The 72,089-nt window shown below is 36.7% G+C and overlaps 2 protein-coding genes across 2 annotated transcripts; one reads left to right on the top strand and one right to left on the bottom strand.

The window, feature by feature from the left end:
• Nucleotides 1-1,140: 1,140 nt before the first annotated feature.
• LOC139115752 (sorting nexin-17-like) lies at nt 1,141-32,671 on the bottom strand. The gene is given in 14 exon segments (XM_070678079.1): nt 1,141-2,285; nt 2,735-2,811; nt 4,022-4,085; nt 4,557-4,649; nt 5,403-5,597; nt 7,007-7,210; nt 8,002-8,094; nt 8,461-8,530; nt 8,964-8,994; nt 8,997-9,047; nt 9,948-10,038; nt 10,897-11,072; nt 11,849-12,041; nt 32,522-32,671. Coding segments are annotated over 14 exon segments (1,500 nt in total). The 5' UTR covers nt 32,582-32,671; the 3' UTR covers nt 1,141-2,183.
• A 23,443-nt stretch (nt 32,672-56,114) lies between these two features.
• LOC139116335 (baculoviral IAP repeat-containing protein 3-like) lies at nt 56,115-56,882 on the top strand. Its single transcript, XM_070678968.1, has one exon. It carries the CDS (start codon nt 56,115-56,117, stop codon nt 56,880-56,882), a length of 768 nt encoding a protein of 255 aa, XP_070535069.1.
• The last annotated feature ends 15,207 nt before the right edge of the window (nt 56,883-72,089 follow it).

A 72,089-nucleotide genomic window follows, 5' to 3' on the forward strand; every position in this document is an offset into this window, starting at 1 on the left:
GAGGCCGTACTGAAACTGTGACCGCTGCCAAAGCAGCTTCATATAAGTGAAGGGGATGCAACCAAAGTTTATTCGGCAAAGTTTCGCAGTGATTGAAAAGTTTCCAAACTAGTGAACCATGAACACGCATCAAATGCTGAATTAAGTTCACATTAGCTTCACATTCATCATCGCCACTTTCTGGAAAGAGGAAATGTCTATCGAGAGGAAAGTAGTGCAGCTAAAGACGGGATGACCTCCTCCCCTTTAAGCCATCTCACAGGGAGTACTGATGACAAAACATCATTTACATAGGATGAAGGCAGATGAAGTACAAATTGTTTTCTATGACATGATACTGCTCCGATTATAAGTATTTTCTAAAATGCTGTATATATTGGAGGTATCAGGTTTCATTGTGACTTTACAAAGGAACATCAAAATCCAAGCATTCAGCATGCCAATGAACTTGAGCTGTCCCTCATTTTCAAAAAATCAAATGAAGTCATTTTAGTTTGGACTACTGGATCTTGAAATATCAGGAACTCATAACCGATAGTAACATGTAAGAACTGTACCCTCTAGTAACTTCCATCTTTATTAAAAAAGGTATATACTTTCAAAATTTTCTGAAGCATCCATTGGTAGTGCAATTCAAAAATATTCACAGCATAAAATGATGCTCGCTTTTTTCCACTCTAGAAAACTGGAGAAAAACATCGCCCTGAAGAACTTGCTCGTTGAAGCTCCAGCTAGTGGGATGAGATGAGATTTAGAGTGCCCTCTAGCAGCAACAACTGGGATTTCTTTTGTTTAATCTCAAAACGCATGGGAGCATTTCGGTACAACTCTGAAAGAATTTAAGTGCAGCTGCTCTAGTGTGAATATCTGCTGAGTAAAAACATCCTAACATCTGAAAGCATGCAAAAAATTATATCACAATTTTAAAACATGGGAAAAAATAGGGTCTTTTAAGGCACAATTATTGCTTTAAATAGAGGGATATGAATTTGATATATGATACTTTGCATTGAAGTTCAATCATCTACTACGTTTTTTAAATACTTTTGAAAACGATATATTCACATTTATCCCATACAAGTATCCACAATGGCACCTTTTTCAGTAAAAAGGGAAAAATACCACTAATGTTAGTCATGCAACTTTTCAACAAGTTTCATTGTTCCTGTTAGTGACCCTTGACCCCTACCTTTGACCTCTGACACTGGATCAGCTGATTTTTGACTTGCATTAGAATTATGCCTGTATTATAGCATTTGTTGAATCTTGGCTCTCTCCTTCATTGAAAACAACTTGACTGCCTTTTTTCACATTGAACAAGATCTTCCTGTGGCAAGTATCTGTTGTACCACTATAATACATTTTGATTTTCTAAACTGACTGATAAACAACTGTAATTATTTAAAAGGTAAAAAAATTTTTTTCACATTGAAAATCTCCGGTCTGTTTCTCAGCATGGCCTCTTTTTTTTTCTTGGATTGACTTTATATGCCCCAGTGTCCAGTCAAGTTCTTCAGATTTCACAGCCACACCAGCTCCTTTCAAAGGACCAGTGGTCAGGCACGATAAAGAAATTACAACGACCGGAGAAAAGGCTAGTCATTTTTCCTTTTAGGCTGACCAGGAAATATGCACACATCTTGTGTATATCATGTATGCAAAAGGTTTTTACGCACTTATCAGAAATTACACATGCCAATATCAAAATCTGCTGTTGTCTCTGGGTCAAAGGAAGCAAAATACGTTTGTTACCAATCTACACTTCTTGATTTTTGTTACAAGAACCTCACATATTCCTTTATTTCCACCTTACTAGCAATTTACGTATCCTTGTAACAAAGGTTATTATGTGAGAAGTTAATGATGACCTTTCCTGAAAAGTGTCAAGCTCTCTTAAAATGAACAAATTCTCTTCAAAAATCTGCAGGTTTAATTTCATCAAATATTTCATTTCTTTGTTTTAAAGGTTTCTTTTCTTCATAAAAAGCTGGAAAAATAGTGAATAAAATACTCCGCTCCTGTAAATTACAAAACCGTCCCTTCCGAGTCATTTCTGAGATCAGCTACAGCCGATTGGCTGTTATCAATCATGTGACTTTAGCTCGAGGAGCCAATCTCGATCCAAGCTCGTCACCTGACCTGAATCACCCAATCACACCTCACTGAGTGTGAAGATGCACGAATCACAGGTCATCGTCGCCGATATCTTCAAAGACGTCGTTTTCCACCACTGCTGAGGGAGTCTTCGAACGGACTGGTTTGAAACTGACAGACTGAAATTTATCCTGAAAAGCAAAGGAATTTATTTTGGAAAGTGGGTATTTGCGAATGTAAAAAAAAGACATGAGAAAACATGTTCTGATATTAGTTGGCATGCTTGGTCAATAGAACGCAGGCATGACATGCTGGCTTGTTAGCATGCAGTTAGAAGCGATAAGTTGTTACATGCATTGATCACTCAAAAAACAGGCACATTTAGAGATCTTTCCGTGATGTGCAATTTTCATCGGATGAATGAAGTGATGAAATGTGAAATACAGTGAAACACAGTACACCACAAAACTTCACAATACAAGGATGATTAAAAAATTTTATAAACACTTTACAATTTTAACGAAAAGAGACACTGAAACAGCTCTCAGGGTCTCAAATTAGCTTGAAAATATGTTCTATATTAGGAACGTATTTGAAGGGTTGAAAGAGTGATAATGAATTCTAAACATTGGATATTTACAGAATGGATATGCACTTGGTTGTGTGAGGATGTCTGATGGCCTGATGTTCCGAATGGCTTCACAGACTGAAGTTTGTCTGGAGAGGTGGGAGGAAAAAATCCACATGAAGTTCTGAACATCAATTACAGTTTGGGGGGAGAGGAGGGGTGGGGGAGAGGGGGAGGGGTTGATACAATGTTGTCATCATGGTCACAAGTGGAAGTCATACCGCAACTCTTCTCTTCAACATTTTTAACATTGAACTTGTGTCAGCTATTTGTACAGCTCAAATTTTATGACAGGTTCATATTGGTGATACATCTAACAATTTTGCCTGGCTTTCCATCGAACAACAACAAGAGTACATGACAAGAAAGTTGTATCATTGGGAGATGTCCAATGGAGGGATTATCCGGGGCATAGCATGCTGAATTGTGGGAATCCAAAGTTGAACACTGGGTAAACGGTCATGATTTTGGGAGAGGAACAAGCAACGTCATTTACAAACAGACAAAAATTGATAGAGAACACATGGAAAGTTACAGCTAAAGGACCTTTGATATAGAATGCTCCTTTGACATGTTGGGACATAGAGACAAGATAAAGTGAACAAGTTAGGATCTGGACTCTATTGTCGTGAAGGTAATAGTCACATGACAATGACAGTTAACATGATAGATCAATTAGTCACATGACATTAGAAAACCAATGGTCGTAAGAGGTGAGAGACATACATAATTAGTGAGTCACATGACATTAAGAACCAATAGCAACAATTCTTTAAGGTTTTATTCATAGCTTCTTGTTAAATTTTTTTGTGAATAAATTGTGCAGCGTTCGAGACAGCACATTCATTGCAGATATAATTAGTGAGGAAAGGGTACTAAAATTAAAATTATCATGAAAAAAGTTACGGGAAAAATTGGAAGAAAGTTCAAGTTCAAGCCTTAAACCCCCAGTTATAAAGTGTATGGACCTGCCTTAGTAAAGCAAAGAACAACGAGGATTTCTGACGATGCATTACAACTAAGCTAAATCTGAGTTACAGGACAAAACAATTATCTTGAAAAACAAATAAAAAATTTTTGACAATGCTAACAAACATTTCAGCTGCCAAGAGCCTTAGAGGGGGCCAATACAGAGTATAATATTTCTTTCAGTTTCAGTGAAATCAGAAAAAAATTTACGATCGAGGTAAATTGATTTTCTTGGGCAATCATCAACTTCTCTGATTTACACATTTTTACATTTCATGAGCTTGAAATTTACAATACTTTGATGAAAAATTAAAACGAGATTTTCACTTACTGATATCTTCTTCACAGATTCCTTGGCTTTCTGTGCAGCACTGGCACTCTCATCTGACGGTGACTACATCAGATTAAAAAAAACACAAACAAAAAACATGAAAATTAGACAAAATAACAGAAATTCAAGACACAAAAAGGCAAAGATATAAATGCTGAAAAAATTAACCAATTTTTCCTTGTGCTTGAAATTGTAAAAATAGCATATTACTATGATTTCAAAATTTCTCAGAACCCTACTCAAATTTTGTTGTTGTAATGAAAGACTGAAAATCTGCATACACTATAAAACATTTTGAATAAGCTGCATCATGCTATTTTAGAGTTTACAGATTTCCATCACAATCTGCAAGTTTTTTAATTTTGCAAAGTAATCTTAACCATATTAAATATAGGGAAGAGTTTAAATTAGTGGCATCTTAAATAAGAATTAACAAATTTGGCTTAAAATTAAAGGACGCTAGCTAAAGAGACATGTTTCCTTGATATTAATTCCCAGAAAATATGGAAACAATTAAAATATTTGTGTACAAACCTCTAGAGTTGAAATTGAGTTATTTGATGGTGATTTGACATGTCCATCTCGCCGCTTGAAATCCCGTCTCGTTGTGCGAATCCTGTCTTGTGGCTGTAAATTCAATCAAAAGGTTAATAAGTAAATAGATACATAAGTACATACAGTTTGACTTGCTCATTCATGAATTAAAGAGTTTAAAGAAGAAAGGTGTTTTTGTCAAGAATTTCAAGTAGAAAGCGCCATCTACAGGTCAAATGAAATAACTGTACACCATGTGTGATCAACAGTTAGACTTTGCACCATGGTTGGAAAAATCTGCCATTTTGAGAAAAATTCAAACACTAGTCTTCCAGAAAAGCTGATTTGATTAAAGTGTCAATAAAAATATACATTTGACTATTAGGGCTCTACTAGCTCAGCCAGAGAAATTTGCAAACTTTTTTACTCAACTAGCCAAAATTTTGGAACAGACAGCCATTTTACTCTAAAATTTACTGATACTTGAAATTCAACAAAGCCACTAAGTAATCCTGTATTAACTCTATGGAGAAAAATTCAATTTCCAATTTTCACAAAAACAGAGAAAACTTCATTTACTTCACAGACGTTAAAATGAATCCACACAAGCAGCTGACCTGATAAGTACTGGAAACATAATTACACACAAACCTGTCTCTGTTCCGCGTTTTACATCATTTCATTTTTAAAACCTAACATCCCCATAGAAAGTATACTGTTGGTAAAACCAAATCAAGCATACATGTACGTGATCAAATGATTTCAGGAAAATCCAAAAAGAAAATCTGGTTTGATGACTTGGTATCGCTGTTGAGTCAATGATGGAAGACTAAATAGCGCCCTCACCCTTTTCATTCTGCCTCCCTGTTTCTTCATGATGAGTTCATCAACCATTCCTTGAAGACAGATGCTGATCAAGATTGCTTGGTCACTCTGGATGGCAATCCATTGCAGTTTGTCCTTGGCTACCAGATATTCAAAGGAAAGTTCAAGTTCGGTGGTCCTGTCACCAGATCCGCCCTCTCCATTCTCTTCATTAATCTGAGGATTAAGATTGTTTCGAAAAAATTTGTAGATCAAACTTGCCAAATTTTTATTTTGAAACTTCGACAGCTTCAATTTTGACAATTTCAATGTGAACTAATTCTGATCAATTGATATTGCCACGTTGGTCAAAACTCTTTGGCATTTCAGAAATCATAGTAAACAGATTTCTTTACTGAAATTATAGACAGTGGTCTGCCTTTCTATTGTCCACGCTGAAATACAAGAGTTTTAATTGTAACCAGCAAAAATATCACAGTATGTGATGCACGCTGCTTTTTCTCTCATAGCATTTATTGTTTTAGTGAGGGAACAGTCGCCTTTAAGTGGAGGATGTCTTTCTGTGAATTAACACTCAGTACATTTAGTACATACAACATAAACTTTAACATTTACTATCAAACTTGGCAAGCTTTTATCCTACAAGGACCCAAATACCGCTAAAAGTAAACTGACCTTGTTTTGTTTACATTATGCAAGCTGCCCTAAAAACATACTAGGCAGTGACTGTATAAAATATGTCTATACTGACTTCAATGTGAAGTGAGGAAGATGATCTGGTCATATTGGGGTCTTTGATGACCTAAATAATATGTGAAGTGGCTTCATCTGGTCATACATAAGTATCCAATGACTAATTCTGGATGGAAAAGATTGCTTTGGTTATATGTAGGTTTACGACCACTTTAATGCTGTATGGAGGTTGACTTGGTCACATGTAGAAGATAAAATGAATCTTCAAAATAACAAACACCAAAACCAACTTACATTACTTCTGACAAAACAAGAGCTGTCTTATTTAAGAACAACTCCAAGATTATATTTTTACATCATATAAACTGAGATATATTTAGTTCTATTTATTATTTGTTATTTTGTATTGTTATATGAGAAAATCTAGCCTTGTTTATATTTGAAACTTTCATTGCTACTAATGTGATGTAAACCTTTATTTACAAGCAAGCAATTAAATACTATTATTATAGATATATAATGGCCTAAATTTGATATCAAGCATATTGACCAGATCAAATATAGATCTATGATAACTTCAACACTGGGTCACACATTGGTATATAATGACCTCAACATGTCAAGTATATTGACCAGGTCAACTATAGATCTACAATGAATTCAACACTAGGTCACATACAGGTATACAGTGACTTCAATAAGATATCAAGCAGATTGACCAGGTCAAATATAGATCCATAATGACTTCAACACTAGGTCACAGATAGGTATATAATGAGTTCAATATGATATCAAGCAGATTGACCAGGTCAAATATAGATCTACAATGACTTCAACACTGGGTCACATATAGGTACACAATTACTTCAATATGAAATCGAGCAGATTGAACAGGTCAAATATAGATCCATAATGACTTCAATACTACTTACGGAGGTTGTTATTCTCCAGCATCTCATTCTTGTAACTTTAAAGTTCCCTTCTTTGAGTTGGCCATCATCTCCACGCACCCTGAAGTTTAGCTCCCTGTTGCCAGCACCAACGATGACTTTGGTATTTTTGACAGGGTAGTCTGTGGCACATGGTTTAAACTGGATGAAGCCGTAATACTTGAGGGTCCTTGATAACCGTAAATACTGGAAAATATGGAATAAAAATTTAGGGATGATTAATTTCTATGTTTCCAAGTTTCCATCTCATTTCCTAATTAGAAGGTCTGGCCATTCACTGTGAATCAATAGAATTGTAACCCAATACTGGGGAGAGCATGGTGGACGTCAGCTTCTGTATCTCTACGTATTGATGTAAATCACCATGGTATATTGATTAACCCCAGCTGCAGTAATATATGCTTTGCTATCCCAGCAATACCTTGCCTTGTTGCAAATCTACGGTGTGAAATCAGAAGCAGACATGGAAAAGACTATGATCTGCGATACAGATTTATTGTGGCAACATCACTTCAAAGGCTAAGGTCTGGAGACCTTTTTTCCAATCACTAGTACCAGTCTTGACCTGATGCACTTTACACGGACTGTACAACTGGCACAGGAGAGGTCAGTGACATGGCAATGGGACTGAAAGAAAGAATCACGTTGACAGGCTGATGGTGCTATCCCTGATTCTTGAGTGATGTATAGCGCCACCATGAGTCGATTAAAATTGTCTGCTCTTGCCACACTGATAAGTTCCTGGATGACATCACAAATGATGAAATACAATGTCTTACAGCTAATGTGGCGTGTCTCGGGACCTTTTAGCGAATTGAAGTGCATTGCATACCAGATGTCAGTTTGGTTTAATATGTGTGACACATAAAGCTACATGTATTTCTTCTATTGTTAATGTTTTGTAAAGGTGTCACTCAAATATTTAGGGCTTGTTTAAAACAAACAAGATTCAATGATCAAATTATTCGGATGCTTACATCTTTCTTGGAGCCTTTGCCTTGCAGTGCTTCAAGTCTCTCTAACTGCTCTTTGGTTGCTAGGGTCCAGCCCCGTTCTATGTCACTGACCGCCTGAAATTGATAAAACAAAGTTATTCATCATATTAGAAAACTGACTGCGCTGTTATACTTGTGTCAATATGAATGAAGTGCAGACAGAGATACACAGGAATCGGTATACATTGTGTATTAGAAAACAAATAAGAACCGCACAGACTCTGTCACAGCCAAGTCACAGGTCAAAGGTCATCTCTATGATTATTCCATACAGTAGTATGTTTATTGACCTGCTGTTTCATACTGTGGCCATGACCTTATATACACCTTCAAAGATTTCATATTCCTATGGATATTATCACATTTTTGGATGTTTCCCTTGTCCAGTCAAATTGCTACGGTTAAAACTCGAACCAATAACACATTGTTTACTTCACTTACCTGGACATAAAGTAAATTCATCGCAACTCTGTCATCTAAAAGGTCATCGTCAAAGGATGGATCCCAAAAACTAACAAAGTGAATAAAATTTAATTTATTACAACACTGCTGAAAATATTACCATATGATATTCTCGTAGAAGATACAACTGTTTACTAATCTGAAGTCAAAAGCTTGTTTTGAATGAGAAATCTTAGCTTCTAGGAAAATTATTTTAGCATACTGGATCAAATTAAGTCACATGACCAAGATGGCCGCTTCAAATTAGCCAAGTTTGCATGTATGGTATATTATCTCAAGAATGGACAGAAATTTGTCAAAGAATGCGGGTTGCGAGGCTGACTGAATCAAATAAACAAATAGCTCAACATGATTTACTCAAAAACAGCCAAAATATTTTCACATGTATTGCTGATTTTGCATTATTATCATATGAAATTATTTTTTATAAAATTCCAGCTGTGAAATTGGTTTGACACGATTTGTTTTTTCACAAGACTTACCTTTTTCTTAGAACTATTTTATGCTTGCTCCTGCTGTTTTCAACGATATGTAAGGTGATTCAAAATCTTGCATTTTACGGACAACTGGCGGAGTGAAAAAAAACAGAATATTACGAAAACTGAAGTAAAGGTCAAAGGTCAGCTATAATCAGTATTGCAAGAAACACTCAATAGAACAGCCATTGTACAACAAGCATGAGATACATATCAGATTTTTTTGGGAGGGGGGCAATTTGAAAATATTTATGTCGAATTCTTTTCAAAACTGGCAAAAAAGTTTGTCGAATTTACTTCCTAGCTTTTTGGCACAATGCAACAGGGTTAATTATTTTATACAATGAGAGGAGTTCTCAAGACCATTTAAATATCGTCATCAATGGGAGTTCTTGTTGTACATTTACATTTAAGTAAACTATTTGAATTTTAATGTCGCAATTTATCTACATCTTCTTCAATTTACCATATGAGAATTGTAATATGCCTGTTTATTTTCAAATGAAACTGCATTTTTGTGTCACGGTGACAACAATGACAATAGACAGGCTGGACTCTGTTGAGATCACTACCGGTATAATTAAATGAGAAAACGATACAAAGTCATGAGTCCAGGTTCGTAGGCTAAAGATGCTAAAAACTTAAGTCTGTGAGTTTGAACAACACTTCAGCAAATTTTCAAAGGTACATGTACGGTCTTTGAGGTCTAACATTCCGTCTTTCAGGAGAACACACTCAACATGCTTCCAATGTCAAAAAATTTGTGAAAACAAATGATGTTTTACAATGGTATGTTAAGTGATCTTCATCAATCACTAGTAACCAATCTATTTTCTCCGGGAATTTCAAGGAGTCAATTTAATTTTCTCCAAGACATTCCCTGAATACTCCAATATTCAAGGACTCTGAAGAAATGTATACACCGAGCCTCTTTTCATACACAATGATGAAAATATTGTTGAAGGCCTCCCAGCCAGAGGGTTTACTTACTTGAAAAGGTGCCGTCTGGATCTTTTTTGATCAGAAATAAGGCAAAGTAGTAGACATAGTCATCGGCAAGATCAATATTGGATGCAACAGCCTGTAGACGGAATAGATAAATTTTAGACATACCGAACTTGATAACGAGATCTTGGCTGGAGTAGACATTATGTTGAACTTTTGCTAAAACTGCCTCAGGAAACTTTATACAATTCTCTTTCATACTCACGAATGGCTGCTATACCCTAAGAGTTCACATTATTGGGAAAAATTAATTTCCTTCGATTTTCACAATAACAGTTCAGTAAAACTTAATCTGCAGCCTTAACATGAGTCTACACAAATAAGCAGACGATACAAATATTGTGAAATGTTGAGTGTTCAGAAAAACTGTCCTTGGGGTAAATTGTACCTTAATGTATAGTTATGCACTATTTTAAACACTTCACTGGCCTTGTGGGTAAGTTTAGTCTGGAAAGAAAGTTGTGTAGAATCGATATATCAAGGTAGCAAAGCAACTTTGTTGAAAATTACACGACACATTTTTGAGCTTTAGTCTGGTAAGGTACCGGTATGATCTACAGATCAAAACACAAATATACCATTGTAGAAAAACCGTGGTAGATTTTTCATGGTAGATTTTTCATAAAACTTTCGGCATGAATTGTTGGTGTGAAGGCTACATACAGTTCACTCCACACTACTGTCGTAATGATTTTGTAAAATACTATAACAAAATTTCGACATGAAACACAAATGAGCAAAATGATTTTGAAAGATAATGATGATATCCCCCAACAATCTTACTGTGAAATTGCAGTGGTATTGGAAGTCGATTTGGAATGAGAAAATTCAGAAAAATTTTCTATGTACAGTCCTAAGAGTCACACAGAGGGAAGCAAAAATTTTCCAATTTTGGAAGGAAAGCTCTGATATGGTTTCAGGTGCCAGTACTCACTTCAAGGACATCATCCGTTTGATCCGTTGACATAATTTGCACCGTGATCTTGTGACCGTTTAAAAGATAAACGTCAAGTTCAACATCTTCTGCTTCTTGCTTCTGTGTCTCTTGTTGGGCGCTGAGAAAGAACCCGTTGAAAAGGGGACCACTAGCTATCGTGGCATCTTGACTTACTGAAATGGGAGATACAAAATTTGGTAAATTCTCGATCAGATTCAAACTCACAACATATTGCAGTCACCTGGCGAAGAAATCCCAGTCAAAAACTGCTCCGCTAAATCCCCACCCTTAAAAATAGTGGTTCAATAATGGAGCAAAGATGTCATAATTTTCTGACCGCGACCCCTAGCAAGGACAAATTTTCAAGGGAAACTACAAGTTGCATGAATGTTGTTATTTACAACAAGTAAAATTAGAGAAACAAAAAGACACTTGTCAGAGATCGTTGCAATACTGGTTGCTCTGAAGAAGTTTAACAGATCTTGATGACATATGTAATATTTCTCAAAGATACCTTGGCCACTGTGTTATATTTTTGAAAGGGTGAGAGGACAATATGACTCTCTCACTCACAACCCATAGCATATCCTGATTGTACATCCAATAAACACATCAAGGGATTGGGTCATCAGTTGATAATGTACAAGATGCAAGTCTTGCACTATCATTAGTTTACTGTGGTGTCGACAAAGACAAATTTTCATTTCATCAATTTGATATTGGGAGATATATCCAAGATAAGTGTTTAGATACAGTAGAAACAGAATATCGTGATACTGTCACACTGACTGTGAATACAAATTCAATGGCCTGTGGGTAAAAAATTGTTTGTAAACAGTAAAATTAGGGCACACACACACACAAACACATGACCTACACTGTTTATCTGGTGACCTACGCCCTTTGACTGTAAATGTGCTAGCTTTAAATGACACCTGACACCACTCACTTATTTGTATGAACTTTTCAAGCTTTTCCCGTCTCTCTTCCACTTGTACCGGCGTGAGGGACAGGATCTTTTTCGGAGGAAAGTTTGCCGTGACGGCGTTGCCGTATTCTTTCTTGAGTTTTTCGTAAAAATCATACAGCTGACTGTAGCGTACGGCACAGTGAAAGACTCCATTCACATGAATGTTGTATGCCTATCATAGAAAAAAATTTACACTGTAAGTGTGAGTGATTGTCATGAAAATGAAAAATAGGAAACCACCATTTGCTGAAAGTCAAACACAACTATGGCATAGAAATACAAAATTGCTATGGAGAAAGATAGAGACAAATTGTTGTAAATGTATTAACTAATTACTGATAATTGAGTACTGTACTGTACCAGTAACACCTTTATGATAAGCACTGTAACCTTTCACTACAGTTACCACTATAATATGAGTCCTACATTCCAAGAAAATTTGTCTGAATTTCCTCTCGTTTGAGGAAATGAGACGTATACGATATTCACATGTGAAAAAACATATACTTATATATGCAAATAGTGATGTTGAAATTCACGATATATAATATGATAACAATATCAAAAGTTGTTCTCTTGTCACTATGTCTTTGTACATGTTATAAGACACTGCAATTACCATGCATTTTACACTTTGTATCTACAAGAGAGCTGTCAGGTGTCAAATTCAGAATCAGATATCTTTCACTTTCAATTCTCATTCCGTGGCACAAAATACGCATAGCGTATAATGATATCCTAGTTTCGTAACCTTTTACGCATACCCCAAAATCTATCAGTTATAAAGGTTGATGTATTTCCCAGCGTTTGTGCTGTGTCTGTAAAATAAAGTTTCTTGTTGAAATGCCCGCTGTTAACAGGGGTTTCATTAAGAGCCGGCAGCCGGCGAAATTGACCGGTTACTCTCACGATTTCGCCGGCTACTTTTTCTGAATTTGAACTCTTTCATAGCTAAAATATTTTGTACCTTCTGAAATGATACGGACAAGTTTCACAGGCTGTGTAATCAAACTTTTAATGGCTTTTATGTGAAACAAAATTTAGAAGACGAGCGACTACTACGATCGCCTTGTACAAGATGCAGCACGGTCTTGCGTATACTGCCTCAATAAAAATCGGAATTGCAACGGACGATTCTATTGGCTACCTGAATTGCTGATTCCTATGTGGTGACCTTTACATACGCCAATGAAAACGGGTATACTACACCTGTCGGTTGTTTTTAGCTCAACTCAAAATGGTCGATGAACAAATGAAGACGGAAGCGATCGCAAGGTCAGGCTTCACAACGATCCTCGGTTTTGAAGGACCAAGAAACAAGAGAAGGATAATTACCTGGATTTAAACTGTTTTCGAAGGCAATGACCTGATTTTTTTCTCACGAAAAAAACTTCCCGATTACAGTTCGAATTTTAGTAAGCCGACGTGCGTTGCACTGCGGTAGGCTTAGATGTGAAGGTATATAACCAGCTGGACGTATGATATGTACTGCTTTTCGGTCTATCGATGCCAATAAGAATGTCGCCCAGATTGGTTACAATACGATCAAACCTCAAATTCACTTCAAAAACGGTCGTCAGGTTAAATCCATATATGAGCTTCTGAACGTACAAATTTTCACATCTTATATCAAGATTCTTACTTTGCATACCCATATAGTCAACTAACCTTGAGGGTCTTTGATTCTATTTGCGAAATATGGTAATGATTGTCCGTTTTTATCATTATTGTTACATAAATTATCCTGTTTACCTCCCCAGTGGTATAAAAAATTTTCATCTGCAGATTTCCATACCAAACATCAAGGTTAATTTTAAGCATAACATTATACATTAATGAAAAGTTTCTCATTTACTGTGCTTAAAATATGAGTTTTTCATCCAGGATGGCATCAACAAGGGGGATTTTCCCCCTTTACCAGAAAATTTCGAGGGGCATTTCACCAGTTCATGTGTTCTACGTTACCTCTATGGCGTGACTGGCACCATTTCATTGGGGGAGTGGTCCCCCTTGACAAATAAATTGGGGGTGCCAACATTTCAACAGAGGGGAATCCCCTATCCCCCTGTCTAGATGTAACACTGTATAATATCATCTACATATCAAATTTATATCATTAATAATTATGAATTATTATAGTTTACCTGCTAAAAGCATAGAGGCTCTAAAACGTCAGTTTTCTTTGTTCAAAATATCGTCAACATTACCACATTTTATCATTTTTAATTATGGATTACCATATTTAGGCCTAATCTCCAGGTAAAATGGCTTTTATGATATGAACACAAATTGCCCTGGAACACTGCTGATAATTCGCCTGAAAAAACTAGAAATTCAAGTGACTGTGAGCTGTAAAAAGTAAATTTTAGCTCATTTTTCAGGGTTTCCGGCCTTCGGCTGGGAGGGGGAACACCCCCTCCCGGACCCTCCTCCGACCCGACCGCTTTGTGGTCTTGCCGCTGCAAGCCGCCTACTTTCCATCATGGCCCCCTACTTCAAAACTTAATGAAACCCCTGCGTTAAATTTGTTGACACAGCCTGTATGTGAGTAAATGCCTAATGTTATTGTTGATATCTGAATTTTACTCCAAACTAGAATTCATTCATTCATCACCAATAACACTGCATATTGGACACAGTGCATGGTGTTTACAAGGCAAATACTTAGTACTTCATCATACTTTATTGAAATTGAAGAAAATGGTATTTTCTAGAAGAAAACTCGTGGGATTATTATCAAAACGTAAAGCTATCATTCCTGCATATATTTATCATTTGTGGCGCCATGACTTAAAAATACATTTCCTCAAGTTTTTCAATTTCCTGAATTACTGTGGTTGAAAGCTTCAACCACGATTGCGCATGGTAGATACAGTGTGCATGTAATTTCAACAGACAATTTTGGGGGTCAGACTTTATCAGTAATGCCTGCGTTCCGACACGTTTAGGTAAAGAATCAAACAAATCATTTTCTGATGCAGCATTATATAGTAAATATTCATAACTCAAAAATGTAATATTTCCATATGGTATTCTCAATGCCGATGACAAAATAAATTGTGACAGAAACGCTTCTCAGCATCACGAATTTAAAACAACAAACAGAGGGCACAAAAAAAAAATATGTACATGAAAATTGTTATGAAGGAACAGATATAAAAAAAAAAAAATTTTCATAAAAATCTTATCTTTATTGCATACACTGGCAGAGTCAAATTTCAATAAAAATATTCCTGCATAGAATCCATACACATAATGCACGCCATATTCTAAAAAATTCCATTTACTCAATTCTATGATTCATATTAACACAACACGCTGGTTGCAATTCACAATTGATTTTCTATCTGCCAAGGGCACCCAGTCTGTCTGTGGAATATGATACGCGTGTAAGCATTGAGATCTGATTTCGGATGCACAGTGCGACGTTTCAAGTCTCTTTCATCTCTGTTTTCCACAAGGGAGAGACCATACACACTTCCTGCCCCAGGAAATCTTTTCAAAATCCTGCGATAAATATTCTCGCGACTATCTCGTGTTCATGACGTGCTGCAATAAATAACTCAGGGGAGACAGGAAATATGATTTTAAAAATACTCTTTTTTTCTGTTTTTGACAAAAGACACATGGCTCATTCCTCGTCCAAATAATAGCCTCTCAAGGAATATATGACACATTGTAAAATTGTTGAGTATTTATAGTTTAGAGTACCCTGCCTAATAAAAGCTCCCCATAACTTTCGATGTATTTTCCATTCATATTTTGATATTCTTTGTGATACACAGTTACTAAATCTACTCTAAAATTCAAAACGTGCCATGTCCAATTTGTCAACACAGTCATGTGTTTATCATCCGATATAATTGTCAATGACTAAATGTCAGTCTGGGCTAGAATTCATTTGCAATTATTCATTCATAATATAGCGCATTGTACACAATCTTCAGTGCTGTAAAGAATATCATATCATACCAATATATTGATCGACCAAATTACTGCATTGCAGCAATCTGATTGGCCGAGACATGAAAATAACTGTGCTATATTCACAATATAGCACAGTCGGCACAGCCGGGAGCTATCAGCTCGGGAAAAATTCTCTTCTTATGTTTCACGTGAGAATTTCAATTTAATATTATTATATCATAGCATTCTCGCGAGCCAGAGCAATAATTTCCGCTCCGCTGACAGCTGTTGCTGTAAAGAGGCATGTGGTTTACGACGATGTATCATAGCACTAAACCATCTCGGTATTAAACAGGTAATCCACTCGATTTTGACCAGTTCACTCCATACATGCACTCACTATTGTTTCGCACATATGTCATGAATTGGTCAAAATTTCATGGTATGGCATACCGTCGCTTGGTGTGGTTTATTGCTGAAATATTTTGTTCATGTATTTTGACATACACATACACACAGGGAGGATATTTAAGAAGTACATTTGTTTTCCTGAATATAAATGATTAAAATATTATCAAAAGTTACAGCAACTGCCCTTTTTATCATTTTCATTCCTGTCAGCGGGCTAGAATTTGAAAACACCAGAGACTGAATTTTTGCTCAAAGTATTTTCAATTCACAATCAACTTGGAGATCAAACTATCACCTTCAAGTTCCTTTTGGTATCATGTCTCAACCTTTAACCCTTTCATCACAATGGTTTGGCCTAAACCCATTGTTATCTATGGTGAGTGTGGACCTGTTTACAGGCAAATAGGGGTGGACAGGTCTATGCCATTTAGGACATTGAATTATGACATTACTTTTCAAATACCCGACTTACACAGTGATAGTCCTTTTGAAGTGGAATTTGATATTGATCACCCGTGCGGTGTTTACATGTATGTGCAAAAGGCATGATAGCAGAGGAAAGCCTGTCAAAATCTATTTACATTACACAATGAGCATCTGTAACACATGGATAAGATGTGGCACACTGCCTACATATCATTTTAAAGTCAACAGCTGGATAAACAACAGGTATTTACCTTCTTCAATGAAAATGTTCACCATTCAAAAACATAACTTGTGATTGGTTGATAGTGTTGATCACTTTGTATTCTGCTTTCTGAATAATACGAGTATAGTTTGTAAAATATTGATGACTCCTTCTATCTATCGAAGTTCAAGGATTTAAACCTTTTATTTGGAGGAAACATGTATACAGATTTCACTAGATCTGGTTTATGAACGTTTCACCACTTAATTTTTTGCAAATGTCTCTGTTTCTTAGAAAAGTTTGACTTCAAGTTAGAGATACTGTGAAACTTTACAGTAGGACAACTTTCACTTTCAGTTTTACTGTGGAGCATTTTTTCTCTTGCATGTATCTGCATTTTTTTCATTTTACTACACTGTCAGTGTTTTGGTAATGGCGGCAACACATTTACTGGGGTTTGGAACTTCCCTTTGGTATATCAATGAGATCTGATTATGGGACAGCAGAAATGTTACTAGGGTTCCCAAATCCAATATTCCCCAACCTTAGCAAAACATTCGACAGTAGTTCTAATTTATCTCCCTGTGATTGAAATCATAAAACAATGAAAATTCAAAGAAAACCCATTTTCCTTACAGTGGAAACCTTGAGTGGTCAAATTGTGATTATATTAAAGTCACTTTTTAATGATTTTTTCACTCTTTTTGGTTTGTTCTGTATGTCAATCACATGTTCTTTTACTACTCCCTTAATCATGTTGAAAAATTCACTATTTTAGCTTGTCAACACAGTGTCTATATGTGTAAAATGCACTATTATTGTATAAATTTGAATCAAAGCCCAGACTAGAATTCACTTGCCAACAATTACAATACAGTCTTTAATACATGTACACACAAAGAGGCTGAGTTGACAAGCTGAATACTGAGTTTATCGACATGCTTTGGAGAGTACAACAAGAAACTCTGGTTTACATGAAAAACAAAAATAGTGAAAAACTCATCAAAAGTAATATCACTGTCTCTTTGAACGCAAACAGATGTAGAGAAATACATAACCTAAATCAGTCATTGAGACTAAAAATAGAATATGAGAAAAAGACACAGATGTTAGCGATACAAATGTACCTGCACGCCAAGCATTATGAAAATAATTAATCAGTTATAAAAACAAATAATTGGTTACAATGAAAAAAATAATGAGGTGTACATAGAATTGCAGTAAATGATAAGGAATCTTTATCAACCACTAACATTATGGTCAATACCATTCCATAGGTTTTGGTATAATCTGAACTACACTTAAACCAAACAATCTTCTTTTCACAGAAAAAAAATATTTCTCTATTCATTACTGATAATTAAAACCTGATTCATAGTTCAATTAGCATCCTAATTAATGTTTGCAAAACTGCTCATTACTCACTCAGTCTATTATTAACATCAGTAATTGTTAAATTAATTTACTAATTATTTGGGCGCTGTCTACTGTCCAGTATTTATTTTCATTTGGTAAACACGCGACAGCAAATTGATGCACTTTGATTGACTTACTCATATCAATAATTGTCAGTCTTTATGGAAAAAGCTTATTTGAGTTATTCTACCCTGAGTACTATGGGCATTTCAACTCTTGTGTTGCTGCGATCACGTTCCCAATTTTACTGTTGCTAAGCTACCATCAATTTATTGGATAACTTCATCTTTAAAGTTACCTGCTAGTCTGTGCTGATGGATTTTAATGGAAATACAGAGATGAGAACCAGCAGCTTCATTGAGGACAGTTAGCAATTTCTCTCATTTTACAACTTGTAAAGGCAGGAGCAGGGAGAAAGACACAAGACGCAGTGTGTGTGTATATATATATATATATATATATATATATATATATATATATATATATATATATATATATATATATATATATATATATATATATTATATATATTATATATATATATATATATATATATATATATATATGTGTATGTATATATGTATGTATATATATATATATATATATTATATATACATATATACATATATGGTTTATATATATATATATATATATATATATATATATATATATATATATATATATATATATTATATATATATATATATATATATGTTTACACATATGTATAAAATTTTATATACATAAATTCCACAATAAAATATACAATAGTAAATGAAGAACAATAGCTTTCTCATTGAAACATCGCAACGTAGAGTGTAAATGTACAGTTTACATGGCAGTTGTACCCAGGATTCATATTGCAATTAAGTTTGGATGGTTTATTGTATTAACTCTTTCATCACTGTCCTGATTTGAAATGTCATTCAGCAGATAGCAAAGTCTGTAGTTATCAAAGAGAAATAATATCTTAGTTTCAGTTAAGGCCACTTGCAGAAAATTCTTTGTTTGCCATCCTTTGATTTTTGAAAAACCTACCGGCCAGCCAGGGAAAAAGCAAACACAGACAAAAAACACAAGTGTATTATTAACATTAGTGAATTTTAGCGTCAATTTTTCGCTGGTTTCTTTTAGAAAGATAATTTTTTTATTTTAATAGTGGTAACATTGTGTTTGTTTTCTTAATTTGCTCTGAAAACCTATCGGCACCTGGATGACGAACAAAGAATTTTATTTAAGGCACCTATAAGTTCATCATGTTTACTTTTACAGATTATGATTCTGAAGTTGGAATGTTTCACCATAGACAGCACAGGAGAAGAAGTTAGAATTAACAAGTCATCCACTATGATATTGCTCTGGACTCTGGCCAATGAAATAAAAATAATTGTAATAATTTCTTTATTGATAATTTTGCCCTATGAATTTAGGTAACTATCACCATTTAAACATACATGTATATAGACAAACAGATATTAACAATTATGTTAAAGTTTCTGTTCATGAATAAGCACTCATTTCTCTGCATGCTCTCTCCATAATTTTCTCAGAATAAATTGCGTATCATGTCTGCAACAAGGTTGTTCTCACTTTAAATGTCATGCTTCAAAATTAGATCATAATTGACTGAGATGCTTGCACCAAATTATCAAAACGCAATCAAAACACTGGCGACAACTTCGATTCACGTTGGATTGCAAGCAATTTCAGTATTATTACGCTGCAGTAAACGGAATGACGTCTATTTGATAGACAAACAGGCATCAAGAGTGCACAGATAATCGCTTTTTAGTTCCTGTGTGCGCCGGCTACTTCAACAAAATTGTGACGGTTCATTACTCTGCACAGTGTCAACTTTTGTGTCACTTGTAACTCGCTTTGACGTTTTAAGCAAATACCGCTGCTCCACCTCACACATAGCGTCACTGAGATCCAGATTATATTACTGTAATTTTACCCACTTCAAACTGGCAGGCGTGTACGTTCACAGCTTCAGAGAGCTTTAAACAGCCGAGTTGACAGCCATTATGGCTGTTGTTGCAAGTGGTTAATATATATGGGTCCTTTACAGGTAAACAGAGATTTTTGCTGATACCAGACAAGAAAACATGCAAAGTAGAATTTTTACGTCAATCTGAAAACGTTTGTCAACCCTTTGAGCACTGTAATTTTTCCCCCAAAAATATCAAGGCAACATTTTACCAACTTTTATGAATTTTTCTGTAATTTTTCCATGATTTAGGACTTAACAGACATAAATTTTCATGGGCTACACTTTTTGACCAAAATTTTGGAAAAAATCAGAAAAAAAATTGTCTATATCTGAAAGAAATTGTTGGCGTTATATTGTATAAAGGCAACAAAAATTGACTTTGGCACTCAAAGGGTTAAAAGAAAGAGTAAAGGTCAAAGGTTATGGAATTCAGAATTGTGGATCTACGCTACTTTTAGTCACTTGTTCTCACCGAGCTTCACTGTACAGTATGAGAGTTTCACATTCTTATTTGTGTAAATATATGTATGAATGATAGACTGAAGACATTGACTTCAATTTTGCATATTGACTGATCTCAAAATGATGACAAAGTCTTGCTGTTGAATTTAATGAACTGAAAGGTAAGGGGAATTATTGCGCAATATTTTTTAATCCAATCATCTTTAAATCCAACTTTTGACAATTTCTTCAATTATTTTTGTTACGTTTATTTAACCCATACTTTTATTTAACCCTTTACCTGCCAAGTTCATATTTTACCATGGTATCAGGTCAAGTTGGTTAAAACTACATGTAGAAAAGCAAAACATGTCAAATATGGTGCATTTTAACAAAGACTCCAAGATTTGAAGGTCCCTGAAAACAGAGATACTGTAAAACATGATTTTAACAGACTTACTATAGCAGACCATGCCAAGTGGGTGAAAAAACATATGGTTTTGGCTCAATACCACTTTTTACTGACTTTTCAGACTGGGTAGTGATACTAGTCTGGCAGGTAAAGGGTTCAACAAACGCATTTTCTTTTAGAAGGAAGAAGAATATGAAACGGTTTTTCAGAGCAGAAATAATGAAATTATTATCAAAAGTTTAATGGTCCTTTCAATTTCCAATGCACACGATAAACAATTCCATGATGCATTTTAACATGTGCACATGACAAGTGTTCTCTTATACCACCAGATACATGCTGGTACTGGGCACGATCTCCTAATCGATTTTCCAGCTGAAAAAAATGACCTAGAAATCACCCAAATGACGGACACGGCATTTCCGTCAACTGTGAGAGGTCGATAGGGTTTGACCTGTGAAGGCCTGGACGAATTACCTCGACTTTCCGTGCATGTGTGAAACAATCTGAAGTTATGCAGACAGTGGGGGAACATGGCACGGATCATAATGTGTGGTGCTGAATTCGTACTTTCACGGTCATCCGTCTGGAAAATATCATGAACCTATAATGGCTAATGATTAAATTTTCAAATGACGCAAAAGCAGTATCTTTCAAAGTATTAAATGCCTTCAATTATACATCCAGTAAAAAATAGTAACCTGACTTATGTTTATCATTTTTTCTGAATATCTATCATTTTTATTCACTCAATTTGTCGATACAGGACAAACATCTGATACTGCCAAGACTTTCATGATGGTAGAAACCAGTCTTATCTCGATACAAACAAGATTATTCAGCCCTCCACTGAAAGTCTGACTTTACTTTCAAATGATTCTCTTTCTGGCAACTTCACTTGTGAAATCTTATGTGACATTTTATGATGTACCACTGTACTGACTTCCTTGATAAAACTTCACACTTTCTGCCGTTTCAAGGAAGACACACTGGGGTACAGTATGTGCATATGCATAGAATGAAACCTGCAGTTAGATTGGAGATCTGAGAGTGAGTCGTCATTGCACAATATGGTGGTTTCATATCTCAAAAATTGCCTATTTCCCTCTCTGATATAATGTGGAATAACTCAGTATTATTGTTAAGGACACTACTGTTGGCAAATGTTTATACTGAGGGTTCCTGCCGATTTTTTAAAAAAATTCACTTGTTGCTACAAGAGCAAGGGATCACAGAAATATGTCAAAACTCTATTGGCTCTCACATTTGACAAACTTTGGAGTAAATGGTCTGTGATGCTGTCACTTTTCTTACACAATAATTCAAAAATAATTCAAAAATGGAGGAAGTTACACTACAGCATATAGTAGTGTATTGGCATTAGCCTGTAACCTTTCGATGTATTCTCCAGTATATTAGTTTTATTTGTTCTGTACATAAAAATAGTTTTGTGTTCTTCTGCCAAAATCAAGCTAAAATGCCAAGAGTTCAACTAGACAACACAGCCAGTATGTGTGTGGTAGTTCAATTATTATGGCTGAAAACTCAAGAGAATTCATTTGACGACAAAAAAAAATCGCATATTGCGCACAGCATTTGCACATGGCTTATACTGGTACTTCATATTTCAACATAGTTTACCCCTTTCTCTGCCAGACAGTATCACTTCACCATCAGCCAACTCAGTGAAAAGCGGTATTGAGCCAAACATGAGGTATTTTCACCCATTTGCTTGGTCTGTTCCAACAGCTTTAGTCCATAAAATCATGTTTACAGTATCTGTGATTTCAGAGGCCTTCAAATGTTCAATTTTTTTATAAAATTCACCAAACGGGACAATTTTGTGCTTCACTAGTCTTAATGAACTTGACCTGATGGTGAATATGATGAAATTGAAGGAAAAGGGTCACATGTACAGCTATGAAGAGAAAACACATTTTTCTAGGACAAAATCATGCAAATATAATCAAACGTTGCAGCTACTGTATTGTCCTTTCAATGGTGGTGTGTTCTACATGATTGTACAGTCTCTAAGAAAAAAAGGAAAAAAATTCAGGTGTGCCATAAAACAGCTTTCATCCAAAAAATTGACAAAAATGAATATTTTAGAGAATGCCGGAAACAGAAATTGAGAATACATCTTTAATACCTTCACAGTCCTCGCTTCAAGATTTGAAAAGCAATTTCACTCCATTGAACATCACATATTGAAGATATAGCTAGTAAAAATGTGAAATCAATTTGCTCAAGGCATATTGGATTAAAGCAATTACCATTATGAACACTAAAAATAACTTATTCCCAATAGAAGATGACTGAGCTAGTGTTCAAACAACATCCAATTTTGATGCGCTGTTATGACCATCTGGTCTGCATTGTCTTGCGTCATGACTGATAAAAAGCAATTACGGCTTCTTGCAGAGTTCTTCATCTTATGTAAATATGTATTACAATACATGTACATATGTGTACATGTCCATTGCAGTCGACGTCTTATATTTGTCAAGTTCATGTTGATGTATTTTCTGTCATTTTTGTCTTTTTTTAAAATACAGTTCCTTGCAATACTTCCAAGATCAGGTCCAAATGCCTACCATTACACTTGTCAATGCAGCCTGTTTATGCATCATGTCCAAGGTTGTTGTTGGCAGCTGAATTAATTCTTGGCGGTCTACGAATTCACTTATCAACAAAAAATTTACATATTACAGTTGAGCTTGTCACGCTCTGGAGGAAGATTTGCTATATGAAATGGAAATCATGAAAATTATTTCAAATGACTGTACGTGTACCTTTAGAAAAAAAATTGTTCTGCATCTTGAAACACACTGAAAGAGTACCTGACACAAAAATACCTTCATCGTCACTGTATACACGCTGTCAAGTAAGTAGATTTACAAAGAGAATTATGCCATTAATTCTGGTATGGACGCATATCGTATCAATGTATCTACTGTACATTTTCATGTAGTGTTCTATTTTCTGTTGTCATTCAAGTATCCAACACAGGACAAGTGACTGTCAATATAGAAATAGCCTTGGGTTAAATCAGTTATGAGCTGAGGTGAGAAAGATTTAAGTGTAGATTTTAATTCATGGATTGAGTGCTGTCATTTTTAAATTTCATTTTAAATGTAACCTATGATTAAAGTCAGAGCGAAATGTTTGAATATATAATGGAAATTCTGTGATATTTCGTGCTTCTAAAATACAACAACATTAAAGATTTTCTGATCCATCACATGGTTACATGGCTTACGGCTGCAGTTCAGATCAATATTGCAGGCTCCAAGAAGACAGTAAAATTGCCATTATTATAAATGACTGGCCTCGTTGTGACAACAGCCATGAGGCGTTAACGCTGAATTTTTTTGCAGAGAATCATGGAATGGAAAAAACGCTCCAAACTGGCGACAATGCAAAATCTTAACCGAAGCAAATGTAGACTTCCCTGCCACATAGCCAAGTCCAACCCTTAAACTTGCCCTTGACTTCCTACACAATGTTCTGTAACTATATTGAGAGGCTAGCGTTTGAGCAAATCCAACCATGTAACAGATGTAAATGTATACATTTATATGTACTGCAACTCACATCAAACCAGTCCAGTATGGGTTTCTAACAAGTTTCCAATGGAAAAGCAGCAAGCAAATTAGTTCACCTTTTTTCACTCTGAAGGGACGTATTTAATGTACCAGCTAGTAGCAATTCTTAAAATTTATCGTTTTGGTGATGGAATTGTTGTACTGACAAAATCTCTGCCTAACGAACAGTATAATATCCATGCATGTGCCTAAATATACTATGAGTTCAAGTACGAGCAGCAAATCTTTGATTCAACCTTTGATATTGGAAAAGACTACAATCAATGCATGACAGTGGTTGTCTTCTGACACACATAGAATTTGACCTTTGACCTCATTACTGTCACCCACAGAACTTTGCATCCTGACTAAAAGGGGGAGTTTGCTTCCATTTTGTGGTTGAGAATTATCGGACCCGTCACCATAAATCTGTCTGCAGGATTAGCCTATAAACATTTCACTCTCTCTTAAATCTTTGAACTTTTCACTGAAGGTCGTTTTGGGAGTCATCTTTTTCCCTCCTTTAGTCTGTTTGTTTGAAGGGGTGGTGCTGCTTTTTACGACAACTGATTCTAGCTTTCAACCTCGCTGTTGGGCCACAACCACCTGCCTGGGGTCCAAAGTAGAACTTCCATACTTTATGAAGGGGGAATTTTTGGTATGTGTACAAAATGTACTAAAAGTTGTGGGGGGCGGGGGCACTGCAATTTTTTTCGTAAATGTAAATTCACTCTGAACTCCCTGTACAGTGACTGACAAGTAACAACTGGAAAAGATCTGCTATGTATTTGAAAGAATGTATTCCATACTGGAAAAGTTATTCTAATGTTTTCATTCTGCATATTTTGACTGACTTCAGTGTATCACATCTGTTGAGATACATTCACATATCTTGTTACACGTCTCATATATCGAACATCGTGCATTCCATAACATACTAGTACAATGGTAACTTGTTGATGCCCGCCACATAGTCATCATTTGAAAGAAAGTGAACTGGAACTACATGTACTAGCATTTTAAACTTTAAAACTTCGGGATTTAAAAAATGTCAAAATTATATGTTTTACATAGGAAATACTTTTTTCACAAATTTTTGCATATACCGTAGATTGATAAACTGCAAAAACTGTGATTTAATCAATGGTACTATTTTTGTCGTCTGACATGGAAATAAAGCATATGATTGTCTTTTGCATGTAAACCCAAAAATTTGAAGTGAACACTATATAAGATGGGCATGTAATAAAAACATTATAGCCCAAACATGGGACTATGTACACTCGAGGTAGGACACCACTTTCATCCGGTCATCCGGTCATGGTCATCCGCCCTCGGGCACATCGTCCCTTGACTGGGCTATATTATACACATCAATGATTAAAATCATACAATTTTTATACAACTGTAAACTGTGAACAAAAGTTTCCGCCTACTTCACAAAGCATGTTGAGATACCCAGTGTTAACCCTTTGAGTGCTGTAATTTTTCCCACCAAAATTTAAGTGCAACATTTTATTAATTTTTATGAATTTTTCTATAATTTGTTGATAATTTTGGATCAAATGGACATCACATTTCATTGGTTACAGATTTAAGTCAAAATTTTGGCTAAAATCTGAAAAAATTTGACTGGGTTATATTTTATAAAGGTGACAAAAATTGACTTTGGCGCTCAAAGGGTTACATGTAAGCTTGTCAATTCAGCCTACATGTGTGTGTAGACTGCATTGATATGAGTGAATAATCTAGTTTGGATAACAATTCAAATATCATCAATAACAATGCCCTTTATACATACAAACATTGTATTAACAAGGAAGCTAAATACATGAAGTAGATGTTTCAACATGCTTTTGGGTATAGACCAACAATTTGCTGTTGCCTTTAAAACAAAAATAGCGAAAAAAAATCGTCTTAAGTTACAGCTACTGAGTGGCCTTTTAGTATTTCTGACATCATAGAGTCAATTTAGAAATAGAATAAAGTTTCTTTGAGTCAGTCTTATAGTACCACTGGCCGGCCTGCAAATTTTCTGTCGTCAAAGACAACCCTATTGAGTCAGACTCGGAGGTGTGTGGAATTGACCCAAATAGGACAATATTCAAAAGTCTTATTCATTGCTGATGTTTCTGATTTAAAACAAATAATAACAACTATACCAGTAACGACAAAAACAACAACATCAACAACAACAATAACAAAATTATAACTAAATTATCTGATGGAGAATGAAGAATGGTGATAAGTGTGGTAAAATGCAAAAATACTTCCAAATTTTCACCGGGGTCTCTGTTCATAAATAACAGCAGAAATAAAAGAGAGAGTTTCTGGTCCTCTACATTTTACGATAGTTATGATGTGTACGCAATTTTCTTTTCCTCATTTTCTCTTTTTTTCTCCTTCCAGGTCACTTTGGTATGATTCCCTAAAGTCAGTGTTTTATCACTGACTGTAAAATACTTTTTTTGTTTTGTAGCACTTTATGTTATGAATGGAAGGCTGCTCTGCACAAAAGGTCTGGTTTGTTTTGAGCAATCTATCTATTGATAATTCTATTCATAACCAAACAAAACATAAGAGTTTCACAACAAAGGAATATGCAAATTGTACATTGTTATGTAAATTACTATCCCTCTTTTTTTATCGAAGCTGTGGGGAACACTGGAATCATTTTAGATTGTATGTTTGCCATCAATTTGGGAACACCGTGTGGTGGGGACTTTTTAGAACGCCGCGGCAAGACGGTTTGGAAATGATTATTATTCTACAGTGGGCACTGTACCAGAAACAATAGATCTTATTTATGCCAAAATGTAAATTTAAGAAAACGCTAGGAACAGAATGATGTCCCAGGTGATGGAAATTATAGCTGAATATATTAGCACTTGAGGTAAAAATAGTTCGCGTCAAAACAACAGCCTCTCACCACACTTTGATTTCACACAAAGCATCTTTTCCTGGCACTGGGAATACCACAGGAGATTTGAATATTCCTGTTGTCTTTTGAAGGAGAAATAAGTGTATAAATGGCAAATATTTGCCTTGTCTGCTTGCTGATAAGGGCATTCTCACTAGCAGTGGCGTGTAACTTTTTCCAACTTGCAACAGTCAAAGATGGCCTAATACAATAGTGAACACAGCTGATTCATTGTTCTGTGTATAATGCGGAAGTGAACAGTCGGGCAGATTCCCTACGAAACAGTATTTCATCGACGCCCTGTCACAGTGATAAACTTTGATACAATCATGAACAATGAGAGGATATATTAATGCTGGCACTCTCTGCCGGACATACAGGACGTACTCCTTCAACTCTATACTTCCTACGGCACACTTTCACGTGTACGACAGTGAACTCAAAAACCATTACACCCTGACTGGCGTGACCTTTGTCACTCTGTTAAGATCAAAGGTCATACTGCTGACTCTGGATATCATAGTGTATATAGAGTGGCCATTCCAAAAGACATATCCTCACATAGAAATATAATTAGAATCATTCTCAAACTTATATACTGTGTCGGATGCTTGTCGTTTGGATCACATTAAGTCAAGTATCATGAAAACATTATAAAGAATATCCAATGACATTTCTTTACAATGAAGCTGAGTAACTTATCTCAGATCTTAGTACAATAATTAGTTTGGCCAAAAAAGCTTGTCTGCCACTCTTTGATCTCACCAATTCTTTCCTAATACATTTAATAAACAACTTGATAGTTTATGACCAAATTTGTACAGATAATATATTCAAGGCTTACCCAATGGTACAATATGGCAAACATTTCAGACAAATTATGAATTTTCATTTTTTATGATAACTTTATATGACATTTGGCAAGTTTTCAAAATTAAATGATTAAACAATAGATAAAAAATTGCGCATGAAATTAAACTCACAAGAAATTATGGTGCTTGTTTTGAGGACATAAAATTTCCTTTTACTATTTAAAAAGGTATTCAGACAGTCCTTTATAACCCTCTGTTACGCATGTTCCATATGGCCGTTCCATTTCAATTCAGTCCAAACATTACCAGACATTTTTATGGCTCATTATTTCATTGAACTGTTCAGTATGAACAATTGGCGACCTTTGAACTTTGTGTTCACAAACCTATAATTGTCGAAATTGTTCCCTTAACGCCACAACAGACGACCCCTGACAAATGTCAAGTTTACATTCTAAGGTATTTTTGACATTTACATTTTTTTGTCCATTTATTTTGACAGATTATGACAGAAATTGAGAATGATGTCATAACCACTAAATTAGAGCTCTTCACAAAAAGCGTAGATGATGATCCTGTTTCACGTTGGTACAGTTATTTGAAAATTTAGCATTCAAAACCTTCCCTCGACTCAGTCCATCACTCAAAATGCGTCCAACACTGTTTGTTAATTGAACAGTCATAAATTTTGATGAGAACTTAGGGTGTTTTGGAATTTGATGTATTAACCCGAGCAAATGTGGCGCCAGAAAATCAGAAATAATAACGCCATATTTACATATTGAAATGGCAAGATGCAGACACACGTCTAGTATTTGGTATTTGCTACTTGTGGGTGAGCAATTCATCTTGAAGTGAGTTTGAAAAAAAAAATTGCAGATATATCTCCTCCAGCATGTCTGTTAACCTGAAGTGGATTTTCTCAATTTTCATCACATTAATGTCGCCATGGTGTGTTTTGTGTCTGTTGATTTTCTGTGTATTAGCTGAAAGCATTTGGGGGGAAGTCACCATTTTTGTTTTATTACATGTGAGTATATATTACCTGAGCATTGGGGCTGTAGTTTGATTGTAAAAATTATACAGATATTAGTTGTATAATAAAACCCTGATCAAACAGCCCGGCAGAACAAAATGACACAGTGATGATCACTTGTTACATAACAGTAAAATACAATTATGATTTTATCATGAGTAGTCTAGAAGCATGGTTACAATGATTATAATAATTATAATAATGGTTGCATCATTACAGCATAGCACTCTCATGAAGAACAATTTTCCAAAATTGATAAAAATCTTCAAACCACTTCAAAGCAAACACTGGTATATCAAGAGTCTTTGACTAAATCACACTCCATCAGGTAGTATATTTTTGAGATGTTTATAAAAATAGCTGACAACACTCTCAGAGAAAGCAGTACCTGATATAAATAGAACAACATGTGTTCACCTACACGTATACACGTGTGCACACATTTGAAATAAGGTTGGATGGTCGAATTGCACATCCACCACACTTGATGTAAGATACTAAGAATCCCGATTAACAGACTGCTCCGGAAATTTAACCTGTTCATCCCCATTTCCCTATAAACAGCTCCACAATCACCATTGATAACATGGGTTTTGGCCAAACCACTGTGGTGAAACAGTATTGGTTGTAATTTTGTTTCAAGGTGTGGGTTGGTTTGAATGACCCTTCAGAGATTATTCAACTGTAGTGTAACACACATAGTTCATAGGTAGAGCAACTTTCCCCTAAAAACTTGTGAATATCATTAAAAAAATTTGTTGCATTTATCCACTTCGTGTAATTTATATCGTATTGTGTCGATGACGGCATTATACACGGTTAGTGTGGCAACTGATTGTTGACAAGGGTTTAAGGTCATATGTGCCACGGTTTTTGACTTGCACAGTGTCTGTCGTTCATTTCAACTGATTCCGGTGTAGGTGTATAAGTCTTTGTAAATGGGAAATGAGGTTGTTCACCCGTGTGGTTCATTTCATGTTCTGTCATTTCCAGATGGCACGACTATTCCCATTATGGATAAAATGATCTTCTCATTGTGGGTTTTATGTTCCAAATAACCCTATTGTACACTACTACTAGACCTCTGGGCAGAAAAAAGTTTTAATATCAGAACCGTCTGTCTGGCTTGGGTTTTTTTAGACATCCAAGACATCCGCACCATAAAAGGAATATCATTTACATCAATATCAACAAGTTTAAAATTTCTGAAGTTGACATTATCTTTTCTCTTATTTTGATTAAGCATACAATAAAATTTAAAATAAATATTAGGAAGTTACAAAGCTTTTAATGCGGAACTTCTATTTCACATTTTTATTGATTTAGCAAAAGAAGATTAAATTTTATATAAGTATTCAGCAATTTTATATTTCTTAACGTGGAACTTTCATGTTTTGAATTTACTTTGCACATGATGAGCATCATTCATAGTCATTTATCAGGTATCAATGTCGGTTTTTTTCTAATAGCATTTTATTTGTGAAGTAATTTAGTTATCTAAGAGAAACAAGAGACCATAAACACACAAATTATCAAATGTATTCTCAAGATTGAAACAAAATCAAAGCATGATAAATATCATAAAGTGAAATCAGTTAAAGTTATGTTAGTCTTGGGTCTCTCAGACATTTTGATACCTCAACTTGTAAGTTTGAGGTACTACAGAATGCTGCAGAGCGCCTAGACTAGGTAAGCCCATAGACCTTGGTCTGTTTCAAGAGCTAATCGACACATCAATGGCTGACTATGACCATGCCAAGTACACAGACGGTGGAACAGGACTCCCTATATCAAGAGGAATAATACTGAAAGACGATCTTTCTGATATATATTTACTGTCAGTTAGAAGCCATATGGATGAGAGGTGCTTGAAAATTTCAGAATCCTCAAGATGAATGTAAACTAAAATGAAACCTGTTGTTATTGAAAAGAAGTGAAACCTGTCAATTATAATATTTTTGGACACCCTTCTTGGTAATAGAAAGAGTCTCCAGGGAGATGTTGTTGCCATACCGGTAAATTTCACACATTTTGTAACTTTCTGCTTGCCAAATCATGATCATAGATCCTACTAGGGTCTGTGGCCAATGTCCTTATTAGAAAGGTGTTCTGATTAAAGTGGCAAGGTTTCACTTCAGGTACATGTTACCGTCTACTGATAAGTTTAAAGTCATGTTCAAACACTCTGATAGATTGTTCGTTGTAAGCTGAAAGTGCATCGACCTCAGAGTAACTAGGAGGTGTGAATCCCATCACGTTTCACAAATTGTTACAGCATGAACGTAGGAAGGGATTCCTACCTCCATGGTTTGAGTATAGTCCGGTACTACCATAGACACTGGTACTACCATAGACTGTACCCGTCTATGGTAATACCAAGTTAGCAAACTTGAACGACATTTCTATCACTGGCGTCGTAATCCCGTCTCTGAGATCGGCCATTTGACGAAACTTATAATGATTTAGCAATCCACAATCATTAATTAAGGTGATGTTGTCAACGACAAGCAGGTCAAAGTCGTCAGTCAACACAGAAATCATTGTTGCGTTGGCAAATTGAGTGTGGTATAGCAGTCTACTAAGGAATCGTACAATTGTATGGATTTATATTGAGCGTGATGTTAAGCGATGATTATACTTGACACTTTGCGGGTCGGTTGTCGCCTTCTTCCTCGGTGGTTTTTACAAGACAGTACGTCTTCGGCTGATTGCGGTCGGAAAGGGCGAAGTACGACTCTCTCGGTCCCGGAAGCGACAGGGAGTCTTGTTTATATCGCGACCCTCCCTAAAAACTGGAACCAATTTCCTGAACTTGAATGGTTATTTCACGGAAGTTTTCGTGAACAACAAGAGCCTGCATCTGGCAAAGCATTGCAGATATACATGTAAGCGTCTATTCTCAGGTCTTCGAGGACAGGGAGTTACATCACGTTTAATAGTATACAGACTGGTGTATCCGCCTACATGTACACGGTATATAGCCCACACATTACATTACAGTTCCGATTGTCGGTATCGCCCATCTCAAACATTTTGGACGTGGCGACTACCATAAACAAAACAGAAACTTTGGTCTGAGCTAGTGTCACTTACCGTGAACGCGGCGTTCCCTTCCCCTTTCAATTCTTGGGTATCTGGTATCGAAAAATGCATGTTTGCAGCGGTATTACACGCGAAGATCACGATGTAAACATTTCATGGATTTCGTCACGAACTGCACGCCGCCATCTTGTGGAGCTGTCACGTGGTGAATCTCGCCCACAACCGCAAGTCAAGGAAAAACGAAAGAATCAAAGGGTACTGCCACCGATCTTCTCTATGGCGCTAGATTATTTCGGTGTACGTGGTTTACAACATACATGGAAAGAGTCAAGGTGAAATCACAGATCCTCGAGTGTTCTCGAGAGTATATGGTGAAAGCACAGACAAGGTGGTGATATATATAGATTATTTGGTTTCGTTAGCCCGCGGACCGTCCATCAAAGAAGGATCGTACCTATATTTTTTGCTGAATAAATTCTTAATTTAGATTATAAAAAATATTCCATTATCATCGCCTGACGACTGTTGCAGTTACTGAAAATACCAGTACTTATATGAGGAACGACGTTGGCATCCAATACGTACTCTCAATGTTTCAATAAATATAGGAACATAAGGAACATAGATCACGTAGATACGTGTTTTTTGACGACTATTACAGTCATCATATACCCTCTCTCTCTCTCTCTCTCTCTCTCTCTCTCTCTCTCTCTCTCTCTCTCTCTCTCTCTCTCTCTCTCTCTCTCTCTCTCTCTCATTCTTGATTGTGAAATTGTGAACTTCTTCACAGTAGAAAGAAATTGACAAAGATAAGTATTTACCTGTGAATAAGAAACGGCATAGGACTAGTCAAGCCTCCGTAAACACATATATTTTTTCGTTGCTGGTCCTCATACGTCCGGGGTTCTTTGCATGACTGTGTAAACGAATATTTTCATGCCAAATCTGTGATCATTCTGCTTAAAAGTTAAAACCAACACATTGATTGATTGTTTTCATTCCAATACTATTACATTATGAGCGTAACCTCTGATCTCCCTAAAGGTCCTGTACAGTATTTAGACAAGGGGGCCTAATATATCTGGTACGGTGTTTGTTGTTCCAAAAGGAAACTCTTTGCATATTCGGAGCATTGCTGTGTTCATAAGTTTACAAAATTTATAGAAGTTATCCGACACAGAACGAAAATTTGATGTCGAGCAAGGAAGTCAAACTTCAGATTCGGGTTTTGCATTTCTTGGTCAGTCTATTGGATTTACAAATATTTCAATGCATCCAGTTGCTATCTTCGTTCAAAAGCCTTACACATTTTTTAAATCTTTATGTAGCATCGTGTAGCAATACAGAGTTTTAAATGCATCAATGATCACACAAGTGGTTCTAGTAAACTTTTTCTCGCTGACTCAACTGTTGTTTGGCAACATGGGGGCGTTTCCCATCTGTTTAGTGGGAAACGTGGAAGCTAAAGCTTTCATAACTAAAAAGCTAGGTAACGTACTCTCATTATGTTATAATTTTCGATCAGTGACCCTCTCTCATTATCGACAGCGCTTAGTGAGAAGTACTCTCTTCAATCGATCAGTCAATAAAGGCTTAAACACGGTTCTTTCAAAAGAAAAAAAAGGAATGACCATTAAGGCACGAGGGTCTTAAGGATTTCCGAGAATGTGAAGTTTTCATGAGTACCAAAGAACTGATAATTGGGCGATGGAAACCGATTGAACTTTGCTATACTCGTTCGTATTAATGTCACATGTTGCCTGTAGCGTGAAGACGTGAAAATAATCATGACAGACCGCCGATAAAATGATTGTTTCCTGCCATTGTCTTTCTCTACATTCTAAATTTTTTTTTCCGATAGAGTTAAGAACACACTGATGGCGGCCCTTTTGGATTTCAAATGTCGGTCAATATTGTCCTGGTGTTATTTGTTTCTCTAACATTTTTCGCACTGTGACAACGGATTTCTTGATTTAATGAGAGAATGACTGAACGTTTCATTTAGGAAAAATGAAAAAAAGTTTATCTTTTTCGAGGCGCATACTACAATAACACAAAAACCGTTTGAGTTCCTTAAGGGCAAATATTGCTAATTTCCTGGCGAATACACTAGCTGATCAAAATGGAGTGAAACATGGCTGAACGCAATGCAAGTAGTTAGTCCTGGATTCGAGTATAAATAACTGTATCATGTTCGTACCACTTAAACACTATCACACAAATTATCACAAATACACTTTAGGACAGGCATTGAATCAAGACCAGAGTGCGATCAAATATTCATTGTTCATGATGTTAAGAAGCGTAGATCATGTTTGAAACAATGGGCTGCCTTAGATTTAATTAGTGACGCCTTTTAAACGATTATTAGCTATGCACCGAGAATCGCTCAAGATGTGTAAAGGACATTAGGCGAGAAAGGGTTGATAACGACCTGTCATGTCTTATTGGAATCGGCAAACTTCAAACGTTGAATTCTGGCCCTTGTGATCTCAAAGAATCCCTGGCAAGAAATAACTTTTTATCATCTGCTTTCTGGTCGTTGCTAAGGGGTCTGATTCAATCGTAGACAGTTGGGATAATTCAATGACAAGCCATTATGGCGAAAGCTAGCATATAACGTATTGGGAAACTGTGGCATGATCGTAGGAGTGAGCTAGCCTGATCAGAGTAAATGAATGACAATGTATTTTCAAATGGACCTGTGAAGGTGACTGGTCAAGACTTCACGATATCCGATGGTAGACGCGGAATAACGATATATTACAGGAACACCCCCCCCCCCCCCCCCCGATGACCAACAATTGAATACAAGTAAAGAACGCATTAGATTTTGGGGAATTTCCGCAACAATGTGTACTGCCTGATAGTATTAAAATCATACTGTCATGATCTACTCTGGGGTTGAAAGTTTCTAAAATTTGATGTTTATTAAGGCTTGCGAGTCATCGGTCACATGTCACTGCGAAGGTATGTCGGTATGATGAGGATCGCTCCGGAAGGAGTGAACATGAATTGCGTTTTCATGACCTGGAATTTGTATGTTTGTCAAAATTCATGAATGTAAACTAGGCAATACTCTATGAATAATACGCGTATATGAACACGTTGTGATAGTCATTATTATACCTATAGACGGACACGAACACACGAGAAGCAATCTCAAGTAAACGGTGAAATGCATTTATTTCGTTTCGTTAAATAAATAAGGCACGTGATATATATGTGAATTAGAAATAAGTCAAGAATCATGGATTTACAAATGGTATACAACAGTAGAGACACCGACATTAATTTTGAACATACTTTTTAACAACACTCTCCGAGTTTGCATGACTGCAATCACCTATAATAATATAGTTCATCGACGGTCACTTTGGCCGAGCCACGACCTAAAAGACCAGTTAAAATGTTTTTGCAGTACAGTTTATCCACTGAAAACCCTCACAGGTTTCTTGATTTTCTTCTTGCACAGCGGACAATGTTTCACTCTACGAACACAGTGAGAGCACAGGCAGATATGCTTACACGGAGCCGTGACAATGTTTCTCTCTCGTTCCATACAAATGATGCAACGATTACAATCCATCACCTTCTCGTCTTCTTCATCATCGCTCTCGTCTGAAGAATCAGAGTCTGTTATTCTCTGCAAACAGGATTCCAAAGAGTCTACTTTGGTCTGAAGAGTTGAATCTCTCTCCACAAGTTTTTGTTCTCTTCTTCGAGATGTGTTTTGTCCGCTTGAAGCACCTCAGTCAGATCTTGCAGGTTCCCGTTCTCTCGTTCAAGGGCTTCCCGCTGTACTGTTTCCATGGCGATGGTTGTCCTCATTTGAAGAAGTCGATCCTTCTCCTTTTCTCTGTCGGAGGAAAGTTCGTGGTGCGCCACACTGATGACGGTAAATGACGTCATAAGAATCGATAGGCATGCGTAGAGCAGGGCAGTTACATGAGATGCATCGACGAAATGCGGTACAGCAAAATAGAGTAGGACACTGAGAAGAACAGTGCATCCAATTGGTAGAGTGGCTTTCTTCAGTACGTATTCGCCGACACTGACTGTTGTACCACTGACGTCATCCGTTGTCGTTTCTTCAGAGACTGATGTCCGATATTTGTCTCCTTCTAGGTAGCTGTGTCGAATATTTGCGATCTTCCAATCATAGTTGATTGGTTCTGGGACGGATTCCAACGTCTTGCAGTCTGTGTCCTTCATGGTATACTTCTGGTTATGCCAAGTATTTCGATAGTAATGTTCTGTACTTCTGTTGAATTCCAGAGTGATTCTGTGATCTCCTGCCAGAAAGTCTCACATTTGTACCGAGTGAGATTTGCATATGAATTGCTCACTTTATGTTTACGCCAATCAAATTATAATTTGTAGTTTATTGTTCTGAAGAGAAGCTGTTTGCGTATCACACCTCAGGAGGCTTCTCATTAGCATAAATCAGCAAATTTAGCTTATAGCTTACATTTTGTACCTAAAGTAAAATGAAGAAGAATCCATTGAGCGTAAAAAAATAAATTTTGTGTTTATCATCATTTCAACTATCTGTATGATATAGTTAATCGTTCAAACATTTGAACGTGTCTGTTGTATAATATGCATAAAATAAGGAACAATTTGGTTGGCTATTGATGACGAGAAATACACAATCGCATGTAAATTTCTCTCAGCATTACTATCAATAGATCCGTACATCATTGATAGTCTATTGCAAGCTTCTTTGGCCAGATCTTCATGACAGTGCAGCCAAGAGAAAATTAAAATTGTTCGGTGTCAGTGTCGCCGGTGACCGGAGACGGGTATAGGTCCGATCGTTTTCTGTAATCTCTGTTGATGAAGCCGGGCGGCATTTTTCGACAAAGTTTTTCACGGACATGCAGCTAAAAATAACCGTATAATGGTGAACAATAAATTTGCATTTTGATTTATTTACGGGTTCAATTGCTGATTTCATCTTTATCACCGACTGTCGTCCATTTCAACATGTCAACAACAGTCTCATTTGCGTAAGCCCAGCCAATATTACAAACATTGCATCATATTATGCCATTGCACTGTTGCAACAGTATTACAGAGAAGTATCATCCGACTTTGCACCCACTGCAGATTTATTAAAGGCTAGTATGTTAAATGAAAATTATCCATTTCTGGTCAGAGAAAAGTAATTTTTCTAGAATTCCCCAATTTCCTAGTCGCGGAAAAATAGTATAAGATTGGATGCAAAATGCAAAAATACAAAATAGTCTAGCACATAAGCTTAGTGTTTCCACATTTGGGAGTTTCCCTTTTAACGGAGGTCTGAGTGTAGTCTTACCTTACACTTTGTACGTGTTTCAAACTGAAAGAAATGTTCACCGTACTGGAACAGCAGGAGGGCATGCTGTTCAAGTGATTCGAATATAAATTTCTGAAGCTAATTTCTATTTAACAACTCGATTTGTACCGTATTCGATCCTCTGAGATTTGACATGGTGGACTTTGTCATTGCTAGTGTTATTTATATCACGTGATTATCATGTGTGTAACTCTCTCAAGATCTATGCTTAGGCCTACAAGGGACTCATAGAGGGTGGAGTTGTTTGAGTGATCTCGGCAAAGGTAATATTTGTCACACTTCTTGAATGGCAAGCTTGAAATCCAAAATGTCAACAAGTTAAGTCCACAATATTTCCATCACAAAAGGAATGAAGATACAGGTCAATAGCTCTTGGGAGAATATTATGAAAGCTATCTCACTTATCTCCTACTTGTAATTAGTACCCTCACGAAATTACGCATATTTAAAGAGGGACTTAACTGCGTTATCGACAGAGCAACGTACACAAGAAAATGCTTCCGCAAAAAAGTTCCCAGAAGCACTATCGACTGTGAAGGAAGAATTAAAATGCTATGAACGTTACTTCTGCCTATGAACGTGCAAAGCTGGTTGAGTTAGGCGTATTTTAGCAATATTTCCATTTGTTTTGATGTATACAGTTTTCAAATTGTCACGAGAAATAACAGACCAATGTCCGAAAGAGAAAACATACACTGCTATCTTTGCCGAAACGCGCTATCCAAGCTTACGACCGGGAAACAGTTTGAAAGCAACGAATGTTAAAAGAGACTTAAAGCTAATTATTGAATCGATCACCCTATCATGATCTGATAATTATTTTAGGGGAACAGTCTGACGTAATATTTTGAGATATTTGGCATGATATACATCTGCGACGGAGAAGTTCACGTTCATGAAACTCAGCTGGTGCGAAAATCGTGACCAGCAAGAAATTGCAAACGACCTTATGCAGGAAGTCATTCGCACTGCCAGTTTTATTAATCGGCCAAATCTACACCGAGATTTATAAAGCGCCGTCAGCGAGTCTCATGAAACATTACAAAGACAAACGCTTCCCTTCTGGAAAGAGCAAGGTCGTTAGGGTACTTTATATATATTTTTTCCGTTTCCAATTCGGTAAGATCCACTTTAGAATAACAAATAACATTGCTCATATTTTTAAAAATGCAAAAACAGATTGGGGTCGGAACGTTTAAATAGAGTGGATCGTGTTTCAGGAGATACATTTAACGTAGTGTATTTTTTTTGCAATTAAAGGAGGTCAATGATCGAATCTGTAAGCAGTGAACGGTATCTATTGACATACGTCAAACAAAATATGTATGCAGTTTCAGGAATTGGTGACACATAAATTTTGCAATATGCATGGGAATTGTCTGAGTGCCGTGTGACTCTGCCAGGAGCTTCAGATGCACGTGATTACAGCATATTGGCTTAGCACTTTTAGCTCACTTTTGGTCAAAATCTGTGACATAAGGAAAGGTGAAAATTTGTGCTGTTAAAATGGTATTCTTGTCAGGTTTTATGACGAGAATAAACAGTTGGAGAGTTCCGTGCCTATACCGACATCTATGCCACTTCTACAGTCGCAATTACATCATACAGATTACCTATTTGATGTCAAAATCTCCAAATTTAGCCAAACAATATCCAAACAAAGCCAGTCATTGCATCTCAATGGTTCCCAACCGCTCTATGGTTTCAAGGAGGTGATAAGTGGCGTAGCTTTTCACAACTTTCCCTGGGAGTTTTTGACCTAATTTGTGTTTCCTATTGTAATGGAAATGTTGTTGCCTTAACTGGATGGCGTTTTGGAATTCGCGCTTGTCACTCAGGGATTGGGACAAGGAAAACCAGGCCAGAGTCACTCAAACATCCCAACCCTGATTTACAGTCTGTCCTCTCTGGGGGTGCGTTGGGTCGATCATAAGCCGTGGAGGGAGAGAAACTACCGTCATAATTGAAAGTTGTTAACCGTGTGAATAATGACATATGGGATGACATTAAATATTTATTAAATATATTTAACATCTGAAACTTTTGACCATAAGTCGTACGCACGCACAACATAGGCAAGGCTTGTATGATAATAAAAGTGTACATTTATAAGTCATATCTTCTGGACGAATATATTGTTTGCAATATTTCCCGTGAGTGTGCTTTAGTTTAAAGTAGGTGATAAATGAGTTAGCTTTCACAAATTTCTTCTGAACAGCTTTATGAGAAGATCTTTCTCATTGAGATGGAAATGTTGTCTGGTTGAGTTAGTATTCTCGCTTGTCAATCAAAAGTGCGTGGCAAAGTTAAACCACGCCACATCCACTCAAACAACTCCACCCTGGTTAGATTCCTATACTATTGTAAAGGGAACGCGATGTTTGATTCGCAAGTGACACTGGTTAATGGCTATATAGAGATCAATTAGATCAAATAACAGCGGACCAACCGACTTGCACAAATAAAAAACAAATTTGAATATGAAAATAAATGCATATTTATCACTACTACAATTACAGGGTGTGCTTTTTTCTAGAATCAACAATTTCTTATGTTACGGCTTGGGAAATACGTACGTAGCTGAGACTGTGCTCAGCCTGCTTTGACAGCCTTATTTGCAGCTTCGTATAGACGTTGACCTGATTACTCTATTTTGAAATCATTCTCCAAATCATATGACTGCAAAGTATAGAACGGTTATAATAGGAGACATTATGACAAACTCAAAATTTCTCAATAATATAACACAGTTTACCGACTACCTGCGCTCTGTGGTATTAGAAAGATGTTATTGTCTGGTTTTATGACGAGAATAAACAGTTGGAGAATTCTGTGCCTATACCCATATATATATGTCACTTCTACAGTTGTAATTACATCATACAGATTACCTATTTGATGTCAAAATCTCTTAATTTACCCAAACAATATCTAAGCACAGCCAGTCATTGCATCTCAATGGTTCCCAACCACTCTATGTTTCAAGGAGGTGATAAGTGGCGTAGCTTTCACAACTTTCCATTGGAGTTTTTCAACCTACTATTTGTTTTCTATTGTGATGGAAATGTTGTGGACTTAACTGGATGGCGTTTTGGAGTTCGCGCTTGTCAGTCAAAGATCGGGACAAATAGAACCAGGCAAGAGTCACTCAAACATCCCAACCCTGATTTACGGTTGGTCCTTTCTCGAGTGCAATGGATCGATCATTGGCCGTAGAGGAAGATGAACTACCGGATAAACGCCTTACGTAGCACATCCAAAGTCATTTTTAAATACCGTGCTACAAAACTCTGGAATTCTCTGCTTAGCGACATAAGACATGCTCCTGATATTATACAGTTTAAGGTTCATCTACGAGAGTTTATCAAACTGAATTTTCCTTTGTGAACAACTTTGTTTTTTTACATGTACTTTCTCTCAATATTAACATTGTTGTATTTATTGAGCCTCAAAGAAAATTACTCATAGAGTAACTCACTAAAAGTGTAAATAAATAAATAAATAAATAAATAAATAAATAAATAAATAAATAAATAAATAAATAAATAAATACGGACGAAAGTGCTACAGTCCATATTGGGTTTATGATAACTGTGGGAATAATGACACGCGTCATTCCATTCAATATTTATTACATATTTTAATCAGCTGTAACTTTTGACTATAGGTCGTCATTCTATATTATCAAAACACGAAGTTCCTTCTTCTTCTCCCTACATACAAATTATTAGACTTGAAACAAAACACACCATGTTCACCTGCATTGACAACTGAACTTTATCCCGGACAAAATTTTAATCATTAAAGATGACATTCCCCTTGTGAGCTGATAGTGATTTATTTGGTCTGGGCAATAAACATCGGCATTGATGATTGTTAGAACATATAAATGAAGGGGAGTACGAAGGGAAATTAACAATATGGATATATTTCTTTATACAGAGAGAACGAAGATCAAGTAATAGGCACATCAACGCGGGTAATGCTTGTATAATACAAAAATTGTTTAAATACATGACCTTTAGCGTATTAGTCATATCTTCTTGACGGATTTAATGTATGCAATATTTCCTGTGCGTGTACTTCAGTTTAAAGTAGGTGATAAGCGAGTCATCTTTCGCAACTTTCTTTTGGACAGATTTTCAAAATATTCTTTCCCGTTGTTATGGAAATGTTGTGTGCTTAACTGGCCGACGTTTTAGTATTCTCGCTTGTCAATCAAAAGTGCGTGGCAAAGTTAAACCACGCCATGTCCACTCAAACAATCCCACCCATTTGTAAAGGTAACGCGATGTTAAATCAGCAAGGGACACATGACTAGTGAACAATTAGATCAAATAACAACTGACCAGCTGACTCGTACAAATGAAAATAAATGTTGAATATTAAAGTAAATACATATATATCACTGGTGCAGTATTGAAGGGTACGTTTTATCTAGAATCAACAATAATTCTTGTGTTTCAGCTTAGGAAATACGTACGTAGCACAGACTACGCCGTCTGAACAGCCTCTATTGCAGTTCATTGGTTATGCCTTTAGACGTTGACCCGAGTTACCCTATTTTGAAACTATCCTCAAAATCATTTTCGAACTGCGAATATAGGAGACACTGAATAAGGCAAACTCTTCAAGTTATGCTATGCGTTGTATTCCCAAGCATATAATAAATGTGATTCTCCAGGAACCATGCTTTAGTAAACGCAGACATTCTTTAATTTGGAATCACGTGATTACCGCACAGAATCTTGTGCTTGGAATTGAAGAGCCGCACAATTGTAGCAAAGCGGTCACGTTCCAAGTATATCCAACCCCTGATAAATGCTAATGGAAGACATGTTTCATTGTTATATTTAGAATCTGCAATGATATCGCCACATAAAAAGGCAGCATTTTCGGTATGGGCGGATGTATGCATACGAGAAATCTCTGAGTTGATTGACAGTTTGGAGTGGAAACTATTAAGCAAGTACATTTTTTCAGATATTAAAGACACAAAAAAATTCAGAGCGCATCCACAATTTATCACTATGCAAATAATTTTGTCGAATTTATAAGAAAGACCCTAACGCCCAGAATATCGGAAAGCGACAAAATAATCTCTATCTTCGACCGTCAGAGGGCACATTTGTCGAACACCGTAATATTCATTTTTGGAGTACTGCCATAGTTTCAATGGGAATAGGTCTTTGCTTTACATTTTCGGTCCAAGAACGACGTGACAGCAATCGGTAATTGATACCATCAAAGTTGTCTACACACAGTCAGTACAAGGTGCATACGCCATTTTCCCGCCATTTTCTACGTCGAGGAGATAATACAAAAATTGAATCTAAAATCTGCACCCTCAAAATACCCCTTTTGTTTACAATGTAGGTCCCAGGGCAGCAAAAGTGTAAGCCATCAGCAAATTTCGTATAGTTATGCTAATGAGAAACCTCCTGAGGTGTGATACGCAAACAGCTTCACCTCAGAACAATAAACTCCAAGTTATAATTTGATTGGCGTAAACATCAAGGGATCAATTCATATGCAAATCGCACAAGGTTCAAATATGATACTTTCTGAAAGGTGATCACAGAATCACTCTGGACTTCATCAGCCGAATAGAGTATTACTACAGAAGTAGTTGACGAGAATAACATTATGAAGGATACAGACTGCCAGACGTTTGAATCCGTCCCCGAACCAGTCTTCTATGAATGCAAGATAGCAAATATTCGGCACTGCCACCTTGAAGGAGACAAATATTGCACATCAGTCTCTGAGGAAACGACAAGGGATGACTTCAGCGGTACAATAGGGTGTGTCAGCGAATACGTCCTGAAGAAAGCCACTCTACCAATCGGATGCACTGTTCTTCTCAGTGTCCTACTCTATTTTGCTGTACCGCATTTCGTCAATGCACCTCATGTAACTGCCCTGCTCTACGCATGCCTGTCAATTCTTATGACGTCATTCACCGTCATCAGTGTGGCGCACCACGAACTTTCCTCCGAAAGAGAAAAGGGAAAAGATCGATTGCTTCAAATGAGGACAACCATCGCCATGGAAACAGTACAGCGGGAAGCCCTTGAACGAGAGAATGGGAACCTCCAAGTTCTGACTGAGGTGCTTCAAGCGGACAAAACACATCTTGAAGAAGAGAACAAAAACTTGTGGAGGGAGATTTCAACTCTTCAGAGCAAAGTTGACTCTTTTGAATCCTGTTTGCAGAGAATAACAGACTCTGATTCTTCAGATGAGAGCGATGATGAAGAAGACGAGAAGGTGATGGATTGTAATCGTTGCATCATTTGTATGGAACGAGAGAGAAACATTGTCACGGCGCCGTGTAAGCATATCTGTCTGTGTTCTCACTGTGTTCGTAGAGTAAAACATTGTCCGCTGTGCAAGAAGAAAATCAAGAAACCTGTGAGGGTTTTCAATGGATAAACTTTACTGCAAAACATTTTTAACCGGTCTTGTACGTCGTGAACAAGGCCAAGCTTACAATAGATTGAACTTACAGAAATTGTGACAGTGCTGTTTATCACAATTACGTAATTCATTAAATTCTCGATCGGATTTGAACTCACAACGTACGGCACCACGTCACCCGGCGAATACATCGTAGTCAAAACTTGACTAAATAATGTTGTACTTCATGTTTAGTATTCTAACTTGTACTGTGTTTTTCTTTAAATTTATAATAATTTATTACTTCAACATAATGTGTATATAATACAAGATTTTGTTTTGTTGAAATGAAATAAATACGTTTCAATGTTAATACGAATGAAAATAGTTTTGTGTGTGTGTGTGTGTGTGTGTGCATGTGCGCGTCCGTGTTAGATAAAATAATGTATAGAAATTCATGAACGTCACAAAAAGGACATGAGTTAACCAGGGTTCCCTTATTTGATAGGCATGCGACCGAAAGACTCTATATGTAGATTTTTCGCACAATTATTATTTATAGAACTGTAAATTCAAATTTCAAGTGGTGAAGATGCATGAAAAAGAACACATGAATATTTATACGCGTACGAGGTGTGCGTGGCGATGTGATCGATGACCGGGAAGCATCGGTAAATTTTCAACCTTTTCATCGAATTTTTTGACCCAAAATTTGTAAATTTTTGGCGTTTAATATTGACAGTCAATTCATAACTCATGTGTATAAACATAGGCCATCATATCGGTTCATGGTTATGACTGCAATTAATGTCCAGTCATTGTGACCTTAAAACCCTCTTATCCTACGACCAGTATAGTATTTGTGCATAGCTATCACACCATACAAATTTTATCATAGAAAATGTCTATCAATGCCTTTACTCAGTGTTTTGTTTACTTTCACAAAATACATATTAAAATAGAATGCGCCTCGGGGACAGATGTTCGGACTTTCAAACTTTTACAATTCTTCTCTGATCTACCGCTTGTGGGGGTTCATTTTAATGCTCTCGGTGTAAAAGAAATTTTCACCATCTTACTTTTTCGAAAATCGAATTTTTTCCCTATAGAGTTAACATAGGAAGGACGGCTATTTAGAATTTTAAATCTCGGTTAAAATTTGGTTAATTTATTTCTCTAGTGCCAAAATTTGCACGGTGACGCCTGATTTTTATTCTTGATTCAATTTTGAAAAGGAATGATTGAAATATTCCGTGAAGAAAGTTTTGAGCAAAAGTTATATCTTCACTTTCGAGGCGCATACTACCCTAAATGATCACAAAATGATACAAGTTCTGAAATCTTCAAAATATGCCGGTTTAGTCTTGTCGAAACAGGACATTTAATCTTTGAACTCTGCAGACGAGAGGAATGAGGATAAAAATTTAATAGCGGGCACGTCAAAGTAAATGACTAGCCGTCGAAATTATTGCTTATTTGTGTTTTACAAATTTTAAACGCCCAAAAATGTTTCTCGTGTAAGGGTGAGCGAATAATATAGACATTTGATCGTCTTACACCTCGCGCCGAATCTTATCAATGTTTGAGGAAAATGATAAAGTTTCGATTCTAAAGTTGCCCGAAGCCTGACAGGTCACCCAGTGTGTCATTCCAGTGTAATTTGTCGTTGGTTGACCTTGTTTGCTAAGCTTCGAATACCATATTAGCAACAATTACCGTGTAAGCCAATACATTTATCGCTTACATCTCTGAATGTAAAGCTATTGCCGAATTTTAAACAAGCTAAAGTATGATTTTAACGCTTGGTCGTGATCATTCGAATGAGAAAATTTTTGACGTTATGAACTGACTTAATTTCAGCATTCTTAGAAGGCCAAAAGAATTACGTGTCAGTCAAGTTTTTGAGGGAAAAAACACGATCAGTTTTTACTATTATTTTTAACATCTTCCATAGCAAATGCCATCCTGGGTTTGCCAAAACAGAAAATGAATACTGTAAAATCTTAATGACCCGTCTCCAGAGCTACATCGGATGCGGTCTGCTTACATTGATCCCCTTGTTCGCCCAAGTCACTCTTGTTTTATTCCCACTGCTACGACACACACCAGAGTCCGCTATTGTGGTCTAATCACAGCCCAGGGAATATATTGTCAACACCAGCCCTACAGCAAGTGTAGTCGTACTATCAGTCAATAACTGTTCACTGTGTTGTATTAACACTACGGGTACACTATATATACTGTATACTTATCTAACCGAGGGCAGGTATTTGCTGCAAGCGAACACAATCACTGATCAGCCAAAGGAAACTTCAATTACAGTGTAAAATCTCTCACAAGAGTGTCTTCAGAGCATAGTCAATTGAAAGTGGAGTTACAACCGAGCGCCCTCATCGTCTACACGAGTTTTATAAAGTCTCCTTCATAGTGCAACTGTCTCCATATTCAAAACATACCGTAGCTCCCTTCACTCTGGGGTCTTTTCTTCCAAGTTTACTTCTTTTGTCTTTAACGATGTTAAAAATAAGGAAATATTTAGTTTCTCAATTACGTGGCACCCTCTGTTATATGCTGGTGGTCAAAGTGTATGGCTCTAAAAAGGGGCACACTCGTGTAAGGCGAAAATAAATACCTAAACAACCAAAAAGCAGATGATAAAGAAATTAATTTATTCCTAATATTCTTCAAGACGGTAAAGACGACAATTCCGATCAGCGTTTGAAGTTTGCCGATTCCAATAAGACATGACACATATTTATCAACCCTTTCTCGCCTGACGTCCTTCACAAATCTTGAACGTTTCTCGATGCATAGCTAATAAGTGTTACGACCTCTTTAATGGACTTACAAATTAAATCTAATTTAGCCCATTGTTTCTTACATGATCTGTCACGGTGCTTCTGGGCATAGCGAATGAAAAAATGAATACTTGCCCTCATCATAAAGGTGAAAAAAGATCTCCATTGTTGTTGGTATTACTTCAATCATATTGATGTCGCTGGTCAGGCATCTATGACTTGAAACATCGGGCAGGCACTGAGAACATGGCCGAAAGTTATTTTTTTCCTTTCGGGTCTATGGGGAATAGGAAGGAGTACAACGTCCAACGTTGTACCCAGTACCTTCCTGTACTTACAGCTGTGAAATGAAAATTATCAGAGTTCGCGTTTACGCAAAAATCGTGCGTATTTACGCATTGAAATTGACTCTCTTACGCATTTTTTTCATTGTTATGCGTTTTCTATACGCAAAGGATAACACCGAAAGCACTCCCCACGACTGAGCTTAGGCGACAACCAGACGAAATTTGTTGCAACACATTTCTGTCAATCACTCATTTTGTGTGGAAAGTTTCGGATTCTCTGGGCGTTGTCTGAAAAATCGGCATCGTAGTCCACACGTTATCACGTTAGGCACGTTATCATGTCAGCTGTGCCTATGAATTACGTTGCTAATTTTCAGGCGAGCGATAGTTTCTGAACTTATGACACAAAGTGAGCGATTGACAGAAATGTTGCGACAAATTATATAAATGCCAACAGTGCACGATCATCGCGTCTCGCTGTTCCCAAATTTTGATCAAGAACACATACAGCATATGGCGTCGAAGCAGACAAATCTGTTTTCTTTCAACTTTGATCTACGAGTCCGTCAAAAAATGATTCATCGGTAGAGTTCGTCAAAATCCCGATAAATTTTGAACACTGCAGAAGTGTCTGGATAAGCTGCCAGTAACTCTAACTTTTGGGTTGCCCGATGTGTTTTGACGGTCGCATGTATACCCTTCGATGTCACGTTTCAACATTGTTCAAGGTGTTCGTTAAACTGTTTTCATTAAAATAATGATACATCGTACAATCCGAATATGTAGTGTAGGTTTATTCAACAGCACATTGTATTTTGCAGTCAGTTTTTTCATCAATCGAGTGCGGAAGTGAAATTACGCACTCAAATCCAGCCATTACGCAATTTTAGCAGACTAATGCGTATGCCGTACGCGAGGAGAAAAAGTCACCGCGAACACTGATTATTGTGTTACTTTAATATGGATTCGCAACGTCACAAACATCAATGTGATTGAAATAACTGCAATAAGAAATTAGTTTTCTTCAATTTTACCAGCGGATAACATCATAAAAAAACAACAACCGGATTGCTAGATTCCTGTGGTGTAAATACAAAGACACGGGTGCGCGTGACAAATAACAATAAAACTACCACCAAAAACAGAGTGTAATACTGTTTGTCCACGCACACGCGTGCTAAAAAGTACTTGTGATCCGGATTCCGACTTGTCTTTGTAGCTCGCACTAGCAGGGTCATTTAACAAATACAGTACTTAGATTATTGAGAACAATACGATAAAACAAGCCTGTGATTTTGATTAAACTGCATTTGCCTAACTCTATGTTATAGTTATCGAAAATTCCATAACGCGTGGTGAAAACTGGTTCTGTGCATGAGGGGATATTAGATCAATGTTCAGTATGGGACTCCACGCCTTGTTCATTTCCATCACAGACAAATAGAGAAACTTTTGTCTGTGTTTCCATGTATATTATAAAATGTTCCGTAACGCACTGTGCGAACACCATAGGTTATGGCAATACATGCATTTGGTGTGTGTGTGATAACACTCTATACTGCACAACAACATAAAACGCTTGTTTTTGTAATGTGAATACTTTTTTTTTCGATTACACATGGATCAGCTAAGTTAGAAAGTCTTTCATTGACTGTGATGATCTCGTAAGTGTACTTACATCACATGTAAAGTAGGCGATAAGCGAGTTAGCTTTTACAAGCTCCCTGGACAGTTTTGACAGATATTTGCTTTCCCATTGTGATGGAAATGTTGTGCACTTAACTGGTTGACGTTGTAGAATTCACTCTTGTCAATCAAAAAGAACGACAATGCTTGCCCGCGCCATGGCAACTCAAACAACCCCACCCTTGATAGAGTCGATGGCAATGGTTCTGAGGTATTGTCCGGCGATGATGTTTTTTGCAAAGGCAGAACAAAAAACTGGAAACACGTCGAAAATAGCCGATCTATTTTGTCTCTTTGTCTTTTTATCAGATTGTGCTGTATAGCTGTTAGCAAGCGAGATGTCAGTAATCGTAAACGTATAGGTATATGCATCGCTTATCGAGATTGCAGAGTTGATCAGTATCAATCGAAGCTATCATTATATTTCAATCTTTCGTTGACACATTGCCGCTCCAGTCTTGTAAGTCTGTTCATTCGTATGTCTGACCATATAATCTACGAATGCACAAGTAAAAGGGGAAGCTCAATATCTCACTTTTAACACAGTGGTATTATTTTCTGTCTGCTACATTCTCCCCGAAAATAATCCATCGTATACATTTGAGGATTTTAATTCGATATATTAATCGAAATTTCAATTTGCTGGCAATCTTTTTAGTTTTTACTCTAGGTCCCAGGGTAGTAAACGTGCAAACAAAGAGCGAATGTCATAGATTTATGCTAATGAGAAGCCTCCTGAGGTGTGATACGCAAACAGCTTCTCTTCAGAACAATAAACTCCAAATTATGATTTGATTGGCGGACACATCAAGGGATCAATTCATATGCAAATCTCACAAGGTACAAATGTGAGACTTTCAGACAGTAGATCACAGAACCGCTCTGGACTTCATAAGGAGTGCCGAACTATACTACCGAAGTACTGGACATAACCAGAAGTACACCATGAAGGACACAGACTGCAAAACTTTTGAATTCGTCCCAGAACCAGTCTACTATGATTGCAAGATCGCAAATATTCGACACAGCAACCTTGAAGGAGACAAATATTGGACGTCCGTCTCTGTAAAAACGACAACGGATGACTCCTGCGGTGCAATAGCCTGTGTCAGCGAATACGTTTTGAAGAAAGCCACTCTACCAATCGGATGCACTGTTTTTCTCAGTGTCCTACTCTATTTTACTGTACCGCATTTCGTCGATGCATCTCGTGTAACTGCCCTGCTCTACGCATGCCTATCAATTCTTATGACGTCATTCACCGTCATCAGTGTGGCGCACCACGAACTTTCCTCCGAAAGAGAAAAGGGAAAAGATCGACTATTTCAAATGAGGACAACCATCGCCATGGAAACAGTACAGCGGGAAGCCCTTGAACGAGAGAATGGGAACCTGCAAGATCTGACTGAGGTGCTTCAAGCGGACAGAACTCATCTCGAAGAAGAGAACAAAAACTTGTGGAGGGAGATTTCAACTCTTCAGACCAAGGTTGACTCTTTGGAATCCTGTTTGCAGAGAATAACAGACTCTGATTCTTCAGATGAGAGCGATGATGAAGAAGACCAGAAGGTGATGGATTGTAATCGTTGCATCATTTGTATGGAACGAGAGAGAAACATTGTCACGGCTCCGTGTAAGCATATCTGCCTGTGTTCTCACTGTGTGCGAAGAGTGAAACATTGTCCGCTGTGCAAGAAGAAAATCAAGAAACCTGTGAGGGTTTTCAGTGGATAAACTTTACTGCAAAACATTTTTAACCGGTGACCAAGGCCAAACTTACAATACATTGTACTTACAGAAATTTGGACAGTGCTGTTTAGCACAATTACGTAATTCATTAAATTCTCGATCGGATTTGAACTCACAACGTACGGCACCACGTCACCCTGCGAATACATCGTAGTCAAAACTTGACTAAATAATGTTGTACTTCATGTTTAGTATTCTAACTTGTACTGTGTTTTTCTTTAAATTTATATAAATTTATTACTTCTACATAATGTGTATATAATACAAGATTTTGTTTTGTTGAAATGAAATAAATACGTTTCAACGTCAATACGAATGAACATATTTTTTCATGTGTGTGTGTGTGTGTTTAAGATAATATATTATATTACCATGCCCTGCCCGTCGCATTTTGATTGGTCGAGCTGAACCACGTGACTGACCACAAATACATAGTAATGGTTTGTTTACATGCCCGTGAATATGAATAATAAGATTAACAACTCAAAGTATCGTAACTTTACAGCTCAAACGTAAATCATAATCAATCACAAAATAAAATGGAGCACTTGTAGGTCAAGTTGAGATACTTTTTTTTCTGAAAACATCTCCGGATTTGCCAATTTTTACAGCGCGCGTGACAGTGCGTCGCGTATTGCTCAGTTTCTGGGGCCCAGTTGTCGTTCGCTCCGGAAATTTTCTCGGGTTGGCTGATAATATAATGAAAATAACTGACTCCGCTCTGACCATTAACGTTATTTGTGGGCGCGGGCTCGAGGAAAGTCAAATTAACGGGCTCGGCGTTAATTTTGGCTTTCCTCTCGCCCTTGCCCACAAATAAACGTTAATGGTCAGCGCGTCGCCCGTTATTTCTATAATATATATAAATTCATGAACGTCACACAAAGGACATGAGTTAACCTAGGTTCCCTTATTTGATAGGCATGCGACCGAAAGACTCTATATGTAGATTTTTCGCACAACTATAATTTATAGAACTGTAAATTCAAATTTCAAGTGGTGTAGATGCATGAAGAAGAACACATGAACATTTCTTTCGTTTGCAACGTACGTGATACGCGTACGAGGTGTGCGTGGTGATGTGATCGATGACCGGGAGCCTCGGTAAATTTTCAACCTTTTTATCGAATTTTTTGACCCAAAATTTGTAAATTTTTGGCGTTTAATATTGACAGTCAATTCATAACTCATGTGTATAAACATAGGCCATCATATCGGTTCATGGTTATGACTGCAATTAATGTCCAGACGTCATTGTGACCATAAAACCCTCTTATCCTACGACCAGTATAGTATTTGTGCATAGCTATCACACCATACAAATTTTATCATAGAAAATGTCTTTCAATGCCTTTAATCAGTGTTTTTTTACTTTCACAAAATACATACATTAAAGTACAATGCGCCGCGGGGACATAATTGTACTCTCAAACCTTTACAATTCTTTTCTGATCTACCACTTATGGGGTCTATTTTAAAGCTCTTGGTGTAATAGAAATTTTCACCATCTTACTTTTTCAGAAATCGAAAATCGAAATTTTTTCCTTATAGAGTTAACATAGGGATGACAGCCATTTAGAATTTCAAATCTCGGTTAAAATTTGGTTAATTTATTTCTCTAGTGCCAAAATTTGCACGGTGACGCCTGATTTTTATTCTTGATTCGATTTTGAAAAGGAATGATTGAAAGATTCCGTGAAGAAAGTTTGAGCAAAAGTTTAATCTTCACTTTCGAGGCGCATACTACCCTAAATGATCACAAAATGATACAAGTTCTGAAATCCTCAAAATATGCCCGTTTAGTCTTGTCGAAACAGGACATTTAATCTTTGAACTCTGCAGACGAGAGGAATGAGGATGAAAATTTAATAGCGGGCACGTCAAAGTAAATGACTAGCCGTCGAAATTATTGCTTATTTGTGTTTTACAAATTTTAAACGCCGAAAAATGTTTCTCATGTAAGGGTGAGCGAATAATATATAAACGCGATCGTCTTACACCTCGCGCCGAATCTTATCAATGTTTGAGAAAAATGACAAGTTTCGATGCTTAAGTTGACCTTAGCCTGACAGGTCACCCAGTGTGTCGTTCCAGTGTAATTTGTCGTTGGTTGACCTTGTTTGCTAAGCTTCGAATACCATATTAGCACCAATTACCGTGTAAGCCAATATATTTAACGCTTACATCTCTGAATGTAAAGCTATTGCCGAATTTTAAACAAGCTAAAGTATGATTTTAACGCTTGGTCGCGATCATCCGAATGAGAAAATTTTTGACGTTATGACTGACTTAATTTCAGCATTCTTAGAAGACCAAAAGAATTACGTGTCAGTCAAGTTTTTGAGGAAAAAAACACGATCAGTTTTTAGAATTATTTGTAACATCTTCCATAGCAAATGCCATCCTGGGTTTGCCAAAACAGAAAATGAATACTATAAAAAATCTTAATGACCCGTCTCCAGAGCTACATCGGATGCCATCGGCCATCGGTCTGCTTACATTGATCCCCTTGTTCGCCCAAGTTACCTTTAAAGGTAAATAATCGTCTCTTGTTTTATTCCCACAACTACGACACACGCCAGAGTTCGCTGTGGATTGCATGTGGTCTAATCACAACCCAGGGGATATATTGTCAACACCAGCCCTACAGCAAGTGTTGTCGTACTATCAGTCAATAACTGTTCACTCTGATGTATTAACACTACGGGTACACTATATATACTGTATACTTATCTAACCGATGGCAGGTTCTTGCTGAAAGCGAACACAATCACTGATCAGCCAAAGGAAACTTCAATTACAGTGTAAAATCTCTCACAAGAGCGTCTTCAGAGCATAGTCAATTTGAAAGTGGAGTTACAACCGAGCGCCCTCATCGTCTACATGAGTTTTATCTAATCTCCTTCATATGCAATTGTCTCCATATTCAAAACATACCGTAGCTCCCTTCACTCTGGGGTCTTTCTTCCAAGTTTACTTCTTTTGTCTTTAACGATGTTAAAATAAGGAAATATTTAGTTTCTCAATTACGTGGCACCCTCTGTTATATGCTGGTGGTCAAAGTGTATGGCTCTGAAAAGGGGCACATTCGTGTAAGGCGAAAATAAATACCTAAACAACCAAAAAGCAGATGATAAAGAATTAATTTATTCCTAATATTCTTCAGGCGACAAAGACAACAATTCCGATCAGCGTTTGAAGTTTGCCGATTCCAATAAGACATGACACATATTTATCAATCCTTTCTCGCCTGACGTCCTTCACAAATCTTGAACGTTTCTCGATGCATAGCTAATAAGTGTTACGACCTCTTTAATGGACTTACAAATTAAATCTAATTTAGCCCATTGTTTCTTACATGATCTGTCACGGTGCTTCTGGGCATAGCGAATGAATAAATGAATACTTGCCCTCATCATAGAAAAAAGGTGAAAAAAGATCTCCATTGTTGTTGGGTATTACTTCAATCATATTGATGTCGCTGGTCAGGCATCCATGACTTGAAACATCGGGCAGGCCTGAGAACATGGCCGAAAGTTAATTTGTTTTCCTTTCGGGTCTATAGGGAATAGGAAGGAGTACAACGTCCAATGTTGTACTCAGTACCTTCCTGTACTTACAGCTGTGAAATGAAAATTATTGTCTTATTTTAATATGGATTCGCAACGTCACAAACATCAATGTGATTGAAATAACTGCGATTAAAAATTAGTTTTCTTCCATTTTACCAGCAAATAACATCATAAAAAACAACAACCGGATTGCTAGTTCCTGTGATGTATATACAAAGACATTGATGCATGTGACAAATAACAGTAAAACTACCGCCAAAAACAGAATGTAACACTTTTTGTCCACGCACACGCGTGCGAAAAAAGTACTTGTGATCCGGATTCCGACTTGTTTTGGTAGCTCGCGCCAGCAGGGTCATTTAACAAATACAGTACTTATAGATTATTGACAACAATACGTTAAAACAAGCCTGTGATTTTAATTAAACTGCATTTGCCTAACTCTATGTCATAGTTATCGAAAATTCCATAACGCGTGGTGAAACTGGTTGTGTGCATGAGGGGACATTAGGTCAATGTTCAGTATGGGACTCCACGCCTTGTTCATTTCCATCACAGACAAATAGAGAAACTTTTGTCTGTGTTTCCATGTATATTGTATAAAATGTTCCGTAACGCACTGTGCGAACACCATAGGTTATGGCAATACATGCATTTGGTGTGTGTGTGATAACACTCTATACTGCACAACAACATAAAACGCTTGTTTGTAATGTGAATACTATTTTTTTTCGATTACACGTGGATCAGCTAAGTTAAGTCTTTCGTTGACTATCAATGATCTCGTAAGTGTACTTACATCACATGTAAAGTAGGCGATAAGCGAGTTAGCTTTTACAAGCTCCCTGGACAGTTTTTCACAGATATTTGCTTTCCCATTGTGATGGAAATGTTGTGGACTTAACTGGTTGACGTTGTGGAATTCACTCTTGTCAATCAAAAAGAACGACAATGCTTGCCCGCGCCATGGCAACTCAAACAACCCCACCCTTGATAGAGTCGATGGCACATGGTTCAGAGGTATTGTCCGGCGATGATGTTTTTTGCAAAGGCAGAACAAAAAACTGGAAACACGTCGAAAATTATCCTTTCTATTTTTCTCTTTGTTATCTTTATCAGATTGTGCTCTATAAATTAAACGTGTCTGGTAGGCCAGGTTCGATTTATAAATACATGTAGTCAGTAATCGTTAACGTTACAGTATATGCGACTGCTTACAGAGATTGCAGAATTGATCAGTATCAATCGAAGCTATTCATTATGTTTCAATCTTTCTTTGTCACATTGCCACTACAGTCTTGTAAGTCTGTCCACTTGTATACTTGTCTGACCATATAAACTACGAAAGCAGCATTAAAAAGGGACAAGTCCACTCAATATCTCACGTTTATATACGCATCAATGGTATTATTTTCTGTATGCTACATTCTCTGAAAATAATCCAACGTATACCTTTGAGGATTTTAAACACGAAATATTAATCGAAATTTCAATTTGCCGGCAATCCTTTTTGTTCACAATCTAGGTCCCAGGGTAGTAAACGTGTAAGCCTCCATGGTGTAAGCAAAGAGCGAATGTCATAGATTTATGCTAATGAGAAACCTGAGGTGTGATACGCAAACAGCTTCTCTTCAGAACAATAAACTCCAAATTATGATTTGATTGGCGGACACATCAAGGGATCAATTCATATGCAAATCTCACAAGGTACAAATGTGAGACTTTCAGACAGTAGATCACAGAACCGCTCTGGACTTCATAACGAGTGCCGAACTATACTACCGAAGTACTGGACATAACCAGAAGTACACCATGAAGGACACAGACTGCAAAACTTTTGAATTCGTCCCAGAACCAGTCTACTATGATTGCAAGATCTCAAATATTCGGCACAGCTACCTTGAAGGAGACAAATATTTGACGTCCGTCTCTGAAGAAACGACAACGGATGACCTCAGCGGTACAATAGCCTGTGTCAGCGAATACGTTTTGAAGAAAGCCACTCTACCAATCGGATGCACTGTTTTTCTCAGTGTCCTACTCTATGATGCATCTCGTGTAACTTCCCTGCTCTACGCATGCCTATCAATTCTTATGACGTCATTCACCGTCATCAGTGTGGCGCACCACGAAATTTCCTCCGAAAGAGAAAAGGAAAAAGATCGACTATTTCAAATGAGGACAACCATCGCCATGGAAACAGTACAGCGGGAAGCCCTTGAACGAGAGAACGCGAACCTGCAAGATCTGACTGAGGTGCTTCAAGCGGACAAAACACATCTTGAAGAAGAGAACAAAAACTTGTGGAGAGAGATTTCAACTCTTCAGAGCAAAGTTGACTCTTTGGAATCCTGTTTGCAGAGAATAACAGACTCTGATTCTTCAGATGAGAGCGATGATGAAGAAGACCAGAAGGTGATGGATTGTAATCGTTGCATCATTTGTATGGAACGGGAGAGAAACATTGTCACGGCTCCGTGTAAGCATATCTGTCTGTGTTCTCACTGTGTTCGTAGAGTGAAACATTGTCCGCTGTGCAAGAAGAAAATCAAGAAACCTGTGAGGGTTTTCAGTGGATAAACTTTACTGCCAATGTTTTATTTGACTTGTTGGCCGTGAACTGGGCCAAGGTAACAATCTGAACATTTTTTAATGAACGAGCTGATTGTAGTTACGTGCATCTAAATTCGTGAATTTTTTAAATATGTGATAATTTAAATATTTTTCACGTCATTCACATGTATATATCATGTAAAATTATTGATTCATTAAATTGAAATAAATCAATGAAACAAGAATAAAAAAAAATCATGTTTTTCACATGTTTTTATTCATTTGGATATAACATCGTTACATGTGTTCAACTCATGTCCCATAAAAGTTCGTCCACATCCATGATTGTTTCATAAACTCCACAGCGTTTTTGTTTATCCCATACATAGACCAAGCATTCATAGACCCCAGTGATTCACACAATATGACATAATACTATGAGACTCTAGGCCTTTAGTATTTCGTACAAAAAAGCCCCATGAGTGCAACTTCGGTGTGCACAGAATTATTCCGGAACAGATGAGAGCTGTCGATGTGATACCCCATGTACCGACCATTACCTTCCGAGCCGCTATGGCCGCTATACAGGGAATTACCCCTCACTGAAACATAGATTATTCTTGAAGATTATTGCTCTACATAAAGAGCACCCAATGGTAAATTTATTCACGCAGTAGAGTTAGACAAAAATCAATGTCAATACATAGTAAATCAAGTATCGAAGACGGAAACAATAGAAGTTGGCAGGAATAGATAAATAGACAGAGATATTTAAAACCCGATAGGAAGTTTGGTTTGTTTGCGCAAAAGTTCAAATCTAAACCGGATAATACCATCAACTTCTAGCAAATTTCGCAGACTCACGCAAATACTGAGGAAAATGCTGGTCCCAATATGTATACAACTTCTCTCCATACAAAACAATGAACTCAAAATTATTAAGCCACACTTAACTTGTTTAATAACATAAGACCTGGAACAAGACCAGGGGTAAGCTTATATTATATTTAAGCAGATATTACAGTGTGAACTGAAGCAACAGTGAGATCACAGAACGAATATGCATATAATTTATTCAATGTATTTGAAAAAACAAACGTATTACTATCAGTCGGCTGGTCCATCAACAAAGCAGCTGGACGCCCGCCCTGATTCTTTAGTTCACGAATAAATGTGTCCATGGAAGTTGTGCAAGCCCACCGCCGTGTCGTTGATTAGCAGGGGAAAAGTTGCCTTTACCAAATTCTCAGAGAGAGAGAGAGAGAGAGAGAGAGAGAGAGAGAGAGAGAGAGAGAGATGAATCTGGTTACTGCAATAGTCGTTAGACATCAAACCATCTGCGTGTTAATGCCCCTAAAATTTCTTCTATAACAAAACAACAAACCTTTATGCAGGTCTGTACCAACAAAGAATGCATAAGTAAGGTTTTTGAATACTTCTACGTTTATTTTTTCCTTTACATATGCGTACAGTCTTTCTGGTATCGTTGATAATTTCCAACTTGTCTTATGGCCATGAAATTTAACACTGAGAAACAACTCTGTCTGCCACGCAACGTTTTCATCGGTCATTAATGGCGGAGGATTGAGTCATAAACTGACTAATTTGATGCAGGATAGTAAATGTAGCTGAAAATGACACTAGAATTGCAGTGTATGATTACGTACACTGTTTTGGACAGAAGGGAATGCAGACACCGAAGGACGTGCTAAAGATGTGACTCTAAAGCAATCGCTAACATAATAGCAGCCTTATCAACCATGATCTATACAGCCCAATTGTGTATTCTTGTTCTTGATCGATATCGATCACTATTGTTGGAAGCCAACTCACATATCTAATGTAAAGCCGCACAATAAAAACGCCGATGTAGTCAAAATTTTCTCATTTATATACAGCGCCATCAACGACGAAGCTTACGGTCACGATGACAATGGAGATTTTATTTGAACATAGTTTCACAGTTGAATGAGCCCTTTATAAAAAAAAACCCGAAATACCGATTTCAGAAAGTTTACAACCTATCATATTATATCATAACATATAAAGTCTGTTGCACAAAAAGGGAAAATCAAGATATAAAGGACCTGAGAACACAACCGAAGAGCTAAAAATCCAACAGGTCGTTGAATTTCCAATGGAGCTTCGCGAGTTGTTACATACGCGTGCCAAGGCAATGGCCATGTACACACTACCTTGACTTGGCGGAACACCTTAAGGTATATGCGCGTCGAAAGTGAAAGACTGAAACTTTTGCTCAAACTTTGCTCGTTGAAACCCTCAACCATCCTTTCACCAAATCAGCTCTCCTTGTTCCTCTTAGGCAAAAAAAACCCCCAAAACCAAACCAAACCAAAACAAAAAAAAAACAAATTGTGCTGTTCCGATAACATGGTTTTCAAAAATAGGGAAAGTAGGTCGGCAGGAATTTTTTTCCCAAAAATGTTTTTATTTTTCAATATACATTTTCCAGGGGTTCAGGGCGGTCAAACACTGGCCACAACATTTCCAGAAAAATGTATCATACATATAAAAGGGAAAAAATAAACATAAAAGACATCCTCGTTCAAGTTCAAGTGCCAAGGAACGAACGCGTGATTTTAAGGGTTTTTTCTTTCTTTTTTTCTTACTTCCGTGTTTACGTAGCTCTAAAAGTTTAGGGTCGGCAGGTAAAAAAAGGGTAGGTTGAGTTATCGGAACAGCACAATTTTTTGTTCGGCCTTATTTAGTCTCGGCGTGAACCAGGAAGGAGGGCAAAATATAAGAAGGCAGTTAGGGGACGACAACCGCCGGCCTGGCTCTGACTCTAAACTGCCCCATTTCTCGATCCCAACAAACCAAGTTGCAGATTGAATAAAAATCAGGGATCATCGTACAAAGTTATGAACCAGAGAAACGAGAAACAAATTACCTAATATTTTTTAAATTCAAAACATGTTTACTCCATGGAGAAAATTACAATTTTCAATTTTCGAAAAATCGATACAATTAAAATATTTCTTACTCCAAGGCCTTTTAAAATGAGCGCCAACACGTGGTAGATAAGCAAAGTATCGGAAAAATTTGAGACTCCGTATTTTCCCCGAGATTCGATTATTTAATCATGAAATTAACATCGCGGTGAAATAGCAAAAGGAAACTCAAGTTTGGTATTCACAACCCAATGCACAGAGTTCGCAGAAACCAGAGTAGGGGTAAAGACGCAACAACGTCATTGTCAAGGTCCTTGTCAGGCTTCAAAGAAGTGACGATTTCAGCACCTTCTGATCATGACCCTTGCAAGACTTGACATCGTTAACTTTTGTGGCTGTCTTTTGTGTTCAAGTTTTGTGTTCGTCTGCTTGAAAGTACAAAGTTCGCTTGAAATACTTTACTCTAGCAATGCAGTACATGATTCAGTGGATGTGGTCGACTCCTAAAGAGCACTGAAATACATTGATCGTTCGTGTACCCCGAAATACCAAGACGAAAGGTCACGCAGCGGTGGCGAATTTCAAAATGGCTGATTAGATCAAACTTGAATTAAATTAGAAATTCTAAAATGTCACATAAAATATAAATATAGGTTCATAGTCGAAGTTCTCTTTGTTTGATGGCCAGAAGTAAAATGGTTATAAATTTATCGCCTGACCTTCTTGACTTCAATAACAGTTACAACGTTTGCTGGTCAGAATTGGTGATGGTGACTTGATGAACTTTAAAGATATTTTATTGATCAATTTGGCTTATTTCAAGGCGTTTACTCAGCAGAAGTATGAACTCTACGATACTTAACTCTTCATATTACTTGGCGTATTTTATGACCATCACAATTCACAGAGAAATCACATCCAATCATTTGCCTTGTTAAAACTATTTATAACTCTAACCGTACGTCAGAAAAAAAAACACTTTTTCCCGCGTTAGTTTACGTTGGCGTGCCATGCACGTTTCGTTGCATATAAAGACTCATTGAGAACCAATAAATACTCTATTAAACGAAGTTCTGTTTACGCATCAACAGAGCTTGGAGTTCGATGTTGCATTGGTTCACAGGATAATGGTATACTTTTGCGTCTGTGTGCCTTTACATTGTCGTCCCATGACCTCGGAGTGGGGCGTTTTAGAACAATGGCAAGGATGACGCACATTTTTCGTTAAATTTGCCGTTTGGCAATTTCAAACGGTATGCAACAAAACGCAATCCTTATTTGTCGTCGTTTCCTGACAATGTAAATTAAAAATTTTGACTATCTGTGCAGGTAAGCGCGCCCATATTGTTTCCAAATTGCGCATTCACAGACGCATGCACATAATCTGAGCGTTATCTGTGCATTCGTGTTGAGTGTGTGATCGCAGCATTGTGAACAGCCTTGCGTTAACGAACTGACGTATTTCTAGTATTTACCAAACCATATGGCAATGTCAAACGTGGCATGTTTCTTGAACAAGTATCAAATAAATGAAATATGTGGAGATTGCCTCCAAACCGTTACAAACTCGCTCACTGTTTCACATATAAACGTGCGCTCCTTGAACAGAAATTTTGATAATTTCCAATTACTGTATGAAGATTTGTTGCAAAATAAATTTAAAATTATAGGTATCACAGAAACCTGGAAAATTGATAACAGTAATTTGTTCAGTTTGGACTCTTACTATTTGGAATCTCAATGTCGTGAAACCGGAAGGGGAGGTGGTGTTGCCGCTTATATCCATAAATCTGTCAATTATAAAGTACTGTCTTACAATGTTGACCACTCTGAGTCAATCTGGCTAGAGGTTGTCGATAAGAAGCAAATATTCATCATTGGAATTATATATAGAAAACCAAATACAAATATTTCAGAATTTCAAGATAGTTTATTAAGAGTCCTTAACCATGTAAAAGTAGATAAAAAACACTGTATTCTTGTCGGGGATTTTAATGCTGATCTCTTGAAATGTAACAAGGATGTGGAGGAATTTTATAACACGATGAAATGTTTAAATTTAGAACAAATTATTTCTACTCCAACAAGAATTACAAATGCCACTCAAACTATTATTGATCACATTTATACAAATGTAAACAAATGTTCAATTTTCACAGGTACGATTGTAGGAGACATTTCTGACCATTTACCAGTTTTTTGTTATTTTTAAGGATTTATTTTTAAATGAAAATGTCAAAGGAAAGGTCTTTTACAGAAATTATAGACATTCTGTACCAGAAGATTTCAGAAGTGATCTTTCTCGGCAAACTTGGGACGGAGTATTTGCCAGTTCAAATGTTAATGAAGCATATAACAATTTTTTCAAAATTTTTGATAATTGCTGTAATAAGCATGCACCAGTTGCTGTTAAGTCATTGAAAAATGTAATCAAACGAAAGCCCTGGATACCAGATCAATCAAAAAGTCAGTTCATAAAAAGCATGCTTTATTTGCCAAGATGGTGAAATCAAACTTTGAACCAACTACAGTGACACAGTACAAAAGATACAGAATGTACTTACATCTGTTTTGAGGTCTGCAAAAGAAACTTCCACACATCACTTTTTATGCAAAATAATCAAAATTCAGCAAAGACATGGAATCTCATTAATGAACTACTAGGTAAGACAAAAAAGGTCATTGTTTGCCAGATCATCTTATAAATACAGATGTTGAGATGTCACAAAGTTACAGTAAACCCGAAGAGATTGTAAATTATTTTAATGAGTATTTTACAAATATTGGTCCAAACCTGGCGAGTAAAATACAAACATCTCGTTCGTCATTTACAGAATTTTTACAGGAGCCTTCAACCATTCTTTCTTTCTTTATCCTACAACGGAACAGGAAGTGAGTAATCTTTTGATGAGTCTTGATTTGAAGAAGGCATGTGGCTACGATAACCTGTCTGCAAAATTATTAGTTACTGCTGCAGAACAAATTGCAAAGCCTCTGTGTCACATCTTCAATTTGTCATTTCAAAACTGTCAGTTTCCCGATGCATTTAAAGATTGCTAAAGTGGTTCCAATTTTCAAGAAAGGCGCCAAAGACGCACCTGGAAATTATCGCCCCATTTCTGTTTTACCTCTAATTATTAAAATTTTGGAAAAGATTGCAAATAAACAGTTATGAAATTCTTAGAAAAGTACCATTTGCTCTTTAAGCACCAATATGGTTTTCGTGAAAAACGAAGTGCCAAGTTATCCCTCATTAACCTCATGAATAATTAATTCAGCAAATTGATCAGGGAAATTCTACCATTGGAATTTTATAGACTTCACGAAAGCTTTGATACGATAGATCATAATATACTGTTATCAAAACTTGAGCACTATGGCGTAAGGGGAAACCCGCTTCTGTGGTTTACAGACTATTTAAAAAATAGATTGCAATATGTATTTGCAGATGAAATAACATCTGAAAAATTACCAGTAAAGTGTGGTGTTCCCCAGGGCTCGGTACTTGGACCGACTCTGTTCCTTATTTATATAAATGATTTACCGAATTCTTCCAATTATTTTGATTTCCGTTTATTTGCAGATGATTCAAATCTGTTTCACACTTTTCCATCAGATAAAAGCGATATAGATTTACATATGGTTAATAATCACTTTAGGCATGTTACACGCTGGTGTGATGCTAACATGTTGACGATAAATATTGCCAAAACAAGTTATGTAGTTTTTCACAGCAGGCGTAAACTGTTATCAATCAAAGGTGTTCTGTCTGTAAAAAATTGTACAATACACGAGGCTTTACAGGCATCTTTTGTTGGAGTGATAATTGATAAACATCTCACATGGAAAGCACACATTAACGAAGTAAATAAATGTTTACGGAAAAAGTTGGAATGCTTTTCAAATTAAGAAATTATGTACCAAGAAATATTATGGTTTCACTATATAATGCTTTTATTTTGCCGAATATAACATATGGACTTGAAGTCTGGGGTAGTACGTTTTTATCGTACCTAAAGCCTATTCATATTGCTCAAAAAATGTGTGTACGAGCAATTACTTTCTCTGGGTTCCAGGAACCCTCTTCACCCTTATTCTCAACCTTAGGAATACTAGATGTGTATAAACTCCACAAATTACTTGTTTGTATATTTATTTTCGATTTAAAATATCAGAATGTTCCTGTCTTTCTGAATGAATATTTTGAGACGGTTGATCACTGTTATGACACTAGATTCAAACTTGATGCCAATCTACCCTTGCCCAAAATGCGCACCACTGCAGGCCAGTTTGCGATTTCTTACATCGGTGCAACTTTTTGGAATACTTTACCGCATACCGTTAAGATGAGCACATCAAGAATCAGTTTAAAGATCATTAAGACAACTTTTGTTACAAGACTACAAAGTCATGTAAAAGTTTTTTTGTTTTGTTTTTCTCTTCTCTTGTTTTTTTTGTATTTAAAATTGTTTTATTGGTAACAATTTTTTAGTATTACATAAACTTAAGATAAAAATGAAGTACAGTGCTTAGTTATCCACAATTTTGTGTAAAATTGAAATCCATTTGTTGCAATGTCTCTCTAATTTGTCTTTTTCAAGAGCTATTTCGTACTCTAGATGGTAGTTGAATTCACTTGCAACATAAAAGCTGCAAAGTGTGGTTTAATCTGTTTCATTTTCATGGCATAGATGTGTCTTTTGGCTAACAGTAGCAAGTGATTATGAATGTCAGAGTAACCGTCAACACCAAAGAGCACTTCATTTAAGTTATGTCTCGTGAACAAACTGAGAGATGCCTCGAAAAATGTGTGAAACTCGTTCCAGAAGGTCTCAGTGAATTTACAGGTGTAGAAAAGATGATCTAGTGTCTCGTTGCTGTTTTGGCAGAATGAACAGAGCGGTGATTGGTCCATGCCTCTTCTAGATAGATCGTAGTTTGTGTATAGAATATGATGAAGAAGTTTGAACTGGAATTCACGTGTTTTTGTGTCTATGGCTACCTTAAATGGTAGGCTATATATGGGAGACCATGGTCCAGTAAAGTCATATTCTCTTTCATAATATCGTTCATTAATTGGACTTAGTTCCTCTTTACTGTAGACTGAAAGATTCCGTCGCGTGCGGGCGCTCCGGCGCACTGCGACCTACGACCCTTTACCACGTAAAGGGTCGTAGGTCGTAGGTAGGAGCGCTTTTAAATATCTAAATATGAAATGTAATTTTAGATATGGGGCCGGACTCGATTAGCTGATAGCTATTTTTCTGGCTCCAAAAATTGTCATTTTGCTACTTGTTATGTCATCGGTAAATTGACTTTGTACGATTGTAAATGACAATAAACTAAACTAAACTAAACAATTCTCACTATTAATATTTCGGGTTGTACATAGACTGTGTTCAAATTACGGCCTCCTCCAGTACCAGCGTATTCTCTTAAGGTAGAATGCACATGGGAACAGATATTCGGACACTTAATTTTACAATAGTCTCTTAGCTTATCACTTATGGGAGCTCATTTTGAAGCCCGTGGGTAAATAAAGTTTTGACCAGCTTCATTTTGTGAAAATCGCCAATTGCATTTTCCACCATAGAGATAACACAGGGATGGCGGCCATTTTGAATTTCAAGTATCGGTAAGTATTGGGTATTTGTTTCTTTCCTGTCAGAACTTGGCCGGTGACCCCTGATTTTTGTCTTTGATTTTGAAAGAGACTGGTTGAAAGTTTACTTGAGGAAAATTTGAGCAAAAGTTTTAATCTTTCATTTTGGAGGCGTGAACTACCTAGACTGGTTAAGCATATACCTTCAACACATGTCGGAGGTTTCAAGTACTTTCGAATTTTCTTGCTTGCGAAAATGGTAAACGATACTTCCAAGAAATATTCTATTTTCAGAAAGAAAATTGAAGTAGCTATCGTTTTCATGGATGAATTATTACCCCGTCACAACACGGTCGTTACATCGGTCCCGCGACAGCCCAATTTATACAAATCAAACATGCAATGCCCTCGATCAGCTGATACACATCAAAATTGTTTTCCTGTCGACTTCAGTGATACCTTATATCCACGAACAAATACTACACGGGGTTAAAAATAGCCTGTAAAGTTATTAAATCTGTTTTATTGAGTGCAGTCCTCTCATATGTGACTATTTCCTAATTATTTTATTCTTGGTTTGTGAGCTTGAACGGATCTTTAAGGTAGAATGAGCTTCTGGAACAGATATTCTGACTCTAAAACTTTTACAAATTCTTTTGGCCTATGAATCACGGGGAATAATTTTGAAGCTTATGGAGTACCTAAATTCTCGACCGGCGTATTTTTGTGAAAATCGCAAATTACAGTTTCCCAATGTAGATAACATAGGGATGGCGACCATTTTGAATTTTAAGTATCGGTAAATATGGGGTTTCTCTGCCACCAGTCTGCACGTTGATCCCTGATTTTTATTCTTAATTGCTAAGAGAATGGATGAGACTTTCATTGAGGAAAGTTTGAGAAAACATTTAAGCCTCGAGGCGCGTGCTACCTTAGGAAGGAACGTGCCTCGAGGCAGATATTCGGACTCTCTAACTTTTACAGTTTTTTTCTGATCTCCCACTTGTACGAGAGTTCGTGTTAAAGCACTTTGTGTTTGAAAACTTTTCATAGTCTTATATTTTTTCAAGTTCGAAAATTTTATTCCTCTCCATGGAGTAAACGCAGGGATGGCTGCCATTTTGAATTTTAAATATAGATAAATGTGGGGTTACTTGTTTCTCCAGAACCAAAGTTTGCACGGTGACGCACTGAATTTTGTTCTTGATTTTGAAAGAGAATGGTTGAAAGGTTCCTTAAGGAAAGTTTGAGCAAAAGTTTAAGTCTTTCACTTTCGAGGCGCATGCTACCTTAATGAAAAATAATCAGTTCTAATGACGGCATAGTCCCCTTTTTCTTCTCATATCACCTTTAGTCTCACAGCCTGCACTTCGGGGACATATAGTCTTTCTGATTCACCCGCTTCACCCATTTGAAGATCATGGAGTTAATAAAGTTTCACCGGCTAATTTGTTTATGAAAGCAACCCCTCCATTGAGTTAACACATGGATGACGGCCATTTTGAATTTCAAATCTCAGTAAATTAAACATGCAGGTAATTTTATCTCTAGCACAACAAATGTAAGCAGTGACAACCTATTTGTATTCTCAATTTCTAAAGAGAACGTTTTGAAAGTTTCCCTGATGCAAGTGTGAGCACAAGATTAAGTCTGTCATTTTCGTGGCGCATACTACCTTATACTATGGGATTCTTACTAGCATACAGAAATGTGACATGTCCATGTCATGGTAATAGCTGATTCGACAGATTTGTGAAAAAAGCGGTGTGCTGGCAATTTTGCAACTTTTTTCTTCCTGATCGTGAAACCAAAACTTTATGTTCACCACTATCCACCATGACGATATCCCCGCGATAGTTTGAAAGAACTGGGATGTTCGTTTTGGGGGAGAGCTGAGAATGTCAAGTGAACGATATAGACACACAGACAAACTCAGACCGATACCGACTCATACAAACTTGTAACCTTTACTGTATTAGCGAAATTGGCACGGTGCATATTTATCAATTCGTATACTGACGCCGAGGTAAAACAGCTGACATGACAGCAAAGTACTGAAAGGTGATGGCAGTTACTTTTCTTTTGATCAGAAAGTCATAACGGCAAACACAAACGACGTAAAATCCGGTATGTTCTGTACGCCCTCCGAATTTGATATAGAAGAATGCACACACGTACGTCAAAGCTGTTTACCAACTCCATCACGCATTAGTCTTATGGGATTTGCTTTGATTATAGGTTTATGCGAAATGAAATGCCTTGTTCGGCACAACGCCATCATGCATTTCACTTGTCAGGATATAGAAATGTCTTGGTGTAAATTGCCATAAGGCCATTTAAAGAAAATTCTTTGTTTGCCGTCCTTGATTTTTTTTGAAAAATCTACCAGCTAGCCTGGGGAAAAAAACAAACACAGACAAAAAAACACAAGTGTATTTACATTAGCTCAATTCTCATTTGATTTCTTTCGGAAAAATAATATTTCTATTTGTTATAGTGTGTGTTTGTTTTCTTAATTTTCTCTGAAAACCTACCAGCACGCGGACGGCAAACAAAGAATTTAATTTAAAGCGCCTAGTATCAAATATAATCCAAATTGGTCACATGGAAACTAATGATTTTCTCAAAATGCTTTTTTCGATGGATTCATACATTTTAGTAGCGAAAACAAATCTTCCTCGTTGCCTGTTTGTGACGCACTTGCTATTAAGATAGCGGTCGATGGAAAAAGAAAAGGATGTTGCCAGAATCAAGGCAACTATAATAAAGTCACCACGTGGAAGTGCGTAATAATGGAAGAAAGCTACTTTTCCTGTCTAATGGGCACACAATCATCAAAAGTCAAAGCATTAATTGCCACTCAGCAGTAGAATATATATTCAGAATCTAAAATGCTCACAATCGACTTTGCTGGTATGGTGCTCGTGTGTTCTCATTTTGCAGCTTGTGGAGTAAATATTACTTTCACCATTTTTTTGTGGAAAAAATATTTTTCCCAATAGAGTTAGGCTAAGATATGGATAGCATTCGGATTTCAAATATCGGAAAATTTTTGGTGATTTGTTTCTCTATATTATCAAAATTTGCATAGTATTCCATGTTTTTTCTTGATTTTGAAAGGGAAAGGTTGTAGTTTGTCTCGAAGACCGTTTGAGCAAAAGTTTAAATCTTTCAGTTTTGAGACTCATATATATATAAATATATACACACCACACACACACACACACACACACACACACACACATATATATATATATATAATATATATATATATATATACATATATGAGAATCATTAGCATAAAATTTTCATACCGGAACTTTATGCTCATTAATTCAATCTGCATACATTAATACTAAACCAACTCGCAGCAGTGAGGCAGCGCACACTATGCACTACCATCCATGTAATTTGTCGCGGGATCTTACAAAAGTTGTTGCAGTTAAAAGTTTCATACGATCGAATGTCATTATCTGAACATCAACCCTGTCTTCGTCAAAGTGAATGAATGTTTCCCCCTTGATGGTTATGTGCATACTCAAATTTTTAGGTGTACGGAGAGTTTAATTTAACACTTGGCAATATGAATTCAAATGGGGAATGCCGTATTTGAGAATGCCGCAGTAAATAGATTTTTCTGTCAGAGCATGGCGTTATCTTTGTCAAAATACACAAAGAATGCTGATAAAATCTCTTTCGTCGAAGAACACCGCTCCCGGGCAGACGAAACACTCCACAAGGGAAAACCACCGAGTCAAGAAGATACCGTAGGTTCAATACTTTTTCAGACAGATCCATATCAAATTATTAAAGTAAATTTGGTGTCTCCAGCTTCGGTCGATCCAGAGTAATAGAAACCATCGTTCCGAATGCGTGATTGTGAAGGCGTCATACATTTTCTGTAACGATACATAGCCACGAGCGGTAAGATTTGATTTTCATCGCAAAGCTCTTCAGCTATAAAACCGCATAGCATGTATTTGAAATCAACCTCTTTTTAAGATAGAACGCACCTCGGGGACATACATTCGGACTCTCAAACTTTTACAATTCCATTCTGATATACCACATGTGGGGGTTCATTTTAAAGCTCTTGGTGAAAGAAAACTTTTTACCGGCTTAGTTTTTCGAAATTCGAAAATTTTTATTTTTCTCCATAGAGTTAACACAGGGATGGCGGCCATTTTGAATTTCTAATATCGGTAAATCTTGGGTAATTTGTTTCTCTAGTACCAAAATTTGCACGGTGACCCCCTATTTTTATTCTTGATTTTGAAAGAGAATGATTGAAAGATTCATTAAGGAAAGTTTGAGCAAAAGTTTAAGTCTTTCACTTTCGAGGTGCATACTACCTTAAGGCGTTCTTGTATTGCCTTTTAGCACCTTGACTTTGGATTTTGTAGAATGTACATGTGTACAAGAGTTTCTTTCAGTGATCTTGTTGAATTTGAATTAAAACTATCTCAATTAAAATGACGCAGCTTTTGAAAAAACTAAATCAAAAACTCAACAAAATTAATCTAAAAAGAGTCAAAACAACGTTAGGAATGAGATGTTTGCTCGTTTTGATACTTTTAATTCTGATTGGCAACGTAGTTTTATTTTTCATTAATCAAATGTCAGTTGCGTGCAGTAACTGAAAGTGGCAATTTGCCAGTGTCAATTAACCACCAACAGTGCTCCTTGAAGAAGTAATACAGCTCTATGTGCGCAACCAAACAAACCTTGTTATTTTATAATTTTACAAAACTGGTAGCCAGCTTCCTTCCAAGAAAAAAAAAAAAACACTTGTCGTTTTTAATGCTCGCTGATTTGATTTCTCTCATCGACCTCTGACGACCTCCAATTCTAATGTAGTGATTAATCTGGTCTAGCGTCATGTCATTTTGTTACGTTTGGGATTACATTCAGTCTTGTGCAAGTCATCCTAAGCTAACTTTATATCCACTGGCCCACCCTTGCATACACGAGTAGGGTTATGCTTGGCCACGCTTTGTTTGCGAAGTTTTTCTGACGATGGTGGTGTCGCCGTATAACGAGGTTGGTGCCAGCAGCCGCAAAAACACTTGGGCGTGTAATTTCTCAATTTCGAAATGATGGCAGATTTTACTTGAATCAGACATTATGTTGAGGCTAAATAAGGTAGAACGCGCCTCGGGGACAGAAATTCAGGCTTTCAAATCTCATCCATTCTCTTCTAATCTACCACTTGTGGGGTTCATTTTAAAGCTCTTGGTGAAAGAAAAGTCTCAACATATCAGTTTTTCTGAAAATCGAAATTTTCATTTTTCCCATAGAGTTAAAATTGGGATTTTGAATTTAAAGTATCAGGAAATCTTAGGTAATTTGTCTCTCTAGTAACAAATTTTGCACAGTGACCCCTGATTGTTATTCTTGATTTGGTGAAAGAAAGGTCGAAAGTGTCACTGAAGAAAGTTTGAGCAAAAGTTTAAGTCTTTCACTTTAGAGGCGCATACTACCTTAAATATCATTAACTTTAATCTAAATATGAAAACCGGAAAGCAAGCAAACCTAAAACAAAAGGACATTTTTTTCAATCTTGAGCAAAAACTTTGTCTTTTTGAATTTCGAGACGCGTACATCCTTAATTAAGGTTTTAAAGCTATACCTAAAAGTTGACTCAAAATGCAATTAGGGATTTAAGAGTATATATATATAATATATATATATATATATATATATATATATATATATATATATATATATATATATATATATATATATATATATATATATATATACATTTATATACATATATACATATATATACATATATACACACATATATAAATATATATATATATATATATATATTATATAATATATATATATATATATATATATATATATGAAGCACACATTTTAATATTGTCCATTGCACACAGATATTTACATATTTACATTCTTCCAAAGTCAAAAGTAGTCCATATTTCTCTTCAATATCTACAAATTACTTCAGATAAAATTATATCTAAAATTCGTTCGTGGAAAGAGGGAGACCTGTTTTTACAGACACTTCTCAAATCGGAACACCTGCCTATACTTAGTAAGCCACCTTTTGTTAAATTTTTCCCATAGAATTCGAAACCGTTCTCTTTCATAAACACAAGAATAAAAATCAGGGTTCGAGGTACAAATTAGAGATAAGATGACCTACAACTTTCCGATATTCGAAATTCAAAATGTCAACTCTTGTTAATTCTGCGGGGGAAAACCCCTACAGCATGAGGGTGAAATTTCATTTGCTTCGAATGAACATAATGAAATAAAATGAACTCATACAAGTAGAAATATATCTTTGATGGTCCGAGTATCTGTCCCTAGGGGGCGTTCTACCTTGAGTACATACCAAATTACCAGTCAAGGGCAACGCAAGCACTGCTGTCATTCCCAAGGGTGTCTTTAATATGCATTTCTCAATTTTTGCAATTTGCCCGAACAGCTCAACACTGACACGCATCGATACAAACACATGAAGACCACAAAGTAACACCACAACTAATAAATATACATTAAAACCAATAAATGAAATTAGTGGGTGTAGTATTAAGAAAGGCGACTGCAAAGGGGAGCTCAAATGCCAAAACCTTGATCGATCAATACCGACGTTTTGGCAACACACCGGTTGGCGTGTGACAACTTTTTCGACGGCAGCTTGCAACGTAAATTGTTCAACTTGGATCGTCAGCATAGTGCATG

Source organism: Ptychodera flava, chromosome 17 (assembly GCF_041260155.1).
Source record: "Ptychodera flava strain L36383 chromosome 17, AS_Pfla_20210202, whole genome shotgun sequence".
NCBI lineage: Eukaryota > Metazoa > Hemichordata > Enteropneusta > Ptychoderidae > Ptychodera > Ptychodera flava.

What these genes read in the sequence shown, in the direction of transcription:
- LOC139116335 (XM_070678968.1), top strand. Translation starts at nt 56,115, where the DNA reads ATGAAGGACACAGACTGCAAAACTTTTGAATTCGTCCCAGAACCAGTC.